General features: G+C 36.6%; 4 protein-coding genes and 2 pseudogenes across 13 annotated transcripts; 3 read left to right on the top strand and 3 right to left on the bottom strand.

The window, feature by feature from the left end:
• Positions 1-1,300: 1,300 nt before the first annotated feature.
• LOC126799588 (endochitinase PR4-like) lies at positions 1,301-2,339 on the bottom strand (annotated as a pseudogene).
• Positions 2,340-14,457: 12,118 nt separating this feature from the next.
• LOC126797100 (uncharacterized) lies at positions 14,458-15,796 on the bottom strand (annotated as a pseudogene).
• Positions 15,797-16,128: 332 nt separating this feature from the next.
• On the top strand, positions 16,129-17,731 carry LOC126800370 (transcription elongation factor SPT4 homolog 2-like). The gene is made up of 3 exons (XM_050527739.1): positions 16,129-16,239; positions 16,329-16,538; positions 17,544-17,731. Exons 1-3 carry the CDS (start codon positions 16,144-16,146, stop codon positions 17,592-17,594), a joined length of 357 nt encoding a protein of 118 aa, XP_050383696.1. The 5' UTR covers positions 16,129-16,143; the 3' UTR covers positions 17,595-17,731.
• A 621-nt stretch (positions 17,732-18,352) lies between these two features.
• On the bottom strand, positions 18,353-24,008 carry LOC126800364 (folate synthesis bifunctional protein, mitochondrial-like). 10 transcript variants are annotated; one of them, XM_050527724.1, is made up of 7 exons: positions 23,770-24,008; positions 22,779-23,638; positions 22,253-22,498; positions 21,708-21,816; positions 21,223-21,297; positions 20,671-20,794; positions 18,353-19,985 (listed from the first exon to the last, which is right to left on the bottom strand). In XM_050527724.1, the coding sequence occupies exons 6-7, from the start codon at positions 20,735-20,737 to the stop codon at positions 18,499-18,501; spliced, it is 1,554 nt and encodes a 517-aa protein (XP_050383681.1). In that variant the 5' UTR covers positions 20,738-20,794; positions 21,223-21,297; positions 21,708-21,816; positions 22,253-22,498; positions 22,779-23,638; positions 23,770-24,008; the 3' UTR covers positions 18,353-18,498. The 10 variants fall into 10 exon arrangements, with proteins under 10 accessions (XP_050383681.1, XP_050383680.1, XP_050383684.1 ...); XM_050527723.1 differs by having other exon boundaries at positions 22,253-22,309; XM_050527727.1 differs by having other exon boundaries at positions 22,253-22,305.
• Positions 24,009-37,246: 13,238 nt separating this feature from the next.
• On the top strand, positions 37,247-38,304 carry LOC126797099 (uncharacterized). The gene is made up of 2 exons (XM_050523777.1): positions 37,247-37,574; positions 37,817-38,304. Exons 1-2 carry the CDS (start codon positions 37,247-37,249, stop codon positions 38,302-38,304), a joined length of 816 nt encoding a protein of 271 aa, XP_050379734.1.
• Positions 38,305-41,405: 3,101 nt separating this feature from the next.
• On the top strand, positions 41,406-56,244 carry LOC126797098 (DNA damage-binding protein 1). The gene is given in 12 exon segments (XM_050523776.1): positions 41,406-41,783; positions 41,786-42,096; positions 42,098-42,319; positions 42,321-42,356; positions 42,542-42,714; positions 43,352-43,503; positions 44,166-44,216; positions 47,973-48,063; positions 48,066-48,102; positions 55,152-55,240; positions 55,243-55,259; positions 56,047-56,244. Coding segments are annotated over 12 exon segments (1,755 nt in total).
• The last annotated feature ends 15,369 nt before the right edge of the window (positions 56,245-71,613 follow it).

Genomic DNA, 71,613 nt, shown 5'->3' with positions numbered 1-71,613 from the left:
AAAAATCCAGAAATTTCTCTCCTGAGCAGCTGACTTTGGGCCGCCGGATCTCCGCCGTCCGGCCACCATAGAGCGGCGCACCGGTCACGTTTGAAAGGTTGCTGCGTCCTTTGTTGATTAGTGGTAGCGCCACACGCCATCTCGCCGTTGTTTAGGAGCGGTGAAGCCCGGAAGTTCTCCCGAAAAAAACATATTTCGCCGAACTTCAACTCGTCGGATCTTCCTCCTCCAGCAACCAATCGGTAAGATTCTTATCCCATTTTCAAGGTCTCCTTCCATACTACAAACCCTCCAAAAGATATAACTCAAAACATTTTGTGCTAGGAGAAACGAAGAAAAGAAATCCTAGGTTTTAATTTGGGGCTTTTCGATTTGTTTTTTAAATTGAAGTGTTTAGGCTCGGAATTAGACTTTGTGGTGAACTAGGAAGTTGTTAGGAATGTCAAGTAGATTGTGGTGGTGAAATTTGGTAGTCATTGTGGCGGTCGGTGAACAGTGGCGCCGCATGAACAAGGTGGTCATGCTTTCCTAAAATTGTAATTATGAGAACATCAACAAGGCAACAACAAATCTATTTTATTTGAGAATTAAAAAAAGGAACATGAGCACGGGGGCAAGTTCCAAGCTAGAGAATGGAAACCTCGAGTAAAATGAACAAAAAACTTCTACAATATTGCAAGATAAATAAAAGTACTATACGCACGTAGATCGTATTATTGAAGCAGTTTATTAGTATGTATCATGATATATATAGGGAGCTTTTATTCATACCTTCAAAAATGACATTTGGACGTCCCTCATAATTATGCTTCCAATTAACTTTGTCCAATAACTGAAATGCTATTTAGACATCCCTAATTTTCTCAAATGCCCATGGTTCGATAAAAACAATAAAACTCTATTTTTTTACTTTAAAAATTAATTCAATTGATTTAAATCTATTATAATTATATCGAGTCACTCGAGCCGGTTGTTCAGAATCACAGTATTTTTAGCAAATAAAAGATATCTACAATTTATAACAATAAAATGCATTTAAATGGGTAGATCACAATAAACTAGAAGAATAAAAACAGCTAAAAAAGTCTACCAAGTAAGAACATTATTTTTGTTTGATACATGTGAATTATTAAAAACAATCTTATCATAGTTTAGCTTTTGAAATTATTACATTAAGAAAAAAAATTGAGAAATCAAATGTATGGTATTGAGAACTTTCTTTTTTATTTATTTTCGTATTCTGTATCGGTAATTTCGCATCAGTTGACAAAGTTAATACTGATTTGAAAAACATGGAGGTCTAAGTGTTGTTTTTTGGGGTATGAATAGAAACACCCTATATAGAATGTCCAAGCAAATCAATTAGCTTGCAAGTAAGGTTATCACCGGCGGCAACACCAAGTTGGCTACAATAATCAACGTAATAGTCGACGCGTCTTTGTACAATAGTAGGGTTTCGACCATCGCATTCTAGCTCACCATTGATGGCTTCGATAGTTGCCCCGAAACCTCCGTTGATCACCGGTCGAATACTCCTCATCCAGTACCATAATGCAGCCTTGAAAGCAATGAGTGGGTCATTGGCCACAATTTCAGGCGAGTTTAGTCCGTCGAACCCGTTGCTCACTCCGGCAGGACCATAATTGTAGTTCCACGATAGTTGCAATGGTCCTCGGCCGTAATAACCTTCGTTCGGGTTGCACGGGTATTGCGTGTTAGTCTCGTTGCAATAGTCTTTTGATGCCCCATCTATCTCTTCTATGTAGCAAAAGTCTGCACCAATATATTAGATGATTAGCATGTTAAATAATATATTTACCATGTACTTTCTTAATTCCTGAATATAATTTAGAAACCAACTTTGATAAATTAAAAAAAAAAAGTTAGACTTACGTCCGGTCTCATGGGTAACATTGGGCAAAGAAGGCAGCAATCTCCCATTTAGAATACCAAACTATTTATACGAGTTGAGAGCATCGAGAAAGGAAGCCCGGGAATAGAAGTTCTTTCCAGCACAGCTTGTGTCGGCTTGATCGATTATCCCGTTAAAGAACTCCGGGGTGATGATATCCGCCACGGGAACATCACCGGTACCGGGAGTGAGAAGGGCCGTTTCGCAAGACCCCGCTTGGCATCCGGTGCCACAGTACTCTCCGCCTATGCCGCAGAAGCCTTGTTGGCTGCAACAGAGGTCTGCAACACAACCACAATTTTGTGCCTCTACCACATGCCAACTTAGGCCAAGGACTAGAGCTATTGCAGCCACAATGAAAAGCTGCTGCTTCTGCTTCAGTAGTATTGCACAAGAGGAACCCATGTTGATATTTTTGTGGAGCCAAAAGCTATGCGGAATGAAGATGCAGATGAAATAAGGTGGGAGTAGTTGGTTCACTTGGTTGGGTTCTTTTATAATGGAATACTTGGGTGGGGGATCACCTCAAGGACTAGTAGAATGGAAAACAAATAATCAAGTAACAATCTAGACGTAATTGATGGACGTGGTCAAAAGGTAAGCGCCTCGATCTTCTCTGGACTTCTTACTAGTCATGATTACAAGGATGCTAGTCATGATTACAAGGACGTGAACCGAATCGCATAACGTGTTGAACCCTATAACTTCACAGAAATGTCAAAACATTCAAAGAAAATTCCTAAACTTCACAGAAATGTCAAATACGTACAAAGAAGATCGAAGCCGGTCTGTCGAAGCCTCCTCTGCAGATCGGCAAGGCATCGACCTCTAGAGACAACATGGTTAGGAAGTAGGAACTAACGCACCTAGAGCCACTTTTGAACTTTGAATTAGTCTCTACAAATCTCATAATATTTCCACATTGGATATTTTCTATGCAAGGATGTTCTTTCGATTAATGTAGTAGTGCCAACCAATGAAAGTCGCAAGCACACAACCAACAATGCAAGTAATATGACTTCGAATCAAATGGAAGTAACAAAACCAGCTTGTGGTTCTTGCTAAAATATTCAGTCGCCCGCTACAACACAAACATGAATTACAACCCGTCTTTCTCTTTCGTCTAAAATCCTTAGATGCTTTTCCTTGAAAAGTTCTATTTGGAGGACTATTTCCCAAGAGTAAAGTCAGTCGCAATATCAGCTGTTGATATTGCACTTCTTGATGACTGTAATTTATCACTGTAAAGTGTTAGAAGATACACTCATCAGACGACAATTTTTATTTAGAATAAATATAGACATTCATATGGAGGATAAAATCATATTCACAGAGAAGTCTACGTTAAGCTAAAACGTTGTAAGAAATAAATGGATAAAATTCAATGAAATTCTTGATTAAAACGCGCATATGCAGAAAACCATATAAACGAAGAGCTGCTACTACTAGAATAAAAATCTTTCTCCCAATTATGAAAGAACATACAACTTCAATTGAATATAGGAGTACTAACATCAAGTGGTAAGTGCATAAATACGTGACTAGTAATATCCCATCAAGTCATTTTCAAAAACTTGACATAAAATGATAATAAAATGTCGAACAAAAGGTAACAATGATCGCAATTTTATTAATTTGTTTCGTTTTTTTAGAAGAATTTAGATCTTACATTTCCTTCTCCATTTGTTTTCAAATGAACTCCTTGCTATGTGCTGTTACTTTGTCTGACTTGTTGCAGAGAACAAGAACCGGAATTGTATTCTTCACCACACTAGCCTTGGTCAAAATATCATACAGGTACCTGTTGGAATTAAGGAGCAAAAATCTTTCATCATTTACAAGCTGCACAATCAGGCTGGCACCTTTATCACGGTAAAATAGGTGTAACGTATGGTTAAAAAATGATTACTATCAAAGCATCTATAGCTCAAATGGGAAGGGAGGGAGTTTTACTCAGAAGCAGCACGCAAGTTTGGTAAGAATTCCAAAGCATCCACCACATAAATTACACCAGTTGCTTGAGGTAGGAACTCATCTAATTTGGGTCTGAGGCGAGAATGTCCAGGAACATCAACAAGATGTACCGGCTTTAATTTTCCATTCTGTGAGGGAGATGACAAACAAAAGCACAGATCATGTTATAAAACCCCAATGATGACTACAAAAACAACATCAAAAACCAAAGATATAGAAGGTACTGATGTCTTATACACAAAACTAAGTGACTAGACATGGAATGAATACAGCACATGAGGAATTAATAATTTAATATATATCACCTTTGATTTTTCAGAATGGAGAACAAAAGATCCCTCATTTGGTTCCATTGATGTGACAGTACCTTGGTGAGCAGAGCCATCCCGAAGCTGGAACATGAATCCATCAGTCAGAATCATCAAATCAACATTTTTTCTAAGGATATTTTTTTGAACCCAGAACAGAGAAAAATTGAGTTCACAGAATTTTTTTGAAACTTTTCAAGTAATAAACCAAAGAACCCAGACATTGTGTAATTTTTGCGCAAGAAGACGCATCTTACTGAATACAGGGATGAAACTTAAATTGAGAAAATAAAAATAAGAAAAGGAAGAAACATATGATATATCATAAGCAAAGGACAGATACAAAAGTTCAAATACCATATTGCATTGAAAATGAGGAATAAGACGAGACCGGTGTCCATATGACACTGACATAGTAGAAAGCCCGGAAAATCTTCTAACTTTTTAACTGACCCAAACATAATAGGAAGGAAGCTATATAACATACATGCATTTTCTTTGCATTTCGAGTTAGTGTTAGACCCAAAAATACATTCACGATTTAGAAAAACTAGATCAACTGGTGGGTTGTCTATGCAACATACAATATATTTGAGACAAACAGTAGCCAACAAGGTCAGTTCTTACTTGATAGAAAAGAGCGGTCTTTCCACTTCCGCTAAGCCCACTTAGCAAAATGGTATTTGATTTTTGGCGTCTGAACAAGCTTCCTACATCCCAAAAGTTATAAAGCATAAATGTAGATCTTGGATGTATTCAAACAATAAGATAAAAAAATTATAAAGATACTAACCCAATAGAATAACACTGACGTTAATACCAAGACCGCAAGAGCAGCATAGATCTGAGTAAGTGGAACCTGCTGAATGTATTATTGTGCTTGAGACCACAATGGCTCTGCCTGATTCTTCCATTCTTCAATTCCTTCCATGTTCTTAAGGGAATTTAAGAGACTTTGAGTTTGAGTAATGGTGAACCTTGGCCTTTTAACCAAAGTCAAGACACTTGGTGATGTTTCAAGAACAAACGGACAATTAGGAAACAATTCCCCCTAAGGAGAGATAAAGACAGGATATTAGGAACTCAGATTGAAGAATTGCATTAAGATGAGATAAGGGCAGCTAATAAAGTAAACAGGAAAAAGAGTATGAAGCTGTCACAACCCAAAGCGGGTTTATGATTAATCTGGTGGTTTTACTTCAAGCTAATAACAAAAACTTTAAGTGAACCTCTTTTTTTTTTTTAAGAAACAAAATTGGAATCTAAAAGAAATATAGCAACAAAAATCTCAAATCCAAGGTTACAACACTGCCATGGCTTCAGTTGTTAACGTAATGAAATTGTAACAAAGGATCAACTGTATGTCCTTGATTTAAAAAAAAAAAAAAGAATGCTTTTCGAGGAGTTATGTACTCCCTTAGCGAATCGGTCATAGCTCGGTACCCCGTCCAAGCATAGAAGGGAAATCTGCCCAGAAATAGGCTTTTACTCAAATCCGTTCTTTTACAAATCAGAACTCCAATGAAACTCAAATCAGAAACATTCAATCAGTAATAAGGGAGACAGGCTTTGGTAAGAAGCACAAGCTCATTTCCTAGACGGAGTTGAGGGACTGAAGCTCAGTAATAGGGTAACATGACAAATGATAAGACTAACTGGATTTCATTTTAGCTTTAAAACATGATAGGGGAGTAGTACTAACAATTGAAGATGGAACACCAACGTTAAACAATGTATGAATTGGTACGGAAACAAGTTCCTTTTGAAAAGAATACACAGACCACAGTGGCTTCCTTTAGCATCTCAGTAATCACAACACTTTCAATTTGGAGGAGTAGATATCTCTTAAAAGTATGACTACCATAAAATGGAATTACGTACTGGAATATTTTGTATTAGAATGGAATGAGGCTTTGTCCAAAAAGACAATCTCTGAAAAAAATTGGATTATTGAATTAAAAATCAACAGAGCAAGAATATCTACACAAAGGAAGTATATTTAATTAAAGAGTTTTTTTCACCAACAGTCCCTCAACTCTGGTGTACCTACCAATGTGATACCTCAACTCTTAATCGTACCAATGTGATACCCAGACTCTAGTATTGCTATCATTGAAGTACTTCCGTCAGTTTTTTTCAACTTTTCCGTTATCTTGGTGACGTGGCAGGTACGTGAGGCCCACAAAGAGGGTTAAAAGACAAAATTAACCTCATATGAGAGGAGCAATGTTTTTCCCGCCCTTTACCTTGAGAAAGACACCCAACAATTCCAATTTTGACGCCAATTTTCCCTCTCTACTCCTTAATTTGTGTCTCTTATCTAAACTAAAGAACTACCGCCAACCAGTCGACCACAATCTGATAAAACCTAGATCAATCTCATTTTCTATTTTTACCCTAGCACTTGTTAAACTAACAGAATAAATATATAAATTTATATGGAACATCTCATTTCCACAATCTCATAAGAATATATAAACACATAACTTAACGAAATTCAACTACATGTACCATTAGTTCTTACAAGCAAAAATCATGGCAGATCAACATAAAATGTGGCAACTAATGGTACTTAAACATGTATTTGAATTTCGTTAAGTTATGTGTTTTTATATTCTTATGAGATTGTGGAAATGAGATGTTCCATATAAATTTATATATTTATTCTGTTAGTTTAACAAGTGCTAGGGTAAAAATAGAAAATGAGATTGATCTAGGTTTTATCAGATTGTGGTCGACTGGTTGGCGGTAGTTCTTTAGTTTAGATAAGAGACACAAATTAAGGAGTAGAGAGGGAAAATTGGCGCCAAAATTGGAATTGTTGGGTGTCTTTCTCAAGGTAAAGGGCGGGAAAAACATTGCTCCTCTCAGATGAGGTTAATTTTGTCTTTTAACCCTCTTTGTGGGCCTCACGTACCTGCCACGTCACCAAGATAACGGAAAAGTTTAAAAAAACTAACGGAAGTACTTCAATGATAGCAATACTAGAGTCTGGGTATCACATTGGTACGATTAAGAGTTGAGGTATCACATTGGTAGGTACACCAGAGTTGAGGGACTGTTGGTGAAAAAAACTCTTAATTAAATGAGTAGAGTCAGAATAGTTATCAGAAAACAATGTAAGGAAAAGAAACAACTGAATCCTTTGTCAAAGCTGACAATGATAAAGGGTAGTTTGTCTCTGACCAATTCTAATAAAGAAGGAAAACATAGATGATAGAATTGGCCTATAAAAGAAATCTTGACAAGGAGCTTGTAAAATGGGCTGATCAGGAAATAGGACTAGCTAGTTAATATTATATATTAGTTGCAAGGATAATTTGCTGCTACTGGTTTTTGTAAAAGAGGAAGAAATAAAACAATCATGAAATCCTCCTTGTGTATGTTTTAAATGTTTTAAACAACACTCACCACTAACATATGCTCAAAGAAAAAATCCAAACTGAGTCAAAACTTTAAAAGGGTTCAGAATACTCAATTTGATTGGTGAGTACGTGAGCCATACTTGTTCACTCGCTGGAGAACTAAATCAGCTTTCCAATCTTTATACAAAAACCATACTCCAACAGATTAACTCAAACTCACAGACTTCAAGTATTAAGACCATAATCAGTAATTATAAAAATATATTTCCATAATGAATGATAAATCAACAGAGACCTTGATTCAAACTCAACCTCAACAATACACATGGTTCACCAATACAAGAATACGACACTAATACATAGGGATGCATCACAACCATGCACACCATATACATACCAAATTTAGAATTCAAAAGTTATGAAGAAAGCTTATTTTCCCAACCTCCAACCAAATTCTCCAACAGAAAACAAGCAACACAAACCCAATCTACTCAAAGCACTCAATCCCTCAAGCAATCCAGCCACCTAAACCAAATAGAGCTACACCCACAACTTTTAGAAGAGCAAAAACAAAACGAATTGATTCGAGGAGATGAGAGATGTGAACTTACTGAAAGTAGTGTAGACACATGAAATTTAATGAAGTAAATTATCTTCGTTAAATGATTAAATCGATCAAGAGCCCGACAAAATTGCACACGTGGCCTAAAAGTTAACAAAGTTGGTGCAGATCCGAATAAAACTCGTGTCAGCACATAAATGGATGATCGTAATTGAAGCTACGTGATTCCGACGTAAATCGGAAATTGAATGTCATTGACGATTCGAAATGGTAATCGGACATTTGATTAAATTAATAAATTCTTTAACGACTATAATTAAATCAATTATTTTCTGTTTAATTTAGTTATGAGAATAACTAATTTTGAATTAATCGGAAAATACATATTGATTTAATTATACAATTAAAGAAATTTATTATTTTAGTGTCATTAAAATATTCTACAAAATAGAAACCTTGACACTATAAATACCCCCTTCAACATGAAGATAAGGGGGATTTTGAGACTTGAGAAGAAGAGAGAAAATCACTTGAGCAAGATCACTTTCGACAAATCCCGAAGTCTCTCAAGTCCACGAAGATCATCAAATCCACAAAGAATCATCAAGCCACCAAATCGCTCGTTCTTCATCAAATCCAAATCCAAACTCAAGTTCACGAAGAATCGTCAAGCCACCAAATCGTTCATTCTTCATCAAATCCAAATCCAAACTCAAGTCCACGAAGAATCGTCAAGCTACCAAATCGCTCGTTCTTCATCAAATCCAAATCCAAATCAAACTCAAATTCTCAAGATCAAGTGCATGTCACCCTTGAGCCAAGTCATATACGGAGATAGAATCAGAGGAGTTCACAAAAATTGTAACCCCGCGCTTGATATTCAATAAATCAAACGTTATTTGTACACGTGTTTGCACTCTTATTTATTTTCAGATTCTCGTTCTACAAGTAGCTGCCATAGAACAAGGAATTAGAATTCTTGGGCAGTAGCTTTAGTCACAAACTCGTCGACGTTGTTGGGAAAGCACAGATTTGGGTGTGAAAGAACACTAAGATCTTAAGTACAAGCTAGGAGAAAATTTGTGGGAAGAAGAAGAGAAGAAAAGGGAGACTGACCCTTTTTCAATAAGTGATAGAGACGCAAATATGTTAGTAGCATAAATAAACAAGCAGTAAAGAAACAGGCAAAATATAAATAAATCTAATCTAAAAATTTAAAGTACTAATTTCTAATCAATCAATAAAACATGCAAATAAACAAACAAATCAGTGACATGCCTTAATTAAAGACATGTTCATCACAAAAGCACTATGTACGGTTAGCGAATCCTAAAATCCGCAATTTAAAAGACATAATATTAAAGGTATATAATCCTTACATGTACACTTGGTACATGAGGAATGAGAAAAATTGTTTTATTGATTATTTCTCAACTGATTGTAAATGTCTTTAGGGGCAAAATTCATGAATGAATCACATCTTCATGTCTATATTCTTTGAGTTCGTTTTAACACTGATGCAGATTGTAAATTGCCCCTACTATTAATCTCGCAATGACAAAGACCTTCTATACATAATCTAGATTCAAACCACCATCGAAAAGTAAATGAATCACAACCAAACAGTAAGTATTAGTCCACAAGAAAAGGCTTATTGCATTATCAAGGAGACAGGTAACGACCCTACATGAAACTTTTTGCAGGGAATGCAATGACAAATACTTTGATTCCAGCTCGCTACTCACAACACCCAATTCCCCACAGAACTAGAGTACCTTTCAAAGAGTTCAAACACAATACCGTAGGTTGTTCTGCTCCAGAAGTTCGAACAACCTGAATTCCATCCCAAGTTATCTAGTTCACACATGAAATAGCCAGAATTAATACTATCTCTCAGGTTCATTGTATCATATACAGCTAATTCATCAACTACTCAGGCAAAAAACTTTCCTCCCTTACAAATTGCATTATATCGAGGTAATCATCTTTTCACCCCACATGATACCAAACCCAACACATGATTTGCAGCAAAGAGTTTAGCGTATACGAGCCACATTTCAACACAACACCATTTCCTACACTACTCAGCAATTTGCATTAAATTAAACTCGCAAAGCACAACAAGGTATTAAATTAGGGAGTAATGGAATCTCAAATTTTGGTCCCAAATTTTAACCATCTAACTAACAATTTAGGATGAAACAAGTTCAAGAGTGAAAACAACTACAAAACAGAACCAAAGAATTTTATAAATCTAAAGCAAACAGCGAAATAGCTTTCACAAATAACTATTGCAAATTTCACCAAAACAACTAATAGAACTAATATAAGTAACCCATAAATCCATTTAAAACTTACCCACAAATTCAATCTCTCTCTCTCTCTCTCTCTCTCAGTGCAGGAAGCCGCAACCAAGAACTGCTAACTTGCGAAGTCTTTTCTATTATTTTATTTTCGTGGGATTCCTCTTCGTTTTTAAAAGAAAATAAATAAAAATAAGGACTGAAACGGTCTCGTTTCTCGCCCGTGGTGCATTATATATGTGGAAAAATTGACGGTTATTATTGTGGAGACGTGATTTTTTTCAAAATATTCATGTTTAAACTATAAAATTTATGTGTATATGTATATCAATGTGAGATGATATTTTTAGAAGTTCGTAATTTGGTAGACTTAAGGTGCTGGCTTTATAGTAGTAGAGATATTTATGTTTTGACTATAAAATCTATGTTTATTTGTATGTCAATGTGAGATGTAAAAATGTATTTTTGAAAGTTCGTAATTTGGTAGTACTTAGGATGCTGGCTTTATAGTAGTAGAGAATTTTTAAAAATTCGTAATTTGGTAATATTTGAGTTGTTGTCTTTATAATAATAGAAATATTTATGTTTTGAATATAAAATTCATGTTTTTTTATGTTAATGTGAGATGTATATGTTTTTGGAAGTTTATAGTTTGATAGTAGCTTTATAATAGTAGAGATATATGACTCAATGACTCCAAATGAAACCCTTAGAGCAACTCCAATAGAGAGGTCAAATTTTGTTGTTAATTTTGAATTTTGACATGTGACATGTCAAATATGACAAGAAGTTAATTTAACAAATCTCATCTCCAAGGGAGATGTTAAATTTGAAATAGTTACCATGGAGTTAAACATTCAATAAGACATGTAAATAAGTAAAAATAACAATTGAATAGATATGAGCTGCTGTTTTATATTGCTGCTATGTTACATATTGTCCTCCATCTTCATAAATATAGCAGTTGCCAGAAAACAACAGCTTAAACAAAAGCTGTAACATGAAATAAACCAAGAAACAACAACTAAAACCAACACAACTAGCCTTACAACAATAATTTGAAATAGAAAGCAATACAATTAACTTTCATCATCATCAAAAGTGAACAAAGACTAAAACCCACATAGGGAAACAGCTGCTGCAACGCGTGAACCAAAATCGACAAACTTCATAGGCTGCCGTGCAAAATTTTCATTCGCAACTTGGAATAATATGCCCTTTCCTCATCATTTATAACAGAAATATCCATGGACATAATCCTCATCTCTACTTCAAACTTCCTAACTCTCAATTTTTCTTTATCAACTTCAACTTTCTCCTTCATAATTTCTAGTTTCTTTTCATCTTTTTTTTTCTACTTGAAATTTCTGAACTTTTGCTAGTTGATCTGTTTCTTTTAACTTTCTTTTTTCAACCTTCTTTCCTGGTGGTCTAGGCACTACAAAGCAAGTGTCCATGTCTTCATCGATATCTATGTGAGTGCTTGTAGTTGAAGATGAAGAGGTATTAATTGTAGTAGGTTTTGATTTGGTCTTACTTGTCTTGGCGTCAACCTCTTGCGTTGTTTGAATCCATTTTGGTTGGTGCCTCAAGATAACCCAAGCATGATCAAGAGTGAACCATTTATTTTCTTGTTCTTCATACAAACTCTTGGCATCTGCAATCTGAACAGAGGAAAAAATAAAAATTAGCTACTATATGGTTGTAGGTGATTAGAATGACCAAAGTTAATTAACAAGGGAATCACAAAGCATACCTTGTCTTGTTCTGTTTTTCCACTTTCATTGAATGCCCTTACGGTTGTCATACATCCTGAAAATTTGTTGACCTCCTTCTGTATTTTGCCCCACCTTTGGCTCAGTATTTGTTGTGAACGATCCGAATCAAAGTTTTTGTATTGATGGTAATAATCTGTAATCTTACCCCAAAAGGTCTGAGCCTTTTGTTCATTGCCTGTGACCGGATCCATACCAATATTCAACCATGCACTAATAAGTAGTTTATCTTCCTCCGGGTTAAAGCCAGAACCTCTTGGAGCTCTTTTCTTAGCTGTTTGAGACACCTCCTCACAAATTTCATATTGAGACTCTTGTGTGGAGAAATCAGGAAACTCTGAGAACTGAGAATCCATGGATATATGAAAATGATAGAAGAACAATGAAAATGATAAAAGATACAAACAAAAATACCAAAACAAACTGAAGGATATATGAAATAGACCAGTCTAGGTATTTATATAGTGATTAGTTAATGTTGTTAGTTGGGAAATAGATCAGTTGTGGATGGAAAACTTATTGCAAGAGTAAATGAAGTTTGAGTTTGTAGACTTGGCAAGTTTAATAGCCTTTGCTAGTTTTAAGAAATATGAATAATAACTCTGATAACTCATCTGAAAACTAACATGCATAGTTATATTCAATAAGCCTAGCTTTGTACATTTGATACCAACAAGCATTTATAATGCCAACATGAGGTTATGAGGTTGATTACATCTGAAAGAAACAATTCTAAATGACATTACAACTAAATAACAGTAAGTTAATAAATAAAAAAACAGAGAAGTAGAAAAAGCAATGCAATAAAGTGAATAATCTCAGAGAAAATTGAAGTTATGTGGTATTCATCTGTTAAAGGTGAAGAATAGTAAAAATTATTTATCCTTTTTTAACTAGCAGAAGCTCAAATTCATATGTGAGCCACCATTTCAAATACAAAATGAAAGAGATATTGAAATAATGGTAATCAATAATGCAACCCTAAAGACATTTCCTTTATTGCAGATCAAAAAACAAAATCAGACTTGATTTTGTAAAACTCAGTTTGGTCCGAAAGATCAAACTTGATTTTTCACAGAGGCTACTTGAGTACCATACACAACACATGTAGCATATATCTGAAGGTTGATATTAACCCAAGAAAACAGTCAAATTCTTTGTAAAACCCAGAAAATCCTGACATAGTTAATATTAATATTATATCAAACTGAAATAGATACATAACTATTTAACCTTTCAATATAAACCATTATTTTCTCTGCATGTGTATAAATAAGTAGTTGAACCTAGCTAATGGACACAACATAATTTTGTAGCCGAGAAGGCAAGATGAATAATCAAGGCTACCCTATACATTTCATGTTTGAATACTTTCTGATAACTCAAATCAATATGTATCACCATGTCACTATAATGGTAAAACTCAGCATTGAACTCAGTATTTGGTGCATATAAATTTACCCATTCAACAAGGCTCTCATCACCCAATGGCTGAGAGTCATCCACAGGCTTGCGACCAGTAATCAGCTCCAATAGTACAACACCATAAGAATAAACATCAGACTTATCTGTTAACTTTCCACTTGTTGCATATTCTGGAGCCATGTATCTGGACAAGCAGACAATTCCATCAGAACAACTCAAAAGATTGAAAATGGGGACAATCATGGTCCAAAAAGTACAAGTATTTACCCAAATGTTCCCATGACTCGTGTTGTTACATGTGTATTTGTATCCAATACTAGCTTTGCAAGCCCAAAGTCTGCAACCTGTTAGTGAGAACAATTGCATCTTTAGAACAACAAGTTGCAATCAAGTAATTACAACTGGAGACTGGAAGAATGAGCTCTAGCTGCCAAGGGTGATGTTAAAAAAACATTGTGAGCATGCAGGAATACATGTGAAACGCTCTTGGCAGAAAACTAAAATGAACCCGTGATACAAGAACTACCAGACCCTGAAACAAGATATTCTTCAAGTCCTCTTCTCTGTTGACAAATTTCAACAACTGAACCTGATGTTATTAATCATAATTCCCCATATGACAATGATAAGAGCAATCACAAACACCATAAACCAGTAACCATTCAAACACAATATTGAAAATTCAAGTGCTAACTAGAAAATACAAAACAGTGGAAAGACAATGGAGATACATGATCATCTCACACATAGGAATCATAAAATACAAAGTACATCAGAGTCTTGGTAATTCAATTGAAAAAAAATGAACAAATACATTAATCAACATCTACTTACTAATTCCTAGCCAAGTGATGTTCCCACAAGTGCTCAACTAAATCAGATTTGAGCCTATTATGTGTTTTCCTGTCACGAATTCGCATATGATTTTCTACAAAATCACCAAAAGGTGTCGGCTGATTACGTGCAACAGATAAAGCCTCCTCCTCCTCCTCCTCATCATCTGAAACAATATATTGGCTTGCAAGGGTTTCAAGATCATCATGTGCAATTCTCTCGACACGCTCATCTTCTATAATCATGTTGTGCATTATCACACATGCTTTCATAATCTTTTGAAGAGTTTCTCGATCCCAAAACCGAGCAGGACCATGAACAATAGCAAAAGGTGCTTGGAGCACTCCAAAGGCTCGTTCTACATCTTTTCAACATCCCTCTTGAGGTTTAGCAAAATTCTTTGCTTTCTCCCCTTGTGGTTGAGGAATGGATTTGACAAAAGTGGCCCATGAAGGATATATCCCATCAGCTAGGTAATATCTCATAGTATAATCATGATTATTTATGTTGTAATTAATCGGAGGAGCTCGGCCTTTACGGAGGTCAGCAAATAAAGGAGAATGCTCCAACACATTTATATCATTATGAGAACCAGGTAATCCATAATATGAATGCCATATCCAAAGATCTTGTGAAGCAACAGCTTCAAGAATTAATGAAGGTTCACGATGATCACCACGAGAAAACATACCTTTCCAAGCAACAAGGCAATTCTTCCACTTCCAATGCATACAATAAATACTACCAAGCATTCCTCTAAACCCACGATTCTCACCCATCAACAACAATTTGTTTACATCATTTGGATTTGGTTTTCTCATATATTCAGCTCTAAACACCTCAATAATAGCTTGAGCAAACCTTCTAAGAGCTTCAATTGCAGTGCTTTCCCCAATTCTCACATAATCGTCCACTGAATCTGCCGAATGCCCATATGCTAACATTCGCATTGCAGCTGTTGCCTTTTGTAGAGATGATAATCCAAGACGTCTCGCATAATCCCTTTTTTGGACAAAATAGGAGTCATGAGTTTCTACTCCATGTAGAATTCGAAGAAAGAGAGGTCGATGCATTCGAAACCTTCTTCGAAACTTAACATCTTTATGAACAAGATTTTCAGAAAACTAATCTCGAAAAAGGATTTGGTGAAATTGAAAATCGTTCAGTAAACTTGCGACCAGGAACCGAGCCCCGACATTTGTTCCTTCCATTCTCTTGTTGTTCGTCTACAGTAATTTGTATCAACTGGTTTACTTCTTCATCTGAAGATGATTCGACAAGCTTCCAAAATTGCTCATTAGCAGCTTCTGATGATGAATCTGAAAATTTAGGTTCCATATTCAACACTAAAAGAAAGAAAAGATGTAGAGAGTGAAGTAGGTCTTGGATTTCTGATATAGGCAAAAGAGATTGGAGGTGGATGAGTTCTTGTTTCAGGAAATTTTTGGGCGAGAAAGTGAGGATGCGAGATGGGTGAAATTTTCAGTGAAGGAGCAAGTGAAACGCAAAAGACACAGATAGAGAGGCTGTCAAATTTGATAGTGTCTCAGCGAATGTCAAATATATGATGTATCCACGTAGATAGAACATATGGGTTGGACGAATGCTTGGGCTGTCTTTTTTAGCTGTTGGGCCTCCATCGGGCAAATAACAAGGCCACTGGAGTTGCTCTTAGAATCGTCTCGATGAGGAACGCAGCGCAGCCGGCCCAGATTCCGACGAGCTTCGGCAACGAGCTGAGGGCTTGCCTCCGTTGCCGCCTCGTCAAGACCTACGATCAGGTGCGCTCTCTTTCTTGGTTCTCAAAAATCGCCGGGTTTAGATGTTTTCAGGGTTTTGAAGGTAAAAAATATGGTTATGGGGTGCGCAGTTCAGAGAGAACGGGTGCGAGAATTGCCCATTCTTCAAGATGGAAGAAGATAGCGACCTGGTGAACGAGGGCACTACTCCCAATTTCAATGGGATTATCTCAGTCATGGATTCTGACCGGAGCTGGGCTGCCAAGTGGCTCCGCATTTCGAGGTTCGTTCCCGGCTGCTACACTCTCGCTGTTTCTGAGGCTCTCTCTGAGGATTTGCAGGTAAATGTTTTTGTTTTACTTGGTTACATTTGCTACATTTATTTGTGCTGGGTTTGTGGTTGCAATGTTACCTTTTCATGTTTGAACAATTCTATTCTAGGAGTGACCTCTAATATACTGCACATTAGGATTATCTAGTTACTGGGTTTACTGTCGAGACTCGGATATGACTGGTAATTTGTATGACTCGAGTGACAATGCCCTAGCCTGATGACGGAACCAGAGGGGGTATTAGGTTAGGACACAGAAGAGAATGAACGATAGAGAGAGAACAGAACACAAGGATAGAAGTTTATAATCTTTATCAACCATATTTGTTAAGAACTAGAGTAAATCTAAAACATATAGGAAAAGATGATTTCTAATACTGATAGCTTATCAATGACAATAAATCCTAAAACAATCTAGAACATAGAACATTCCTAAAGCCATTCTAACTTGACTTAAGTAGAGATTAAGACACACTCAAGACCCTTGAGTACTGAGACTTCAATACTCTTTAAAACACTAGTCATAATTATTCTTCATAAACTGAAAATTAACCTGACACAACACTTAAAATTACCGTGGAGACTTTGGTTGGGCCTCTTCAAAAAGATGATATTTCTTTTCCAGCCATAAATGTGGCTGATGTAGAGGGATATTTAATATATTGCCTTCTTACCCCTTAGTTAATGTTCCCATCAGATATCATGGAGGATAGCCAATAGCCTGCCACAAACTCTCAACCCAATTTGGATATTCAATATATTACCTTCTTTCCGGTTTGTTAATATTTCCCATCATATATCATTGCCATTGAAGATCAGAATAGTCTTGACAGACCTTGGAATGTTTACATGTGATTTGCTTGATTGGCTGAGCTTTATTACAATATATGTCTCAAGTTATAGCATTTTGGGTTGCCATTGTTTTTCTTTTTCACTCTTGTTTTGCTAGTTTGTGTTCTTCAGTCAGTTACATTTAGTTTTAGTTGATTTCTTTAATCTGATCATCTTTTTGCAGAACATATGTGAAGATGAGCGCGTGCAGTATGTACCACCAAAACGCGTATGAGCTTTGCCTAATGATCAGATTACGGTCACTTCTGGAAGCAAGTTAGCTTGTTATGGAAACACTTTGTGAAATACTAAACTGGGACACGTGATGTACTGAATCTGAAGTTCTGTTGTTAATATGAATGATCTGCAAGACGAGTAGTAGTTTAACTGTGTTTACATTACGTGGTTCAAAATCTGCGTAAGTAATGTGCTTTCTAAAGTCTACTTTAAGTCTGCTCGAGTAAACTATTTCAAGCAGATCACGAGCAGCTTCAAATCGTAAGTGCATAATCCCGGAATGGGTTATAGATCTTATCATTCATAAAAGAATGATTAAAGACATCAAACGATCAAACAACTGGGAGCAAGTTAATCTGTGTAGATTTGTATCGTCAGTAATTGTTAGCAGACTGATAGATTCACTTCACATGCGTATTCATCAGAACAATAGTATAATTCAAAATTTCACTGGGAAAACAAAATAGATTGAGGCTGATCAGTCCAACCCAGGTAAATCAAGGTAAAATGCTAAAGAACCATCATGCAGACCTCCCAAATTTTGGTACCTTCCTCCGAGCCATCTTTTGTAATCTGCTGCTCAAACAATCCATACTTGTATCTTTGTCCATGCTCCCATTACTAAATTTGGATCGCCATTCGCCAGGAAGTCGAGAAAGCAGGAAGTAAATTTCTAATTCCAATCAATTACCAACAAAGAATTAAGGGACTTCCACGATTAAAAGCCAGTCTTGGATAACACTAAAAACAAGCCAATTCAACATCATAATCCAATCATTTACTTAATCCAGCAAAGAAAGGTCACTGACAGCTTAACCAGCTTGATGAAAATAATGATAATCTCATATATGTCAGACATTGAAACAGGGGAGAGTATAACCGACATAACCCTTTAAAAGAACTCATAAATCATTCTTAATTTGAGGAAAAGATCTCTTATGTCTCAGCATTGCATCACATAGCTTTACAGCATCCAAGCTATCCCTCACATTGTGCACTCTTACAATATTTGCTCCACCCAAAACCCCAGCAGTGACAGAAGCAACAGTAGCAGGATCCCTCTCAACCACAGACTTGCGATTACATATATCACCTAAGAATTTCTTTCTGGAAGGTCCAATCATTATTGGTGCATGAGATAAAGCCAAACTTTTCCTCGCAATCTCGTTTCGAATATTCGGTAACCCCATTAAGATATCCAGATTCTGCTCAGTATTCTTTGCAAATCCAATTCCAGGGTCAATGATTATCCTCCAAGCTGGGATGCCTAATACTTCCGCATCTCTCACTCTCAGTAATAGCTCAGATGCAACCTGCTCACATACTTCATTATATTCAAGGTTTTCACTGTCCTGCATTGTCAAAGGATCCCCCCTCATATGCATTGCAATGTAAGGTACCTTAAGGCCTGCAACAACACTAAGCATTTTAGAGTCCAACTGACCAGCAGATATATCATTTACAATATGAGCCCCTTTGCTAACTGCTTCAGAAGCAACTTCTGAATAAAATGTATCCACAGATATAAGCTTGCCCTCTACTTCAGGCATTCTAGCAACTGCTTCTAGGACGGGGATTAGTCTATCTAATTCTTGTTCAACTGAAATTCTAGAAGCCATTGGCCGTGTTGACTGTGCACCAATATCAATCATATCTGCTCCTTCTAAAATCATCAATCGAACCTGAGAAATCGCTGTCTCCACAGAAACAAATTTTCCTCCGTCGCTAAAACTATCTGGAGTCAAATTAAGGATACCCATGACTGAGGTTTTTGTTGACCAGTCCCACAAGTCATTTGCAATGGGTAAAACCCTCTTGAGGCCTTCCTTTCCGATGAGCGAATCACCACCCAACTTCTCCCAACACTTGAAAAGCCCACCAGAATGCATGGAGAAAGAATGCCAACAAGCAACCACATCACATTCAATAGCCGATCCCAGCAAATCCATTAATGGGGCTATCACAAACGGTCTTTCCCATATTCTTTCATGTGGGATTGTAAGAGTCTCCGATCTGACCCTTAACTTTCCATAGAACAATATATCCAAGTCGATAGGCCGGGGACCATACCTTATACCTTGGGTACGACCCATGTCCTTTTCAATTCTCTTGAGTGCTCCTAAAAGCTCATGTGGCCCAAGTTTTGTAACTGCTTTAACGGCAGAGTTTAGAAAAGTAGGCTGATCCGTCACGTAGGCAGGTGCTGTCTCATACAAACAGCCATGTCTTGTTATTTGCACTCCTGATTTTTTCATCAACTGCAAGGCTTCATTACAATTACGTAGTCTGTCACCGACATTGCTTCCCAAAGCAATCACTACTTCCTGATCTTCAGCATGGACTTCCACAGAGGAGTTTGGGCATGAATGTATAAGGGCAAAGCATGATGCTGCATTGAAGATGAAAACAATATCAGGAAAAGAGTATTTTGCAAACTTTTTCAGGAACAATCCGTATGACCGTATCTGTCAAATTTTGCCTGGTGAACTGTTGTTGTCATGCATAGATCTCTATAGAATTAGAAGATTACTAATTGCACAACTACCACCAACCTCAGCATATATCTTTACTACTATAAAGCAAGGACTCAAAAGCTTCAACAAAAAGTGAACTTCCAAATCTGCCCATATATCACCTAACTCTCACAAACAAACACATGGGATATTACGTGAAGGCAAAATAACAGGAAAATGAAAAACAGAAAAAATAACAAAAAAGAAGTTCAACTGTGAAAGACATATGGGATTGTTCTTCCTAAAAATTATGGAGAAGAGAAGTGGGATTGTGGGAAGAACAAATTGAAGTAATATCATGTGCAGCCTTTTACAGGTGAGTTGCGGGGGTCAAGATGGTAGCTTTAACTAAAGCTAAGACATTTAGATATGAGACTCCACAAAATTTGCATTAATCACACTAAGTTTGTCTGACAAAGGTTTTCTGCTTAATAAGGATTGGGTGCTACTCCAATGAAAAAAACATATACTGGTTCAAGTTCAAGCATCATAATTAGTTTCAGAATATTCTAATCCAATTATCAAAAACTACTAAAATGAGTAATGTGAATTTTCATTTACCTTGAAAATACTTTCTGGCACCATTTGATCGGCTTATGTCAGGCAGAAGCTGCTTGAATATATGCATGGTGGAGATCTAAGCTTCAAGGTGAAGTGGCAATCAATATACTTCCCTCCAAAATCTCTGCATTTTTATAATGCAAACGGTATTAGTCGCTTGCTCACTAGATAAAATCAGCCAGTATGTAGGAACACAGGGCCATATTTTAAAATGGGACTAGCTGAACCTCTACCAGGGCTCTATGTGTAGATTATCATGATTCTATTAATTTTGGCATTATCAATTGTTCCTTTGAGTCAATATCCCTAAAACGGTGAGAAAAAAATTCTTTGAGAGTGTGATGAGGTGCCACCATATCAAGAAAACAAAAGTTTGTGGTGCCATATTGAAAACATTTGACAGTCTAACAATCATGGAAGTTTAACCAATTAAGAAACGAAAATGCCGACTATTGGATATAGAACTGGTTGGCCATCCGACGCGCAAAGCTCAACTAATTAACATGCTCAGGTTTTGGCTTGAGATTGTTAGTTTAAATCAGATGGTCTCACCCACGAAAATGTCGACTATTGGATATAGAACTGGTTAGCCATCCGACGCGCAAAGCTCCACTCTTTCCCAATTCACTGTTAAATACAATGTCAGCACCTGATATTCTAAATTTCTAGCCTTCCTACTCGCACTTCGTGCGTGTGGAAGGTTTTATTAATTGTTAACACATCTGAATGAAATAGTATGATCTTTTAGAATCAGACATGTTCAACCTAACTCACAAACATTTTTAGCAATAACTAAAAAGCATACAGGGAATGTATCTGAAAACTGAACTGGAAACAGACAATATGAATAGCTATATCATTCTGAAATTGGGCTGTTCTTCATAGTTGTCATCCCTAATCCTAATAGGTAACCTCTCCTGCAACTCATTTACATAACTGTGTGGTTTAATTGTTCTTCATAGTTACATTGACAGATCAGTGAGATTGCAGTTCGATTTCTACCTTAACGAAGAACAAGCGCACAAATGAAAACGTACCAGCAATGAATGTACTAGCAGTAAAGCAAAACAAAATTCTCAGCTCTTCTTGGCTCTTCCCAGAAAATGAAAGTACTCTCAGCAAATCAGAACCAGCATCCTCCGTTCTCTAACAAATTTAAACCAACCATTAATCTCAGATAAATTTAAAACTAAAACAAAAGAAATGTGGAACTAATCTAAGATGTCTTAGGACAGCAAAAAATTGCCTTGTAACTATGAACTATAAGTTGATAACAGTCTATGCAAGCAGATATACAACATGTAAAAAAATCTCATCATATTAACAGTGACGAAGTTCTTATCTAAAGCATAATTATATTCCACTTGTTATATATCATTTTTCAAGTTTAAGGGCATTACTGTTTCTATTGCTCCAAAGTGAATACAACAAACCAAACAACAAAACAAATTAATACAGCGAAAGGCGATCCCACTTACAGTACCCTTAAATAAGAAGGTATTTACTAAGCAGAAAATGCTTGCTTCATAAATTGACATAGAGTTCTAATTACTGAGATCAAAGGAGCACTAAGAAAAGTTACCATTAAATGCAAGCTCCAACAACTCGGCTCTTCTCTTCCCAGCAAATCCAAACCTAGCTAACAATAAAGCTACAAACCATTAATCTCAATTTAAACTAAGTCTACAAACCCTAAACAAGAAAGCTAGAAGTCTGCATTGCACAAAATGAATAATTAAAGCTTATATCTATCAGCTTCGTAATATGTTTGAAATGCCTTCTTAAAGAACTTCTTTTGATCTGGTGTGATAGTAAGGCCCTTAAAAAACTGCAGCAAATTGTAAGATAGAAAAACAGCAGTTAATATTGGTACAGATTATATATATGCACAAGCTTATCATCATAGATAAGACTTCAATCAACATGCAGACACCGAATCAGAAGATACAAAATTATAAGTATAAAAGCAGAGAAATATGAATTGATCATCTTGTGGGCAATATGATTGTACGACACCATAGTTAACATTAACTGATAGTCAGAGCATAAAAACAATAATGAAATATGAGACATACTAAATAATAAAATACACCGGAGAAGAAAAATACCTCTGCATATGTTTCTGGCCCAGAGAGTGGAAGACAAAGGAACATTCTTCCCTGCCGAGCAAAACTAGCAAGAAGAATCAAATTTGTCTGAGTAGTTTCCACTCATTATATATCATCGATAATCAACGTCGCTAAAATAGATTGATCCGGTTAAAAATATTTGATATGGCAAGTTAAGAAGTTATGATCATACGTAGGGCAAATGAAAAACTGCACAAAAGAGGGGATTTGAGTTTTGATAAAGTGAATTGCGGCCAAATTTAGTCGGTATAAGCAACTATCGATCTGCTACCAACTAGCTAGCCTTTTGCACGTGCAGCATGAGCTCACCAGAATAAAGACATTGAAACTAGAGCAGCTACTTTATCTAAGGATTCGAGCAATACCGTGTGATTTGTTTCTACTTTATATAAAGGTTTCTTGCAATAACGTATGGTAGCCAACAGTATGACAATGTTGCATTCGCTCCTTACTGCAGTCCATCTGTACACAATATCTAAAGGCTAATTTCTACTGCAAACATATCACGCATAAGAAGAAGCAATTCTGATACGCTTTTATGAGTTCTCCCATTAGCCAAAAACTTCCTAGCAATTTGTGGACAAACTTATGACACTGCATTCATTAGAATGAAGAAAAGCACAATATTATCAGTCTTATACAAAAATGAAGAACTGGATTTGTCTACAATTTAGTTCTACTCGAGCCTACTATAACATCTTAACTAGAATCAGACACAAATCTAACAAACATACTGTCTACAAAGCTAAATCAGATACATGCCTCCCTAGCCAAAGAAGAGGTCCATTTAAATCAGACACATGCCTCCATTTAAACCAGATGCACGCTGAGCAATCAAACTTGATAACAAAAAACACCAACAATCAAACACCAATAACACAAAACACATTGTTCAGTAGAAATTAACCCAGAATTATAGAAAGTAACACCCAAACAAAGAGGGAGAGAGAGAGAGAGAGAGGGAATCGACCTCGTCAAAACCCAAACAGAAACAGAGAGAGGGTTTTCTGGTTTGGGATTTGGTGTTTGAGAATTTGGGGATCTAGGGTTTTCTACCCAGAAACAGAGAACGAGAATTTGGTGTTTGTTTCCGCCGGTTTTGAGATTGAAAGGGAGAGGTTTTGGGTTACGTCGGCCGGTTTTGGGATTGAGAGGGAAAGGTTTTTGGGTTCCGTCGGTTTTGGGATAGGGAGAGGGAATTTGGGTTTTTGGGGGGTTGTGTCTGAATTTATCCAAGTGTAATAGTGTTTGCCCAAATTTGGGAGTTTTGGAATGGCTAAGTCAGCGCCATCGCAAATCCTTCCAAAAGTATCTCAAACTGAATTTTCGAGTATTACACATTTGTTTATCAATTTTTGTTATACGAATTTTGTTCGTAAAAAATAGCTTGGGATACCGAATAATTCGCTGGAAAATTTCACACTCGGGTAGACAATGTTTACCAAAGAATGTAAGAAATTAATAAATTTGATATTCCCATAGTAGAGATCTCTTTATACAACTAAAATCTAAATTTCCTTTAACCTATTTGACCGAGATGAAAATGAATGTCGAATAGGTTCATTTTTTTCACATCACTTAATAATATGTTCAAAATACATATATGATTCCAAATTTATCCATTGTTTATTTCCAAAACTTTGATCACACAAAATTATTAAACATCTACTAATGTTTTGTAACATGTTTAATGCATATAGTACCTCTCTACATGAACAATAAATTCAAAATATACTTTTCAAAATTCAACTGTTGGATGTGATCATTATATGAAAATATGACTACCGAAGAAAATCGACTCGTTTTCATCATTGTATTGGTGTCGATCGAGTTGGTCAACTTTATAAACTTAGAACCCTACTCTCTAAAATGCCAATATCACATTCCTCAAAACTTATTTTCTCGATCCATAAGCGTTAAAACAACTCATCTTAACGTATGTTCTAATTTTGGCTCACTCTTAGAGAAGAATGATTATAAACTTAGTTGACCAGTTATATAACGACCGCAATAGATTATTTATCGATGAAAACGTTTTAATACTTTGCGTCGGCAGAGTAGAGCTGATGCTAGGGTCTCAATATGTTGCGTCGGTTTGGTGTTGCCGTCGCCTAAATTGCGACCAGGGTAACGACATCGCATGAATGGGTGTGGCTAACTGAATTTTTTTTGTAGTATAATAAAGTGCATGAATGACTGACACAATGTGCGTTGGGACCGGGAGTGACTTTACTCCCATCCCCTAGTTCTGCTCGAGTGTTATAACTGCTCGGGGGCGACCGTTCCTGGTCAAACATAGGTGTTACCACTTTCTGACATTCCGGTATTACCATTTTCTAATATTCTGGTGTTACTGCTTTCTGATATTCTGGTGTTACTGCTTTCTGTACTATGCATAGTACTAATAAGTCCCCCAGTTACAGTCCCTAAAAAATGTCTTGGATGGGTTGTCTAAACCATCACACTTTCTGATGGATAAGGTAGCGAGCCTTTTCCTTTTGTGCTTACCGATACGATCTGAAGTGTGACAGGGATTTTAGTCCTGCAGTTTGTTATCCTGGATTTAAAGATAATAAACCATTTATTCTTTCTTACTAGCAATCTTGCTGATTTCAAATGATCGGTGTGAAAACCGCTATTTACTTGTTGATTCAGGTGTCTCTATTAATTACTGGCTGATTCTTTGTGTTTCAGCCCAATTGAACTAAACATATTTATTTCTAATGATCGTACATGAGTATATTATTACTTACTGATAACCGTCCCCAATTGTCGGACTACCGGACGTACACAGAGGCGGGGCCCCTCGCACCCGGTTGGACGGTCTACGAGGTCGTTATTTATATATGCTTGGCGGAGAGTATTATTGCTACCACCAATACTAAAAATTAGGATGGCAAGATTTGTGGAAGAAAACACCGTTGAGTTTGCTAACCGAACTGTTGTATATGACACGCTCGGTGGACCGGACTTCTCCATTCGCATACAAGCTTGTGTGTATTGAAGGTACATATATTGGCCTCCATATAGTTGATGAAGATCCAAAGGTGTGGAGGACAAGTCATGAAGATTTGATATGCAAAAAGAGAATTGAAGTTGTTTCCTAATTGGACTAGGAAAAGATTATGTTGCTGGAGAGCCAAGAAGAGGGAGACACGGCCAAAGAGAAGAAGAAATAGAGAGAAGGAGAGAAAGAGAGAAAAAGAAGAAAAGAGGTGAATCCTTAGAGAAGAAAATTCACACAAAGAGAAGCTTAGTGCTAGGAGATCTTTGTGACTCCTTTGAAGACCTTAGTGGCAACATCAACGTTCTTAGTGAGGTTGATCATCCATGTGTCTACAACGATCTTGGTGAGGTTGTATTGACACTTGAAGCAACGATCTTAGTGAGGTTATTTCGTGCTTGATTGTGACTATCAAGTAAGAAGTATTTTACTTTTGAGAACTATATTATCATAGATTAAGGTGTAATCTTTGTAATATGAATTGTTCAATAGAAAAGTGAAATTCTTCTATATTTTCCGCTGCTATTACTCGTTATTGTTCTATCTTGTATTTTCAATTGGTACCAGAGCAGGTCACTAGACGTACTTAGTGAGATCTGTGGGATTAAAGATGGAACGTCAAGGATTGAATCGACCACCCATGCTCTACAGTATGGATTTCGCTCAATGGAAGCTTCAAATGAGATCCTTTATATATGGTATTGATTTTCATGCATGGAGAAGCGTTGAACGTGGATGGAAACCTCCAATGAAAGATGTTAATTCAAAAGGTACTGAGGGAACATCCACTGGTGAATTAAAAGATGAAGATGAGTGGACTGAAAAAGAGATTAAGGCTAGTGAAGGAAATCACAAGGCTCTTAATGCTCTATATGCGTCAATGAGCAGAGAAGAAAGGAAAAGAGTTCAGAATTGCGTTACAGCCAAACAGGTTTGGGATAAACTTTGTGTTTTAAATGAAGGTAATGATATTGTAAAAGAACAAAGATTACAACAATATTATTCTGAAATCGATGCTTTAAAAATGAGAGATGATGAAACTATTGATGATTTTTATAGTCGTTTTACTGATCTCTCTAGTTTATGTGAAAGCCTTGGAAGACCATTACAAGAATCTGATATTGTAAGAAAAATATTACGGTCTCTTCCAAAGTCTTACAGGATGAAAAAGACAACGATTCAGGAACAATATAATCTCAACACATATTCTGTGGACTTGTTGATTGGAAACCTGAAGGCTTGGGAGATGGAGCTTGAAGAGGATGAAAGACCGAAAGGTATGAATTCTAAAAATATTGCTTTAAGTGTTACAAAAAATCCTAAATCAAGCTCTGAGGAAGCTGAAAATAATGAACAGTTGATTTTGGAATTTGAGAAATTTTTGAGTCAGAGAAAGTCAAATTCAAATGAACAAAATAATCAGAATTCTAGGAGGAATTTTAATGGAAATAATAGGCGTTTTGAGAAACGTAAAGATAATTACTCACAAAAGAAGTATGAGTATGGAAGTAGTAGTAATAATAATAAGAAGTGTTATACTTGTGGTGGCATTGGCCACGTTGCTACTAACTGTGGAAATAAGAAATTTGATTCAGGTAATAAGGCTTACAAGTTCTCTTGGAGTGATGATGATGATAGTTCCCCAAAAAGGGACAAAATTTTTGCTATTGTGTCTTCTTTCTCTTTAGATTATGCAGGTTCAAAAACTGAGGATGAAGAGGATCAAGAAGAAGATGAAGAAAACAGCTATGAGGATAATGAGATGTTTGAATATCAAGCAAAAGTTATCAAGGCTGCTGAGAAAATTTTAGAAAAGAATATTCTATTAAAGCAACAAGTGGAGAAGCTGGAAGGTGAAAAAATGGAATGGGAAGTAGAGAAACTGAACTTGAGAAAGAAAAGTGACAATGGTGATCATGTGCTTGAAAGAAAACGGCTTCTAGCAAAAATTCAAATGCTCCAGGATGAGGTAATCGAAAAAGACAATCTAATTGATTTATTAAACTCTAAACTTAGCAAGTTGCAGATTTTGCTTGATGGAACAGATAACAAGGTTGGAAAATTTCAAAATAGTTCGAAATCGTTATCTGACATTTTGAGTTCAGGGAAGAGCTAAAATGATAGAACCGGACTTGGATATACTGGTAAGTCTAGCTCAAATAGAAATTTTAATTTCTCTACTAACTTTGTTCGTGAACAAACAGGCTCAAAGGCAAGTGACACATATATTGGAGAACATGAAAAAACTGAGAATATTCAGACTTCTTTCAATTCAAAAGTGATCAAGTCGAATGACATATATGAGAAAGATATTAAAGATATTCGAAGTAAGTTGGAACAACATGGTCAGTTTTTACGTGATATTTCTCACTTTGTTGGTTTATCTAAATCTTATAAAGAAACTAAGCAGGATGTGAAAAAGACTCAGAGATATCCAGGTAAGAAAGTCTGGAGGAAAAAAGAAGACCAAAGTCACATAAAAGCTTATTGTAATCTATGTTGTATTGATATAGATTATGAATCTGATGATAAAGAAACTAGAACTGTAATTGACTCTATAAATGTAACTGCTGATCATTATGTGGATTTGTCTGAATTATCTGATGATGGGTTACCAAGAACTAATAATACAAATGTGCAGTCACAGGGAGGATCAAGAGAAGTTGATAAAAGTTTACAACCTGCAACAAAATTTTGTACAGTTTTTAAACAGGTTTAAAAAGATCATTCAACTAGAGATGTCATTGGAGAAGGCGTTCGGACTAGAGGAAGGACAATGGAAATTGCGTCACACAAAGGAGAAAACACAAAAAGCTCCGACACTGAAAATGTGGAAATTAACAAAGCTCTAGTAAGTTTTATTAAAGATAAAGTTAAAGGAACTAATGTTGAAATTATAGGTTATTCTGATGCTGATTGGAGAGGTAATCTGCAAGGTCAGAAAAGTACTAGTGGTGGTTATTTCTTCGTTGGTAAGAATTTAGTTGCATGGCATAATTAGAAACAAATTTACACTCATTGTCTATAGCAGAAGCTGAATATGTTGATGCATGTAGCTATTGTACACAAATATTTTGGATGAAAAATATGATAAGGATTATGGTATTCCGCAAGGAAAACGTGTTATATTATGTGATAATACAAGTGCTATTAGTATTTCCAAGAATCTTGTTCAACATACTTGAACTAACCATATTGATATATGTTATCATTTCATTTGTGAACTTGTTGATAAGAATGTTCTATCATTAGAATTTGTTTCTACAAATTATCAATAGGCAGACTTGTTTACCAAACCATTGGATATAAAATGCTTTTTGACCTTACGTAATGTCATTGACATTTGCTCTCAATATTGACAAATAACATATTTGGTGGGTACATATGTCAAGGTAACCTTTCTTTGTCCTTGATCTTATCTTACTATAGATGAGTTACTGCATTTTACCTGTTAGTTCTTTAGGGCTCTTGACATTGTTACTTTGGATCTCTCATCCAGTGTTCTCTGATATTATTTATGATCATTAGCCTTTATGTTTGATTCTCACGTACACATACTTCATAGTGGTGGACATATCTGAGTTGAGTCACCTAATCAGGAGCCGGTGTAGTTGAATACATGTTATAGATTATGACTGCATGAAAAAAAATGTGTAAGGAATTTGTGCATGCAGTCTTAGGCCAGGCTAGTTCTACATTTCGAGGAGTTGACTAACTACTCGACTCCTAGAGGAATGGACTGGTTTGGTCTCCCCGGAGAATATGATACTCTTAGGCCAGGCTAGCTCTCTTCTCCAGGGATTGACTAACTACTCGATACCTGTTGGAATGGGCTGGCTTGGTCTCCACGGTGAAAAAAAATGTCTCAGCAATGTACTGAGCTTATATTATGAAAATAAGAAAAATATGAATTATGTTGTTATAAGGTGATTATATGGAGAGATAGGGGGAGTGTCGTTTAAGTTGGCTTGCGCATTTAATCACTCCTCTATTTCATTCCCATTATGAAGTATATTCAAATGCACATCACACTTACTATTGGCTAATGATCATGGATATTACTCGATGATGCTTGTTTGTGTGGTTGATAAAGTGTATTGTCTTGCTCAACAAGAATGTTCAGGTCATTGTATTAACTCTTACTATGGTTGTATGATATGCTTGGACATGTTTGTGTTACTGTGTCATTGTGGTCTCTGTCCTGCCCCTACAAGTAGTGTTGAGAGCTAAGTGCATGTAAGGTCCTAAAGTGGTTTCTATCCTTAGAGTTGTCTGCTTATTGGTATTGTGTAGTTTCAAATTCTTCATGTGCAAAAATTCTTGATCTATTCGAGTGTAGTAATAGGTGTTGGGTTCTAGCTTATCCTTGTTTTGCATACACAGGTCTATTTGAAAAATCATGTATTGTGTGTCATACTTTTTGCGTGAGTTTTAATTGGCTGCATGCATGCGTTTGTGGTAATTATGATTATCATTATATATTTTCTCTAGATTATTTGTAGCCGTGCAGTAGTTTATATGAGTTTTGCATGCAGTGCTATTTGTTAGAAGGATTCTCCGGGAAATATTCTCATCATATTCATCATGTGCATGCTTATCTATATGGAAGGATATCATCCCATATGTCATGTTTATTTCGAGATAACCATATGGTGCACCTTATTTCCTTTCGGTAATATATATATATATATTCATTCATTGCACAGTTCCTTACAGCTTGAGATCTTCATGTTTTCTTCCCTTATGCGTTACATTTCCTACCCCTTTTTGGACTCTCTTGCATGTATATCTTCTAGTCAAGGAAATAAAACCTGAAGCTTATATTGCTATCTCTTTTGTTCTCCTTATAGTGTGTTAAGTGTGCAGTTCTTTATCATGAGTGGAGCAAGGAGCACTCGTCATGAGATATAAGAGGATGATGTTCAGATGACTTTCTCCTCCTTTGGCTTCATCAACTTAGGGGGAGAATCAAGTCCCTACGACATTAGTGTTTATGTTTAAAGTTTGTTTATCGAAAAAAAAATTGTACTTACATTGTTCATGGTGATTTTGTAGGTACTTGATGGTGAAAGTTGCATGGAAGGCCAAAGGGGGAGATTGAAGGTACATATATTGGCCTCCATATATGAATTTTCAACCGGTAGCTTAGTTGACTGCTTTATTTGGCGGTTAGGAGTTCTAAGTACTGATGAAGGAAAACTTGTCCTTTTTTACCGGTGAAAACCTCCATTTGACATGCAGCCAGAGATCTAGTAATACTGGTGCCCGGATCGGTTAAGTGTTTTGAGTTCTCTCCCTCTATTTGGATTACTATTGCTACCGGTGGTTGAATCTGCCGGGCGAGAGTCGTCAGAACCCGCACAGCTGTTGATGGACCGGGGGCTCAAGGTTGCTGGCTGAAGTACTGCTCCGATGATTGATGATTCCGTTGGCAAACTAAGTTCCTGGGTGCCCATAGCAGTTTCTTGGGTGTTTCGTCTCTCTTTTTTCTCTGTAATTGCTGCTGGGATTAACACAAACTAACTTCCAAACTAACTTCATAAGTATCATAACTGTTCCATTTCACCGTCGGAACTAACTTGGTGTCCATGGTAAACATTGTACTGAATTAGCATCATTCTTTCGGTAGCATCTGATCGATCATGCTCACACAAGACATAAAGCTGATTCTGGAGAAGCTGGTGGTGGAATGATAGCTCATTTGAAATCGTTCTTTCGGCTTAGGGTGCTCGTTAAATCAGTATCGATACCATGGACACATGCTGATGAAGCATGCAGTCCATCGCTTAATTAAGGTGATAGGCAGATGTGGTAGGCAGTTGTGCTAGAATCAGTAGAATGTATGAAGCCATGCTAGTTGCAGATCACCAATTTTTGTAGTAGAAGTCAATTTGAATTCTGACTGAATCATGGTGCATGTTTGTTCTGTTCGGTACACAATTTCATATTTAACTGACTTGTTGTTCGAGCTGGGAAAAAGTCTCCTCAGAGAACAATCAGCAAGCCCCAATTTTGAATCTTAGATGGTTCTAACCTTCGTTCTCTGTTGTTGCTTGGCGTGCCAGTACCTTTGAGTTAGGTACAACTCTTGCTTTGTTGATGATAATTGCGCTCACGTACTGTCTTCTTCTCGAACGATTGTTCTGCAGTTGCTGATAAACCGCTGAAGTTCGAATGACTTATACACAACCGGAGTTGCTAGGTACCTTTCACTCCACCTCAAGTAGATGGCTGATCTTACTTTAGACCGCTTGGGGAAAAGCAGAGCTTATAATGTGTCGTTGATAGCGGGACTCTCCTGCTCTAGGGAATTGCTGACTAGTGCAAACTTTTGTGTTTGCTAGAAGCTAGGCTAGCGACTCGATGGACTTGACTCTAGTTACCGAAGTTAATCGGACTTGTTGCTACATGCAGCGTGAGACGTACATCTGGGTAGCTCCGCTCCGATGGGAGACTTGGTTGCCGAAGCTAATCGGACTTTTGCTCCGTGGGGAGACTTGACTATGCGATTGCGCGATAGTTTGTTTGACGTTGTGTGTCTGTTATTTCGCACCTTCGACCCCTTTATATAGAGAACACAGATTGTTCTTTCTTGCGGATCAAGTCTTGAGAACCTTCTAGTTGATTTGGATTCACCTTCCTTATTCAACTAAGATTCTATACAACATTAGTCTCCGAAATCCATTCCAATAATGAATGTAATCTTGCTCTATGATAGATTGTCCCCAAATAACCGGTCCACGAGCCTAAAGAATCTAGATAATACCGAAGTATTATTTTATGCCCAAACACTTGTCTATGGTGACATGAATGCCATGCATATTGATCTGAATACATATGATATTACCACCTGTCTGGCTGTCTCAATATATGCATATGTGTGTAAATCATATAGAGTTGAAGACTGTGCTTGCTACACATGTGAGGGTGACTAAACTTGTGTGCACCACGTGGTGGTGATAAGTCTAAGCTTGATGAAAAATATATGGATTTCTCTATGTCAATGTGTGATAGGTTTGCACACAATACTAAATGAGAGAAGCGGCATTTATGCATGCAATAGATATAGCCTACGTGGTGAGCAATGCAGCTTAGCATGCAATTAGAGGATTCGTCTTAAACGTTTATTCACCCATGTATTTTACCTTAGGTACCATTTTAGTTAAAAATAAAATTTGACAGAGCATGGTGGGTTTTGATCTCTGAGTTTGTTTATTTACATACCATAAATATATAAATTCATCTTATACTCGAAGGTAAATAATTATTTCTTTATCATTGCAAACTTAATAGCTTCCAAGCTTGAACTTTTAGCTTTTGCAAAAATTTATTTGAAAGAACTACAAGAAGAAAAAGAAAAATATATATATATATATAAGTGAGATATAGAGATAACCTTCCTATAAAAATCATAAATTATTGAGAAATTATCTATAGAGTCCAACATAGAATATATGAGACTATAGAAAATATCAAAGTCCTCGAGGAAAATTTTGAAGAAGATCAGAGACCCCTAAACATTATGAGCATAGGTTAGATCCGCCCCAAGATGGTATCAAAGCCTGCTTAGCTCAAAAACAAGTAGGCTAAAAGCCTTATGCCACAAAGTTGGCTTCTCTCAACTAATAAGAGAGAATCCAAACAAAAACATTATCAGTCCTTTTGTATTACAAAAGATTTTGATAGGTGGCAAAATTGTTTACATTCAAGACATATCTAAGAGGATCAATACTCGATAGAGTACGCCTGTAGAGTACTAAATACACTCCACGACGAGTTCTCTCATTTTCAACGAGAGATAGGAGTTGAAGAACTTTACCAAACTCAGCCAAGTTTGATAGAATTTCTAAACCATTTATCCAGCAACAAGGCTACAGAAAAGCTGCTTGTTCAACTTGAGAGATTTCATCTCAAGATCAATCAACTTTAAGAAGTAAACACAAGGATTGGAAGGCTTAAAGTAAAACTTGACTACCTCAAAGAAAAGGAATATTTTCTAGACATAGAAAGGAAGTTAGTTCGAATAGAAACTCTTATTAATAAAATCTAAAAACAAGCGTTTGAACTAAAAAAAGCTCAAGAAACTCTCAAATGACATTTAGAAGCTCTTATCGTCTGAATATGATGAACTAAATGATTGAGGTAAAAGTCAAGGAAAGATACAAAAAAAAAACAAAAAGTTCATATCTTCCTACTTCAGAAGCCCTTGCTGAAAACCTGAAAGCAATAATTCATCCGCAAAATTATAATATTACATGTCTTCAAAAGATATATATGGAGCTGGAAGAAAAATTAATAGAGTTGAATCTTAAACTCTCTCATATGCAAAAAAGCATAAAAAGATGAAAGCTGAAGTTGGAACAGAGAAAATCGATGAAGAACACTAGCTCAAAATGTAGCTAACAAGGTGATCTTACCTTCCTACCCAAGAGAATAAAGTAAACTTAAGTTTAGTGAACCACAAACTTCTTACATGAAAATCCTCCAATTTCACTGAGAGAAGGAACATGAAAATGTTGAGCAAAGTATTCAGCAAAAGGAGCACAATTCACGTACAACTCATCATTGCTCAAGAATTTGAGTACAATGAGATAGACTCAAGTGTGCGGGAGGCCACAATTCCTAAATTTAGACTCAACGAAATCTATAAGAGATGTCATTTCCTTTTAGATTCTCACATGTTCAAGATTCTTGAACTAACCATTTCGGCAACAGGCAAAGAAACTGACATCAGGTTGATAACTCATAAGGAAGTAAATGAAGCAATTCAAAGAAGTTATTCATACATGCACATTGGAGCGGTTCAAGTGGGAATAAAACTTCTAGCTAGGGACGGAATAGACTGCTCTGTCCTATGTGTCCTGCAAGATGACAGGATAACAGACTTCAAGAAAAGCATGTTAGGAACGGTGGAAGCTACATAGCACGGAAGCTTGCATTGACGACCGATTCCCGCTTCGGAAGCGGAAGCGGGAGCGGAAGCACGGGGAAGCGCGACGGAAGTGTGATTCCAGAAAAGGAGGGTACGTTTGGGAGCGCGGCGGAAGCGCGGTGGAAGTGTTGGCTTCCTAATTGGAAGCGCAGCGGAAGCGTTGTCTTCCAAATTGGAAGCGTGATTCTTTCCCTTCCTCTATTTCATCAATCAATGTCTTGAGTCTCTTCTTGTTGTCTCATATTCTTTCAATTTCTTCAAGCGGTTAAAGATGAATAGTATCAATTGATCTAATGTGTCAGAGAAAAGAGAAAGAGCTGGGGAGAGATATGAACAAAATCTTGACGAGACAGAGAGAAAACAGACCTTTTTTTTATTCAATTTCATCTAATGATGTCTCTTTGACTTGCACATGGCCAATACCTTCACACTATACTGGACCTTCTTTTGTTTGAATTTTGAAAGGAAGCTTTAATATTGGTATAATCAAGGATAATCATGGTTTAGAAAAGAAGTTATTAATAGTTATCAAGTTATTTTAAAACTGAATAAAATAATTAAAAAATAAAAGATAAAAATAGTATACAATATATATTTATTATTCTGACGCTTCCAAAACGCACCCGCTTACTTAATTTTTTAAAAAAATCGGCTTCCGCGTTTCCAAACGTTTCGCTTCCACGTACCCGCACCCGATTCCGTGCATCCTAGGGTGGAAGCCTCCCTTTGTAATCAAGTTGTGTACTTCAATGTTTTTCCAAATTTCACTACGCACCTCAGAGATGCACCACATTGTCGCAGGTTGAGAATCAAGACAGACGAGATTTTTATGAAAAAGGGAATGATAGAGCTTGCCATAGATTACCGAATGTATTATAAGCTCATGAGCTCGAATGTTGTCTCAAATACAAAATTCCTTAACAGTCTTGGAATCACTACATCTATCCTTAGTAATCCAAGAAATCATACCGAGCAGAAACATGTTACAAAATGGAATGAGGTGACATTTCCACGAGAGTGGAACTTGACTACTCCAATCAAGCAAATTGAGAATACCAAAGCAGAATATGAGAATACCAAAGAAAATTGGGTGGCTAGCTTGAGATTAACCCAAACCCTGGTGTTGTCAAAATATGAGTATTGTGAAGCTCATGCTTATTACGAGTCAACATTGACTGGAATAGTCCAGAAGTGGTATCAATCTTTCAAGAGGAGCACCCAATGGCCTGATTAGGCAACCAAGTTGGCCCAAACCAACAATCTTCTTGATTTTGCATACCTGATATATGCACAATTCTGCGGAGATATAACGAGACATAGTAAGCAGGCAAAGGAAAAAGCCAAGATAAACATTCAAAAGGTACGTATCTGCAACATGAGATATTTTCAAGAGTACACCAATGAGTTCTAGAATTACTACTGCACCATCGGAGATATAGATAATGAATAACTGGTGAGAACCTATTACAGGAAACTACCAGAACCCTGGAACGATGTAGTAGCACAATCTCTAAAGGAAAATCTCTTAAGCTTTTTACAGCATGAGGGACTGCAGAGAGAGTCAGGGATCTCATGAGAAGGTAATGTGTAGAGTACATGAAATCTAAGAATGCGAAGAAACAACTCAAAGGAGTTGAAAACATGTGTCCCAAGATATTTGAGACTCCTACGCAATGAGGATGTGATACGGAAAAGAAATACAAGAAGAAGTTATCTAGCAACAAAGTTGGAAAATATAGCTTTTCTTCAAAAAAGAAGTATAAATTTTCGGAAAAGCTTCAAAACAAGACCTAAAGGTGAAAAAGGAAAATTTGTTTCCCGAAAAAGATTTTTCAAGAAAAAGAAAACCAATCCTGGTTCTATAAGAGAAGTTAAGAAATGCTGATGTTGGTTGTGCAAAGCAGAAGGACATTATGCAAATGAGTGTCCAAAAAAAGAGTTCAAAATAGCATATGAAGAAGCGATTGAGTATGCAAACTTGAAAGAGTTCAAAATAGCATATTATAATGAAGAGAATGATTTTGTCTATTCTCTTGAGTACAACGTCAAAAGATGATTCCAAAGAAATCTCTTCGTAAAGTACATAAGAAGAAGATAACAATGAAAATATCGTCCTATCTTTGTGTTGCAGTTTCTCAATTGGAAACAAGATACCTGATATTATCAGTGGTTTCTATCCCAATCCAAGAAAATTCACTTGTGATTTCTATAAGCTTGTAGAAAATGAATTGATTCTAATGTATTGTGAAAGCACATGAGAAACTTATCATCAAGAATGCTTTGTAGCAGAATTGAGGAGAAGAACATGAGAAAAAGAAGCCCATATTCTTGTAGAGAGTTCTATGATTCAATAGAACAAAATGAAGAATTAACATAGAAGAATTGAAAAAGATAAAGTTAGTAACTTCATTAAGTTAGAAGAAGGAATTAACATAGTCTGTTAATACTAGCAAAGGAATAGAAGATCATTCTAACAAAAATCATAATCTCACCAGAGAACCTACCATTGAAATGATTAACCCTTTCACGGAGTTGCAAAATGCAGGAAAAAAGGAAGAACACGTCAAGCAAGTTCAGACTAGCAAATTCAGCAACTACATCACCATAGGATTGAAGTTTCCCAAATACAAGAAATACCACATGTATGCGTTCGTAGGCAGCGGCTTAGGATATACACTTGCCAAGCGATATGCCATCCCAGACGAATATTGGGAAAAAGCTTTAAGAGCAGTCACTGGAATCGCTATGGGAGAACATGAGAGCATCATGAACACTATGGCGCGAAATGTTAACATTTCCCTAGGTGGAGAAAACTTTATATGCAAGATTATTTGGCAATGTAAATGCTAATAGAGCTGATGTATTGATTGGAAATGATTTCTTCTCCAGCAAATTGTGATTTAAAATCCAAACATGATTGGTTTTGAGAAGAACCGCAAGTTCTTCTGGGAATCTCGTCTTGTAGAAGCAGTAAATGTCACCGGAAAAATTTTACGGATCAATATCAAAGGTCGTCAGCGAAGAGTGGTGATTATGATCCCGTTTTGGAACTCATTTTTTTGCTAAATGATCATTTAAAAGATCACAGTGAGATATTGTCAAAAATGGAATCAGAAGACTATGAGTCAAGAGAAGAGTTCAATTTTCCTGAATCTGATTTAGATTCACTAGAACTAGAAAGCTCAGATGGAGAAGAGCAATATATCAGAGAGCATAACCTCAAGGTGCCAGCTATTGCTGAAATAGAGAATTTTTTGAAACCTGTAATCAGTGAAGATCCTCAACTATACTGGGACAAGGATATGGTATATTGCCAGCTTAAAATGCATGATGCCAACACCATCTGCCATGTCAAGGCCATCCCTCATTATAGTGAGGAAGATAGGAAAAAGATGGAAAATCAGATTCAAGAACTACTTGAGAAAAGGTTAATCAGACATTTAAACAGTTTGCATCATACTCCAGCTTTCCTAGTAAGAAATCATGTGGAACATGTAAAAGGAAAAGCAAGGATGGTCATTGATTACATAGACGTTAACAAAAAACCATTAAAGACGGTTATCAAATAGCTCAAGTGAGGGTCCTCATAAATCGTCTCAAAGGAGCTCAAATCTTTTCCAAGTTTGATGCTGAATCAGGATTTTAGCAAGTGAAAATGCACCCAGATTCCATAGCCTTAACGACTTTTGGAACACCGCAAGGGCATTACGAATGGCTGGTTATGTCGTTTGGTCTCAAACAGACTCCATCCATTTTCCAAGGAAGATGGACAATATTTTTAAGCCCTATTTAGATTTCTGCATAGTTTATATAGACAATATCTTAGTCTTCTCAAGAACAATGAATGAATATCTGAAGTACTTGAAGAAGGTTTGTACGCTTATTGTCCAGAAATAAATCATTTTGGGACAAAAGAATATACATTTGGTCAAAGGAGAGATCGACTTTTTGGGTATTCATGTTAAAGAATGAGAGATTCGTCTCCAAGAACACATTGTTAAGAAGATTAGCTAATTTCAAGATCAAATCCCTGATGCAAAATCCTTATAAAGATTTTTAGGAGTTGTCAACTTTGTTATAGACTTTCTTTCTTAGGTAAGTGGTCTTATTATTTTACTCTCACAAAAAACCAGTTCCAAGAAGAAATTGTGCTTTACCAAACTCTGAAACATTGTGGAATTCACAGCTTTTCCTTCACCATTTTTGCTCCTGTAACACATAGTGTTGCTACTGGATTAGCATGCTCCGTCATGAACTTCTTAACAATCTCTTTCACATACCTCTCTTGGGAAATATAAATTCCTTCCCTGGATTGATGTACTTCAGTTCCAAGAAAGTGATATAAGTCTCCCAAATCTGTCATCTCAATTCTTCCATCATAGAGAGCTTAAACTCATTCTACATCTCCAAGCTATTTCCAGTAAATATAACGTCATCAACATAAAGACTTACAACCATGAAGCCTCCTTGTGAGCTGCCTTTGATGTAGAGAGTGTGTTCATATGGACACTTCTGAACCATATTTCTCAAAGTAGGAATTAATGCGAATGTACCAGGCCCGTGGTGATTGTTTCAGACCGTACAATGCCTTCTTGAGTTGTAAAATTTGTCTTCTCCTTCCTTCATAAAACTCGGAGGCTGCTCAACATAAACTTCTTCTTGGAGAGAGCCATTCAGGAACGCAGACTTCACATCCATTTGGAACAACTTCCAATTATTTTGAGCAGCTAGAGATATCACCAAGTGAATGGTGTCAAGCCTGGAAACGGGAGCAAATACTTCAGTGTAGTCTTCTCCTTCCTTCTGTTTGTATCCTTTTGCCACTAGCCTTGCCTTGTGCTTGTTTATAGACCCATCTGGATTCATCCTTGTCATGTATACCCACTTCACACCAATGTGTTTCTTGTGTGATGGCAAATCTATGAGCTCCCAAGTTTGGTTCTTTTCAATGGCTTTTACCTCTTCGTCCATAACTCTCTTTCACTTTTCTTCTCTACAAGCTTCATTAAAACAAATTGGATCCTCTCCATCAAAGAATGCAAAATAAACAATATCATCTTACAAACTTACTTGTTCAGTTGAGTCATAAGGATCTTGCAAAGTTCTGAATTTTGGAGGACTTTCTGGTGAATCATCTACATCTGATCCATGAGTGTTGGATGCTCCACACTCATCTCCGAAGGTTGGAGAGCTTGCTGTACCATTTGTATCTTCATCATAAACAACATATTTATCAAATAAGACATCTCGGCTTACTACAATCCTCTTTGTTTCTGGATTGTACAACTTGTAGGCCTTGCTCCGGTCACTATACCCAATGAAGATACACTTATCTGACTTGTCTTCAAGCTTGTTTCTGATTTCATCTGGAACATGGACATATGCAACATATCTAAAAACTCTCAAATGCTTCACATTTGGCTTCACTCCATACCACGCTTCATGAGGCGTACAATCTTTCAAGCATTTTGTTGGTGATCTGTTGATTAAATAGACTGCACAAGACACTGCTTCAGCCCACAACTCATTCTGCACTTTCTTCTTTCTGAGCATGCACCTCACCATTTCCATTATGGTTCGATATGTCCTCTCACTTACACAGTTTTGTTATGGTGTATAGCGAGCTATCAGCTGATGCCTTATTCCATTGTCCCTGCAATACTTCTCAAAAATTTTGGACAAATATTCACCTCCACAATCATTTCTCAAAACTTTAATTGACCGGCCAACAATGTTTTCAGCTTGTGCTTTAAAATCTTTGAAAGCTTGGAATGCCTCTGCTTTTTGTTTGAGAAAACAAACCCAAACTTTTCTAGAGAAACCATCAATAAATAAAATAAAATATTTGCTACCTCCAAGAGATGTTACTAGCATAGGACCACAAAGATCTGAATGAACAAGCTCTAGAGGATAGCTTGCTCGCCAGAATGAGCGTGAAGGGAACGAACTCATGTGCTGCTTGCCATACTGACATGCTTCACATACACCATCTTCTTCATTAATCTCTGGTAACCCTTCAACCATGTTTTTTGTTTCCAACAACTTCAAGCTTCCATAATTCAAGTGGCCAAATCTGTCATGCCATGATCTGGAGCTTCATTTCTCACGACCAACAAAACATGATAAATTTGTTGTTTCAAGCTTGAGAGGGAATATATTATTTCCAGCCACACCAATATTTGCAATAAGTTGATCTTCCTTTGATAAGAAACAAGAAAAATCATGAAAAAATATATTATACCAATATACCCTCTAATATTTTCTAGCCACACCAATCTTTGCAATATGTTTTCTAATATTTTCTTCAATTATTTAATAAATTTATGATTTTCACCTTAAGTTAAATTTATATGAAGACACAAAGAAACAATGGAAATGACTTTTTCAAGTAAAGACATTTATATCTCTTAAAAATATATTGAAAACAATAAAAACAATACTAAAGAAAATAAAAAGAAAACATTGATATAAGAACATTTTGGTAAATACATATTTTTTGAGAGGATATTTAACAGACACCTCATCATTTTAACAGATGAATTGACGGAGTGAACTATCTAGATTAAAAGTTGCAAGTTCGAGGACTATATAGGTGATATTGAAACTTCAAGGACTAAATGAATGACCGATCAAAAATACATGTACTAAACAGACGTTTGCCTTTTATTTAATGTGGCCTGCATGTGCACTATTGGAACTTAGTGATTTAGATCCTATGTGTATAGATGGTGAAAAATACAATGTGAATGTGATTCACAAATTTGTGTGTTCATGGACTTGGGAACCAGGGAATCTAAAAAACCAAAGATTAATAATTTCTGCTAAAACAGGGGAATATTTTATGATTGAAATTCTTTTCAATCCTGATGGTGTTAAGGTCCAAGAATTTGAGTGTCTTTACAAAGGTTTACCATGCAAGGCTGTTCTATGAGTTGAAGGAGGGTTTCTTGCTGCACTGGTAGATATGGGGGATGGGATGGTCTTAAAAATGGAAAACGGTACACTTCTTTACAGAAGTCCTATTCAAATCATTGCCCCGGTCTTCGATATGTCAGTTGTGGTCTTGTGGATTGCCATGATGAGAAACATGATCAAATGTTTGCTGCTTGTGGAGTGGCTCCGGAAGGGTCATTAAGGATCATTAGAAGCTGTATCACTGTAGAAAAGCTACTACGGACTGCACCTATATATCAAGGGATTACTGGTACATGGTCTTTAAGAATGAAGGTGACTGATACTTGCCATTCATTTCTTGTGCTATCATTTGTTGAGAAAACCAGGGTACTATCAGTTGGTTTAAGCTTTACTGATGTGACAGATTTAGTTGGTTTACAGCCTGAAGTTTCTACTATGGCATGCGGTAAATGATGGGATGCTGGTCCAGATTCACAAAAGTGCAGTCAGGCTCTGTCTGCCCGCCAAGGGTGCACATACTGATGGTATTCCATTGCCTTCTCCAGTTTGTACATCTTGGTTCCCAGAAAATATGAGTATCAGTTTGGGTGCTGTTGGGCATAATCTAATTGTTGTTTCTTCATCCAATCCCTGCTTTATATTCATTCTTGGGGTCCGAATGCTCAGCGCATCATTATGAGATATGTGCGACGCAGCATTTGAGATTGCAACATTCCTCAGAACAATTACGAGAAAAAAGTTACTAGTTTTTCAAACAGTATGGTTGATGAGAGTTCTGGCCCTGTTTTGGAATGCTGCTTTGGTTTGAATGACCTACTGCCTCTAGAATGCCTTTATCCGTAGTACCTCAGAGTCCTGTTGAGCCTAAAATAATACTCTGGTATTATCTAGACTACTTAGGCTCATGGACCGGATATTTGGGGAAAGTATATCACAAAGCAAGATTATTTGCCGTATTGGAAGAGATTTAGGGGACTATCACCGTATAGAATCGGAGTTGATTAAGGAAATTGAATCGAAATCAACTAAGCGATTATCAAGACTTGATTCGCAAGAAAGAACAGGTTGTGTTTTCTATATAAAGAGGTTGAAGGCATAGAATAACACACGCAACGTCAAACAAACTATCGCGCAATCGCATAGTCAAAATCTCCCAACGGAGTAAAAGTCCGATTAACTTCGGCAAAAGTCCGATTAATTTCGGCAACCAAGTCTCCCATTGGAGCGGAGCTACCCAGATGTACGCCTCGCGCTGCATGTAGCAACAAGTCCGATTAACTTCGGCAATTCGAGTCAAGTCCATCGAGTCGCTAGCCTAACTTTTAGCAAACCCAAAGCCTGCACTAGTCAACAAATTTCATTCGCGAGAGAGTCCTGCTATTAACGACACAATATAAGCTCTGCTTTTCCCCAAGCGGTTAAAAGTAAGATCAGCCATCTACTTAAAGTGGAGTGAAAGGTACCTAGCAACTCCGGTTGTATATAGGTCATTCGAACTTCAGCGGTTTATCAACAATTACGGAGCAATCGTCTGAGAGGAAGACAATACGTGGAGCGCGATCATTGTCAAACAAAACAACAGTTGTACCTAACTCAAAGGTGCTGGCACGCCAGTAACAACAAAGAACTAAGGGGCTGAACCGTCCAGGGTTCGGCGCCGGGGCATCCTGATTATTTTTTGAGGATGATCCGTTTTCTCAGCTCGAACAGTTAGTACAGATACTGTTCTATCCAGTGTATCAGCAGCAAATTCTTTTAGCCGACAGATATATACTAAATTATCTGAGAATATAAAGGACAACTTTCCTGTTGATTTGCAATTGATTTCTACGCGTCGTATTGGCATCGCTCCAGTATTCCTGACCTGATTCCTTTAAGTGATTCCCTTGATGGTGATATAATTGTTCTCAGTGATAGGCCTTGGTTGCTACATACTGCAAGGCACATCATCTGATATACTTCGATCTTATTTCAATCTTCGACGCATGTGACTCCTGTATGATATGTCAAATGCCCTAAGGGAATTTTGTTTGTCGCAGAGAACTGCTTACATTTGGTGAGAGTTCTAATATATAGCTTGCATTTCGTTCATCATAGTTAGCTTGAAATTATGCCTTTAATCTAGGGATATTGTTGGAAGACAGGTACAAAGTGTTTACCCTCGATTCTGTCTTACAATAAATTCTCATTAGCTACATCATTTAGGTTTTTTTCCAGAGCACTGATATTCATAGAGATTATTATTAATACTGTTTATGGAATTACTAAGTTATCATCAGAAATGGTTTATGGAATTACCAAGTGAACAAAATACATTTAGAAATATGCAACCTATTATTGATATGAAGTGGTACCATAATCAAATGTATTTTCTTAGTGGGCATGTAGGAAATTTTGGTTTTTGTGGAGATCTTGTGTGCCTGTAACGTAGTCTGTGCCAGCATGTAATTGGTTCTTAGCTCATGAATCAATGTGGAAACCATTACTAATATTACATTTGCATTTTTTTTGGAAGGGAATCTACAATGCTGGCATTATAAATAGTTCTAGCACTGGTGGCATGATGGTAAATGGATATATAATTATAGGAACCAATTGTGTTAGTTCTACAAACTTATATATATATATATATATATTCAGATAGCATTAAATCGTATGAGCTTATAGTTTTCCATTAGTTTTTAGAGTGATATAATAACAGCACCAAGAAAAAATCAGCATTAGCAATTTAGATTATTTAACTAAAATGGTGATGGTGGTAGTGACTTTTAATATTATGTCATATTTTTCTGTTGAGGAAAATTCACCAACAGTCCCTAAACTCATGTGGTAAGGACAATTTGATCTCTGACCTTTAAAAATGATCAAAAAGATCACTGAACTCTTATTCTGATATCAATAAGGTACTTCTGTTAAAACTTTTAGAATATTCCGTTCAAATATTTTTTTTTTCTGTTAATTTTGTCATTTTGTTAAAATTTTGATGGAGCATGGTGGATCTAATTCTTAAAATTTATTTTTCTAAACAGTTTACTAATCTTTAAATCTATCCTCTATACTCAAAAGTAAACAGTTATTTTATTATCATAGCAATTATCATAGCTTCTAGACTTAGGCTTTTAGCGTGCTAAACTGTCTTTAAAAGAACCGCAACAAGAAAAAGAAAAATATAAAAAACTAATAAGAAATAGAAAGAACCTTCCAAGAAATACCAAAAATTATTGGGATATTATCTACAGAATACAGCGTAGAATCTACGCATCCCAAGAAAATATCGAAGTTCTTCAAGAAATTTTTGAAGAAGATCAGAAACCTCTTCACATTTTGAGCATCGGTTAGATTCGCCCTAGATTGGAGTAGTTCTTCAAGATATTGATCTGTCAAGACCTAGCCTGATTGAATTTCTAGATTATCTATATAGAGAAAAAGGCAATAACAAAGTTGCAGAACAACTTGAAAGGTTTAATCTTCGATTAGATCAACTCAAATAAATAAATTCCCAACTAACAAATAACAAAATGACAAAATTAACAGAAAAAAAGAATATTTTAACAGAATATTCTAGAAGTTTTAACATAAGTACTTTATTGATATCAGAATAAGAGTCCAGGGATCTCTTTGATCCTTTTACAAGTCAGGGATCAAATTGTCCTTACCACATGAGTTCAGGGACTGTTGGTGAATTTTCCTCTTTTCTTTACGTGGATGTTTGATGGGCATGGTCTGTACCTGAAAATGTTACAATTCAACTATATCTTTTGTTATCATCTGTATCAGATACAGCGAGTCCAGAATGTTATTATATGGGTGAAATAGCTATGAGCATCAAGACGGTACATCCCTATGTTATCTTGTTAGCTTTCTTTATTTTTTATTTTTTAAAATCCGATGTCCGAATTCTCATCGGCTGAAGTTACCTGGGAATTGCATTATTACTCTCCAGATATCCCAAATTGGAGTATATTACTGATGGAAACCACTAGGGAAGAAAAGAAACAATTTCAAAAAAAAAAAAAGGAGACAAGAAGATAATGAAGATAGCAATTAAATCTATATCTGTTCAATTTTCAATTCTGCTTCTTTTAGGTTACAGTGAGGTTTGGCCATCCAACCTTGCTAAGGCAAAAAAAAATCTAACAAGTACCTTAATAGTTGCATATAACCACAAATGACGGCCTAGATTTAAATCAAGCAAGCAAAGGTTGGTAATTTTACTGCTAGCGATGTACCATTATTTTATTATTATATTGGAAAGTCTATAGTAATGAAGCCATAATTTCAATTATGGTGTTTCACTATCCTCATGGGTCCTACGGACCTTTGGTTTTGGCAGCAGGCCGTAGTTCACAACAGCAGTTTGGAGGGGAGTGCCAAAATGAATAGATAAATGTAGGGTTGACACCGGTACGGGACGGTCTGGTATTGTGCTCATACCGATATCATACCGATTTTATATTTCAGTATCGGTATTGGTTTGGTACTGTCATTTTCAACCTCAATACCGAACTGAACTGATACCGTTTGGTTTCGGTACGGTTCAGTACTTTTTCGGTACCAAATAGACAAATTCCACAAGACTTACATATGCATCATTCACTACACTAACTAGGTTCAATTATGAACATAATTCACATAAAAAAGATACAATTAACACACTTCACATTTTCACAAAGTTGAAAAGATACAAACTGAGAGCAATTCCTACAACTGCATATACTTCTGCACAAATTGAGAGTTTTACACTATACAAATTCATACTTCTGCACAAAGAAAGTAAACACAAAACTCAAACTCTTTCAATTTGAAACGAACACAAAATCAAACCATAACCCAAAGAAAGTAAAACCCAAAACCCAAACTGCATATATGATTCATACTTTCAGACTTTCAGTTAAGAATTCGAGATTGATTAAGGCTTACCTTTACTTTTCCCATCGAGATTCCGAGAGGCTGCGATTGAGACTTGATAATGAGAGTGAAGGGCGAAGTCAGTGATTGAGAATGAAAGGCGAAGACGTGAAGTGAATGGAGGCAACAAGTTTTCGATGAAATGGGTTAGGGTATATTGGCTTTTGTGAACCTTAAACCCCCCCCCCCCCCCCCCAATATGAGTTTTTATGGTTTCGGTACGGTTCGGTATATTCGGTATCAGATCTAATAGAACCGACCCGTACCGATTATATACTTACGGTATCGGTATCAGTTCGGTATTGGAAATTTGTACCGATTCATCCCGTCCCGTTGGGATTCGGTACGGGACGAACGGTTTCGGTACCATTTTTTCGGTACCAACTCCTAGCCCTAGATAAATGTTACTCTTTGAAGTCTTTCGCCAACCCCTTTTCAGGCAATATAAAATTAAAATTACTCTGAACAATGTCCATATTAAATTTAGTATCTATTTGTTTACTTTCTTTATGACATAGAAGAACGAATAGAGACATGTGGGTTGTCTTCCTTGTCTTCTTAGTGGGTAGGTATTTCAATATAAAAAAGCTTTCGCTACACACTATAATTAACTCTACAGTGTGTACCGAAGGCTTTTTGTATATTTGTAAGAGGTCTCTGTTCCAAGGTTGCCCCATAAGTTTATGGGTGGCCTTTTTAAATCTTGAAAACTTTTTGGGATTGTAACATAAATTCAAATTTTGACATTAAAACATGAGGAAACTGCAGAGAAACTGATGTATGTGAAAAGAGGATGAAGTAGGTTTTTTTCTTATGATTTTTTGTTGAGATGAGATCATGCTCACCTTGCAATCAGTGATGGATCTAGGATCCGAAACCTGTCTAAGCTAGTTATAAGTGTAATTTTTTTTTACAATTTCTTAATGTGTATATATATAAGAAACTCATCAAAGGAAAATTGTATTAAAAACACTAATGAAGTGTGTATGAGAAAACATTTTAGAATTTCAATGAAATTAATCATAAAGTGAAAATTTGGCAAAAAAATATTTCAAAATATATTAACTAAAGAAGGAAATGAAGAAAATGAGAAGGGGAATAAAATTGCATGATATATTAAATAAGAAATGGAGGACAAGGTGTTTGATTTTGTGGTTAAAGCATTAAAGGGAGAAGAATATAATATATGAGAAAAAAATAAAAGACAATTTAAAACTGAGTTAACAGGGATTCGAACTCAAGATGAGGAATATCATGTGCTAGACAACTAGCCAACTGAACCAAAGGTTCTTTAGTTACTCCTAAGTACTTAAATATTATATATTGGAAAGAAATCTGTCTAGGCTTGAGCCCAGCCAGCCTTCCACATGCATCCACCTCTGCTTGCGATGATATCTAATAATGATCCTTCTAGGGCTCATTTTCGTATAAACTGCGAGCTGATGATGCATTGAAAGGCGGTGATGGAAATATCGACTTCGCTCAAAAAAGTATCATTGTGAGCACCAGCTTGGAAGTGTAATAACCTTCGTTCCAATATCAAGGTAAGTTAAACAGCGTTCGTTCTCATTCAGCCTTCTGTTAGAACACAGGTTCAGTAAGTAATGGAATCAACTTAATCAACACCAGATATTGTATAAACTAGCCTGTGATTTATACTTCTAATCACAGTAGTAAATTGAGTTATAAGAACCCAATTCTAATTCTATAAATACAGTAATATTACAACTATAAAATGAATTTGAAGAACACAATTTCAATTCTATGACTACAGTAATATCAATTTCAATTAAATTGAAATATAAAAGATTGAAAACAAAGAAACTGACTTGTTGATTTTGATAGAGGCTTGCTTGTTGCAATCTCCTAAAACAGAAATTCGCCCCTACACTTGTGCTTGTAGATCTTTGGACGTCTGTCTTACAGGATACAACTATCGAATTCAATTGAAGCATTTCAATTGAATCCCTGGCAAATTCTACTTTGTGTTTCTCAGAAATATTGAGGAAAGAAGAGAGAGGAGAAAATTGATTTTCCATGTGCTTGGGTTTGTCATCCTTATATAGAGAATTGGTGATGCTTTGAAAGGGTATGACGAATCAGTAGCAAAGCTTCATTCACTTTAGTTAAAACCCAAAAGTCGTGTCCTTTCGTTCTAAAAGACACGTTTGTTTGGTTTGTTCCATCTCCACAATTCATTTTTACCCAAAAATTCTCCAACAATACCCCATATTTTCTATTCAAATCAGAAAATACCCCACATTTGAATAGAAAATAAGTTACATATTAGTCGTCGTAACTTAACGTCATTTCAGAGAAAATAGAATCAATATGCGTCGGAAATGGTGTCTTTTGGACTTGAACCATTCCTAGTGATAACTTATCAGTATTACCTAGTGAAACAGTGAAAATTTTCATCTTGAACTGTTCACTATATGGTAGTAATACGAGACAACAAGTATCATACATATATCATCTTCACATTTTGAATTTATACGGTTGTGTTCATTTTGGTCCTGAACAAATCCCGACTTCATGAGAGCTCTAGAGAATTTAACCAAATCAATTCTCATGGATGCGACCCACATCACTCTCATATAGGTAATGCTAATTAAGAATAGTCCGTTCTAGCCCACTTTAGAAATTTATTAACATTATTAAGAATAAATTAATATTCATCCCTTAATCGTCAACAGATTACACACATTGTTACATCATAGGAATAAGCACATGTGTATCATGCTTTTGAATCTTCTTTAACCAGTTTGCCTATTGAACCTAGACCATGAGATCTCTAATGTTGCTAGGTTAGGTTTCCGCCAAGTAATGATTCATTGTATTGGCTTGAGACCCATTCCTCTCGATGTAAATACGACTTGCTTTTTAGGTAGGCCTTTGGTCAAAGGATCGGCTAAATTTTCTTTTGATTTGATGTAGTCCAATGCTATTACTTCATTGGAGAGCAATTGTCGTATTGTAGCATGTTTTCGCCTTATATGCCTAGATTTTCCATTGTATATTTTGTTTTTGGCTCTATGTAAGGCAGCTGTAATATCACAATGAATACAAAGGGGTGTTAGAGGCTTAGGCCACAATGGAATATCTTCAACAAAATTTCCAAGCCATTCGGCTTCTTCGGCAGCTGTATCCATGGCAAAGAATTCTGATTCCATTGTAGATCGTGCTATACAAGTTTATTTGAATGACTTCCATGACACGGCTCCTCCACCAAGTGTAAACACATAACCACTTGTGGACTTACTTTCTGTGCTATCCGAAATCCAATTTGCATCACTATATCCTTCCAAAACATCAGGATATTTTGTATAATGTAGACCGTAGTTCATTGTATACTTTAAGTACCTTAGTACTCTTATGAAAGCATGCCAATGGTCTTTATTAGGATTGCTTGAATATCGACTTAATCGAGTTATAGAATCAGCCAAATCCGGTCTTGTACAATTCTTAATGTACATCAAGTTTCCTATTATTTGTGTGTATTCTAATTGAGACACACTTTCACCATTATTCTTTGCAAGCTTACATGTTGGATCAAATGGAGTCATCATCGTCTTATTATCATAGTGTCCAAATTTCTTTAGTACTTTCTCCACATAATGAGATTGAGTGAGTGTATAGCCATTACTATCTCTTTTAATTCTCACTCCAAGGATTAAATCTGCTAATCCCATATCTTTCATTTCAAATTTGGAACTGAGCATCTTCTTTGTGGAGTTGATAATGTCCTTGTTAGTTCCCATTATCAACATGTCATGCACGTATAAACATACAATGATGCAAGTATTTTTAGTTTGCTTGATATAAACACATTTATCATATTCGTTTATTTTGAATCCAGCAGACATCATTGTATAATCAAACTTCTCATGCCATTGTTTTGGGGCTCGTTTAAGTCCATATAACGATTTAGCAAGTTTACCGACTTTCTTCTTTTTCCCTTTAACAATGAAGCCTTCGGGTTGTTCCATATAGATTTCTTCCTCTAATTCTCCATTTAAGAATGCTTTCTTGACATCCATCTGGTGTATTTCAAGATCATATATAGCAGCAATTGCTATTAACATTCGAATGGAAGTAATTCGAGTGACCGGAGAATAGGTGTCAAAAAAATCAAGATCTTCTTTTTGTCGAAAACCTTTTGCGACTAGTCTTGCTTTATATTTATCTATGGAACCATCTGGTTTTAATTTCTTTTTGAATATCCATTTATAACCAATTGGTTTACATCCAGGTGGTAAATCAACCAACTTCCATGTATGGTTATTCATAATGGATTTCACTTCACTTTGGATTGTTTCCTTCCAATAAGGTGCTTCTGCAGATGCCATTGCAGCCTTATATGTTTGAGGTTCTTGTTCAGTAAGAGCCACAAAATCCAGACCAAAGTCTTTTGCAACTCTTGCTCTTTTGCTTCTTTTTGGTTCTAATTCTTGGTTTTGAACCTTTGACGTAGAAGCATTGTTATTATTTTTTTGTGTATTTGAATCTTCATGTACTCTTTTCTTTAGAGTACTTAATCTATCTTTGTATGGAAATATATCCTCAAAGAATTCAGCTTCATTGGACTCAAGAATCGTGTTCACATGCACTTCTTCATTTCCAGATTTGTGAACTAAAAATCTATTTGCTGCACTATTAATTGCAAGTCCAATATATACACAGTCTACTGTTTTAGGTCCAACCGTTTGCATTTTTAGAGGAGGAACTCTCACTTTTGCAAGACAACCCCACACTTTCATGGTTTTATATGAAGGTGGTCTTCCTTTCCAGATTTCATATGGGGACTGATCATTCCTTTTAAGAGGAATTTTATTCAATATTGAGTTTGCATATATTAGAGCTTCACCCCATAAACTTTGTGGAGCACCTGAACTGTTCAACATGGAATTCATCATTTCTTTGAGAGTTCTGTTCTTACGCTCAGCAACTCCATTTTGCATTGGAGTGTATGGTGCTGTTGTTTGATGAATAATTCCATGTGTAGAACAAAATTCAGAGAATTCATTTGATATGTATTCTCCACCACGATCTGATCTCAGTATTTTTATCTTCTTGTTTAATTGATTTTCAACTTCAGCTTTATATATCTTAAACATACTTAAAGCTTCATCTTTACTTGTTATTAAATAGACATAGCAAAATTTGCTACAATCATCGATGAAAGTAATATAATAATTCTTTCCAGATCTACTTGGAGTTGATTGGAAGTCATAAAGATCACTATGAATCAGTCCAAGCACTTTATTGGATTTTTCAACAAATTTGTAAGAGTGCCTTGCATATTTTGATTCAATACAGACTTCACATTTATGCTTATCAGCATTATTTATGCTGTTTGATATGCATTCTAACTTAGGCTTGCATTTTGGTAACAAACCCAAATTTATCATCCTGTTTAGAGAACGATAATTCACATGACCTAATCTTTTATGCCATAAATCAACTGAATCAAGGAAGTAAATAGAAGCAGTGCTATTGCCTGCATTATTATTATTATTATTATTATTATTAATATCAGCAGTAGGACTTACATTGAGTTTGAACAACCCCTCATAATGATAACCTTTTCCTACATACATCCCACCCTTGGTGAGTACAAATTTATCAGATTCAAACACTAACTTAAAGCCTTTGTTGATAAGAAGAGAACCAGAAATCAGATTCTTTCTAATTTCAGGAACATGAAACACATTGGTGAGTGCAAGTTCTTTTCCAGAAGTGAGTTTCAGTATCACTTTTCATTTTCCTTCAACTGCAGCAGTGCTAGAGTTTCCCATATAATGGCTCTATCCACCAGATCTTTGCACATATGTTGTAAACATGCTCCTTTCAGCACACACATGCCTTGATGCACATGTGTCAATCCACCAATCATTGCTATTGGTCATCAGATTTACTTCAGATACAACAGCAATAAATTGGTCTTCTACCATGTTTGCCTGATTTTTATTTTCAGCAGGCTTGTTCTTCTTGTGGCGACAATCCATAGCTTTATGACCAGGCTTCCCGCACACCCAACATGCATCTTGAATTTTCTTTTTGAACATAACAGCTTTTGGGGTAGTAAGTGCTCTCTTGGCATTATCTTTTCCCTTCTTCTGATTGTGAGAAAACTTGGACCTAGAAGTACTGCATTCAATCACATTGGCTTTTGCTTCCATTAAGGACCAATCAGACTTTTCATTCTTTCGATTCTCTTCCTCCACACGAAGCTTAAGAATCAATTGCTCAAGGTTCATCTCTTCAGATAGGTGCTTGAGATAAATCTTAAATCCTTCCAAGAGGGAGGCAACTTTTCAATAATGGAAGCAACAAGAAAAGTCTCATTGAGTTCCATACCTTCAACAACTAATTCATGAGCAGTAATCTGGAGTTCTTCCACTTGTTTCACCACAGACTTGGCATCACTCATCTTACAATTCAGAAAATTTCCAACAATAAATTTCTTGGCATTTGCAACTTCAGACTTGTATTTCTTATCCAAAGAATCCCACAGCTCTTTTGCAGTTTTAAATGTAGAATAAACATCATACAAAGAATCATCTAATGCATTCAGGATGTAATTCTTACACATAAATTCGTTGTGTTCCCAAGTTTCAACAGCTTTCATAGTTGCATCAGGGATATCACCCTCTGCTGGCAATTCAGGAGCCTCAGATGTAATCACTTGTGCCAAGTTCAACGTTGTTAGATAAAACAACATCTTTTGAAATCCACACCTTTGAACACAAAAGGCTTCTCAATGTGGTTCTTAACACCAACAACAGCAGGTTGATCCATTTCAACAAATATAAATTTCAGTTTTAGATTGTTAGAACACAGATTCAGTAAGTAATGGAATCAACTTAATCAACACCAGATATTGTATAAAATAGCCTTTGATTTATACTTCTAATTATAGCAGTAAATTGAGTTATAAGAACCCAATTCCAATTCTATAAATACAGTAATATTACAACTATAAAATGAATTTGAAGAACACAATTTCAATTCTATGAATACAGTAATATCAATTTCAATTAAACTGAAATAAAAAAAATTGAAAACAAAGAAACTGACTTGTTGATTTTGATAGAGGCTTGCTTGTTGCAATCTCCTAAAACAGAAATTCGCCCATACACTTGTGCTTGTAGATCTTTGGACGTCTGTCTTGCATGATACAACTATCGAATTCAATCGAAGCACTTCAATTGAATCCCTGGAAAATTCTACTTTGTGTTTCTCAGAAATATTGAGGAAAGAAGAGAGAGGAGAAAATTGATTTTCCATCTGCTTGGGTTTGTCATCCTTATATAGAGGATTGGTGATGCTTTGAAAGGGTATGACAAATCAGTAGTAAAGCTTCATTCACTTTAGTTGAAACCCAGAAGTCGTGTCCTTTCGTTCCAAAAGACACGTTTGTTTGGTTTGTTCCATCTCCACAATTCATTTTTACCCAGAAATTCTCCAACACCTTCGTTCCCATATCGAGGTAAGTTAAACAGCCTTCGTTCTCATTCTTGTACATCTTGTGTTAATAGAGTTATGCAGAGTCATGTTGTTAGATCCAATGTTGAACAAAATGCATAGACATCCATCATGTATATGAGTTCTCTGTTCTCTAGGTTATTTGAGCAAGTAAACTCAGCTCCCCCTCCCTCTATTTTCCTGGGTTAAGCCTACATTTAAATTTAATGAAGCTTTCCAGTAATTCATAGGACACCAAAACAATGTTTTCTTGCTTATTTGGCATGATATCACGAAGTTTCCTGATTTTGTGGGTAACTTGATAGACACATCAAGTCACAGCCAGTGATTTCCTTATTCTGTGGAAGTCCTCACATCGTAGGCCGCTAACTATCACTGGACTGATTGACGACCTAAGAGGCCGTTTGTAGTATTTGCAGGCGGCATATGGCTTGCATGGCAATAGGCCTTCATTAGTTTCCTCAATAAACCAGAGCATATGTAATAAATATAAGTTTTGAACTATAAGCGTTATCGAAATAACCAACTTATTTCTGTTGCCAAGTAGTTTAGTGGAATAGCTAATGTGGATCGGAAATGGTAGTATTATAATATTCACATATTTTAAGTGTGTCCATATAGATAAAAATTATTAGACAATGGAAAGAAGCGGAAAGGGTTTTGAGGTGTGGATCTTATCCCAAAGAACAGGGTTTGCTAGACTGTAGAGCAAGCCTGCACTGAAAAGCACGATGTGCCACGCTCTTTTATCTGTGCAGGTGCTCAGTGAGCCTGTGGTTATGGTCATACTCATACCTATGATGTCAATCTGGTGTTAATGGTTGTTCGATGAGGATGTCTGATCGGTTGAAATCGAGTAATAAGCATGCCCTTTAACAAAATTTCTCACCAACTGGCCTACAGATGCATCAGAGTTCCTATAGTTACATTAAATGCAAAAGATCCTAGATTCATGGAGACTTACTGGTCCAGCATTTTTGTTGTTGTCGATGTTCTTGAAATTGCCCTTTTTATTGTAGATCTTCATTCAGTTCTCTTTTCTTGGCACAATTTTGATTCAAATTCAACACCATATTTAGTAGTATAGATTGATTTATTTCTGCAGGGAAGAATATGAACTATTAGAAGTTGTACAAGATAGACTAGCTGTGCATCCATTAACTGCTCCTATCCTTGGAAATGATCGTAATGAGTTTGTAGCCGTGAAAATCCGGTAAGGCATATACGTTGCGAATTCTATCTTTTTCCATGAATTCGTATGCTTTAAACGAGTGCAAAGACTAGTAGGCTGTAGGTATAAAACCTGACAGTAGCTTTTTTACCTCTTATTTTCACTTTTCTTTTCTTCTGCCTTTAACGCATGTAATGGGTACTTTATGAACGCGTTGCTGAGAAAAATGTTTTAATGTGAACAACAAGATTTGACCTGGCTGACAGTGGTATCAAATGTCTTGAATGAGAAATTGTTTGCAATTAAGATCTTATACTATTCATGGGTTTGGTTTGATTTCACAGTTTTAAGGTTCCTTTGAGGCTCTGATTAGCTGGAGAGAGCATAGGAGCTTAGTTCACAAGATCGGTCCCATCCATCCTAATCCCGGTTGACGATGTGGTCTTTCTTCTACTTGCTTTAGTTTCATGCTGCCTTGCTTGCCATAGTCTTTATATCTTTTCAATTCATTATTGAATATCTTTTCAACTCTAGTTTGATATCTTTCTGTCTTATTTTCTGATAGAAGTGTCGTTTGTTTTTTAAGTGTCTTTCAAGTTTATGCGTGTGTTTCTTTCAAACTGAGTATTTTTGTATCGTGAGTATCTTTTTAATTCATAATTGAGTATCTTTTCAATTCAGGTTTACTTATAGCTCTAATGAAATTAAACTTACTTTGAAATATATGGAGTGAATGAGATGATTACTATATTTTTAGTAAAAGTTCATTGTCATTTTGTCTCTCTGAGTGAACACGGTGTGAGCTTGCTTGCAATATTTGTTCATGCAGGCAGGAGTACCCAAGATTCTTGATGCTGACATGCTCACTCAATTCTTGGAGCTCACAAGTATGCAACAAGAGGCTGTATTATCATCACCTCTCTGTGTACTAGGCAAAGTAAAGTCGCGTTTGAAATTGCGAAGTTTGTCTGTTCATGTTAATCAGGTTGTGCAGCTTCTTGAGCGAGTTCACTATGCCCTAAATTAAGAATTTATATCTTCCAAAAGTGAGCTGGAAATAGGTTTCTAATAAGCCTTGAGCCTAGGTATGGTTGATGCCATCTTTGGTGGTATTCCTGTCCCTTGTCCTCCCGTTGGCTTGAACCATTAATTGGCAAGCCTGGAACCGTTATCTGTTCATACAATGGTAAAAATCATACTGATAAAGTTTATCTTGGAGTCGCATTGTTTAGCTAATTTAAAGAGCGGGCAAGAATTACATCTGCAAATGTGGAAGATGGGTTGTATTTCCCTTTGCTGTGTAGATTTATGCCAAATGTAGAAGAGGGGTCCTCCTATTGTACCATTAGTGATGCCAATCATTCTTATGAATGGAGAGGAATATGAGAATTGTTCTGTATATTACATGGATCCGCCCGTTTTTTTTTTGGCTGAAGATAAAGAAATCATTTCTGTTACAGATGTAAATGTCTAACGAATCTGCGTAACTTCTCCATTGATGGCGCATTATTTTATGCTACTTGCATAGTTAATGACCGAGTATATAATTTGGTTCAGAAGCTTTTGAAATCAAGGGGAGGTTTGTGTTGATTGGATTGAACGGATCGGTTTGGATATTAAAGCACAAACAAAAGTTACCGAGAGTATTTTATTCCAAGTTGGGTTCACAGATCACAATTCCAAGTTTCAACCACAAACTCCAAAGAATTAAAATGAGAACCAATGGTGTGATTATCCCAATACCAAATTACCGAATGTCGTAAAATTATAAAATTCATCCAAAACATCCGTTCAAGGTCAAAAACTGAAATCTTATAGTAGAAAAGGAGAATTTGATATTACATCTCCAGAACTAGAACCAATTCGAGAAGATGTGCTGTTTTCATAGGGTGTTACGCTTCTCGATGGCGCTGACCGACTTGCTGAAGGGGGTGGCATATGAAACCTATTTCCCTTAGTCCTGAAAGGAAATCAACATTGGATGTGAATGGTGCTACTTTATTTGAATAGCAAGCAAAGGAGAGTTCACCACAGTTGATCACTTACCATAAATTTGGTGTGCGCAGAACTTGATCGGGTATGACATCACTGAGATGGTTATCTTGGATGTTCCTGATTATAAGAAGATCAATGTAATTATCAAAACAACATATCAATGAAAATGCGCAACCCTCTAAAAGATAATGCAACTAGAAACTTACAGCGATACTAGAACGAGTTTAGCTAGGCAAGCAACCGAACCAGTGAACTGGTTATTCTGTAAATACCTTCAGATACCACCAAAAGAACACAAAGTTACTTAATTAGCCTCAAAATTAAGTATAGCAAGTAGACTGGAACAAAAATGAAAACTCACAGTCCAGTTAGACACTTCAGGGATCCGACTAATTGTTGGATTGTAGGGTCGGGGCAGCACCAACAGTAATTGTTGAATTTGTGATCATCCGGTACGTTATCGATCTCTTAACTCCATCACGTATAATTTGAACTATCCCCGATCGATTAGATACATATACACTATTGATCGAATATAATTGAGTTTAGGATTTGGTTCTGAAATCAAGGAGATAGAGTACGGATACATGCGACTAACAGCTAAAGTTTGTTAACTGGATTTGTTTTTCATTTGTTTGCATCAAATCAAACAGAAAAATATGATCTGAAATTGGAGTTATGCCATGCTTCAAGTGCGACGACTACTGAGTCAGTCATGCAACCGTACCTTTGGTTTCAGTCTAACACTGATCTCATCAATTTGTGACGATGAAAAAACTAGATAGGCTAGGGCTTGAGATTATTAATTAAACCTTTTGAGAAAAGCTAACTATTGATGCAGAGAGAGATGGTACGTAAATCAGCTAGAGGAAATTTGGATTACTGTTTACTGATGCATGGTAGGAAAGGAAATAAATTTTTACATGCAAGTTTGCTGATTGTGAACATGTGTTGAATGTGTATGTCATGATTATTGAGCATCTAGTTATGAACTAGATAGCTCATTTAAATAAAATGCATGTGCGTGTTCAGCAGCCGAAAATTGTATAATTTAACTAATTTCCTATGGATACTAGGCACTTATACGTCAATATATGTACTTAAAACAAGACACTTTTATATAGAAGAACGTGATAATATTTTCTCAATATTACATGGATTATAAAAGTAATTATACATTGCAGTTATTAAAAAGAAATAATGAAGCATAAATGCTTCGGTTAATAGTCTGAATGATTGCAAATCCGTGTATTTTCCCAAATTTTTATGTGAATGTATTCACCGCACAAGTGTGACTATAGTTACTTAGTTGTTACACTTTGAATTGATTTCATGGTCAATATCCCAATCCAATTGTTGGCTATAAAATTCTCATGTAGTTCAAGTAAACGAACATACGAGAATGTCTCGATCCATTTATGGTTTCATTACCAAAAGTAATATGTTAATGCAATGTAATGTATTACATACTACATGGCACTACCTACATAAGTCCACGGTTTTAATTGTGGCATAAGATTGATGTATTGTTATGACATGTTTCCACCTTGTTTTGGTGATGATTTGTAGTGTTACACGCCATGTAATGCACTATATATTCCACCGTTTCAAAATATGGTGATGTTTTCACAAAGTTCGAATTGAACTAACGCTCATACAAGATTAGGGGAGTGGAAAACTATAAACAGGTTCGCGAGCTACGGCCTTGGCGGTATCGCCAAGATGTTCTGTCCAGCGCTCAGTTTTATCCCTAATGGCATCAAATATTGGCCGAGCCAAGGGCATTGGCAGCCACATCGGCATAGACACACACAAGGGTAGAATAACAGACAAGTGTTGGTGATTCATAAATCATAACCAACCAAAATACTTAATCGTTTCATGTAGACCCATTGAGATTACTACAAGATAGGCACATAAACAACTTAACCAAATAGGCGTTAGTGAAAACATTGGGACTGTATCCAGTGACCATCTGGTACGCACTAAACGCTTGGTGAGCTGTGGGTCTGAAATGAATAAGTGTCGCTGCATGCACCATCATTACATATCCCTATGCAAAAAACGGTAGGTTAGTACCCATAACAAAGTTCGAGCTCTGTAGATCGTGCAGTGAATGAACATGAGGAATAATATGTTCAACGACAATTAGTAGACATGCAAAACGAAATTATCAAAGGTCTTCGAGGTGAACTCCCAAGGTATCCAATCGAATAGATTTGAGAGGATGTGAAGGGTGATGAGCCCTTAGCATGATGATCATAGCTAAAAACTTAGCAAATGTAGCATTCCTTGTGGATAGCAAAGCGACGTGTGACCAACGCGGCGATACTCTTAACCTTTACCATAAAAATACCGAAAAATGTCTGCATTCGATTGGATATGGTCCACTAATGTCAACTTAAATAATTTGTAAGAATGAAATGTTCTCGGTTGGAGCCTTATCAAATAAAGGACTTACTTGAAATCTAGCATGAAAACAAGATTTGCAAGATGAGCAATGGCCATCAGAGATTGCCATGGAGGCATTAGAAAATACGGGAGACATCACAAGCTCTTCTGAAGGAGGGGATGACGCCACCGTGCATGGCACGGATAGGCACGGCTTCACCGTGTGGAGCACATGTGAGGGGGTCTTCCAATCGCTTCATGAGCATGAAAAATAGATGATCATGTGAATTTCAAAGAACTCTAATAATCATATCTCGTTCAAAATGCCAAAAAATGATCATGTCAAAATCGAGAAGATAGCAAAACCGAACCCATGATTTAAAAAGAATCTTGAGTTACATAAAGTTACTGCTGTAGACAAGCAAAGCTAAGTCTGCAGGCTAACAAAGCTACTTGTCGAAGCTTGAAAAAGCTACTATCAATGAAATCTAACAGATTTATTCCTCTCCATTCTTAACACAAATATCAAGATGAAAATTCATCATTGGCATGTATGACCTTTTAAAACTTAGCAAGACATGAAAATATAAAACACAATCTCCGCACGAGATCCGTAAAACAACTACATATCTCGTAGAACAGTGTGGGTGGTAACACAATCAACAAGACACTCGACTTCGCCGCGGGACATCATCAAATTAAATTAAGAGAGTCAATGACACGAGGAACAATTCCAAGCAATACCCCATAGGACATTGTCAGAAAAAGGATTGAAAACAAGTAGTCCAATCCTATCGAATGTACTACATGGCAATAGAACTACATTCTTCAACTTCAAAGTTGGAAAAATATGGTATTGGAGTAGTTGAATACCAAACAATTAGGGTGGTAAAAACCATCCAATTAGTGCAGGTGGTCACCAATAATAAAAAAATTGTTTGAGCTATGAGATGACTTGGAGAAAACTGGAAAACCATGTCAAAAGAACTCAAAATAGGGTGAAAGTTGGACTGGGAAAACGTGGCAGTAAAAACTGCTGGAAATATGACGAGAAAAGACGAACAAATCGTCGGAAATCGGCCGGCGGCGGCCAGAGTTGCATCTTCGGCAGGGGACGCCGGTAGGAACCCGATGGTGGCGCCGGAAACACCGACAAGTGGCCGGAAGGCGGCCAAAACGCCGGAAAACATTTCGAAAAAGCCGGAACAGTAAATGGAAAAACGACGTCAATTTTGACGTTCCGAGGTACATTTTCCAAATTTTAAGGTCCAAATTCACAATGTAGTACTATTAGGGTTCCATGTAACCCAAAAACGGCTAATTTAAAAACCACGTAAGTTACAAACGTTGACTATTTATGCTAGGTTTAAGGAAAATAAAATTCTCACGAGTTCATCTTGTAAACAAGGAATATGAGAAATTGTATTGAATATGCCAATATTTAATACAAGACAAAACAAACTTCTAATTCCAATAGACGACTTAAGCTAAAGTCGAGCAATAAAACATGGCAATGCCAACGTCATATTTAAAAAATGGTAAGCAGAAAACATAGTTAAAATAGATTGACTAATCAAAAGTCCGTAACACAAAATCTTGCATATCGGATCAGGCGAAAACTTAGCCTAAGGCTCAAAAATTTGCTTACTTGAGAATGGAAGAATGTTACGTTTCCATTTCAAATGTACCCTCAATATAAATAGATACAGGTGCCAAAAAAATGGCATTTGTTTATTGGATGTGGAGCATGCATCAAGGTCAACTATGGTAAAACCACGTGATAAACGTTTATGTAATCATTTTAAGTGTGTCCCATAGAATTCGCTATTTTTGGGATCTTTTGTCACCAAATAGTGCTGCTTCAGAGTAGTGGATTTCAACTCAAATAAATGAGTACGTAGACATTGGGATTATCGTTTATAGACATGAGTTTAAGAAAAGTCAAACATTCAAATAACAGTCGCGATGACAACGCATCCATAAGAAACGAGGGTTGTATAGGTTTCGAATACTCAAAACTATTCAAGTATGTAATTGAAATTAGAAGGGTTGTGATGTATATGGTCACAAAATAATCGATGCATACCGGCGATTCTAATGATCGCACCCAAAACAGCTGTGCACTCAGGCAAGCACACGAAATCGATTTCTTCTTTTTAAATAATAACGTGACTCCCCCAGGACCGTCACATGAAAAATGTCGATCAAGAGGGGTATCATATCCCTCTTTGGTCTCATCGGCGTTATAAGAAAAGCCAGAAATGAGACATGAAAAAGACTAATAGCGCTCGATAATTTATAAATATATGTTCAAAAGCAGTAATTTTAAGAAAAACATACTTGTTGGTCTGCCAAATAAACCGCATATAATTAAATTACTCTGCAGATCGATCATCATGCAGGAAGCTGCTTAATGAATTCCTTTTCGATCTTCGTCCGATGACATAATTTTTTTTTTGAGGATACGATCGAAATCAAATGTAGATGACAAAGGTATCGTCCATCTCGGCATGAATGTCATCACCATTGTGAAACATAGTTAGAAAACGAAAACGTGCAAATAAACGATTTAATAAATCAATAGGAAAAGAAAAAGGGAAAACAAAATTGAAAAGCCAAATCGGTAGAGTCTGAGTCCCAAGGGGTTGTTCGGCTAGTAGAAGGCCCAAAGGGGTGGTTGGGCTAGCAGGAAGCCCAAACCGGAGTTGAGTCAGTCTGGCGAATGCGGGTCGGGTCCTGCAGTTCCGGGTCATCAGAGCCGGGCAGCGCGATCCTCGTCGATGGAGGAGACCTCCACGGGTTACCGGACTGTGAGGCGCAAAAGAAACGTCGGGGCCAAGCAGCGCCGGGTCAGGTTTTGGATCTGTAGAACCGGGTCAGACGCTGAGTGTCCTCGGGGCTGGCGAGAAGAAAGGCGTCGTCAATGCGTCTGGACAAGATCGGTGGCGCAAAACTATGGCGACACGGAGGTCGAGCAAATCCAGTTAGGAGGGACACCAGAAGAGCGGCGACCGGTTTTCTTGTCCGAAGCAACATCAGCAGAGAGGAACACGTTGACGAGGCTAGTCGATCGGATCTAGAAATATCATCGATACGATGAGATGCAGGACAGCGCTGGTTCACATCAACAAGGAAGGAGACCGATCTAGACATACCAGAGAGGAGATGTGGTGCCCAGAGAAATTTCAGGGTTATCAGTTTCGATCTTTTGGGTTTTTTTTTCTTGTTCCGACAACTATTTGCCAGAAACTGATGTAATTTTCTGGTGACACCAAGAAAAAGATGCTGCTGGAGGAAAAGGATTTAGGACAAGGGTTAAATTGTTCTGGTGGTGGCCTTGTTGCTCAGACACTTTAGAACAAAGTGCATGATAACATGTGTGAGGAGGAACGAAACGAGAATAAAAACAACGTAATGGAATAGAACGCAACTGTTTATTGATTGATAATGGGGCCTATATATAGGCATTACATAACCACATCCGTGCATTAGCAGGGTCGTCTTCTCCTGGACGTCGCCACCTCTGTGCGCTCGACCTCGTAGCTTGTCGAGCCTTAGCCCTAAAGCCATGACCTAGAGCTGTCCCAAGCGCCACCGCGGGCTAGCATGAACCCAGATCAGCGGTAGGCTCATCGACAATCTAGATCCGTCCACGATGTCGCCACGCAAGTGCCTAAACTGGCATCAGTCTTTGGAAATTTTGCAACTACATCGACGTCGCCGCCGCACTTCTCCAATTTGCATATAACGAGCTCTGTCGCTAACTTTGTCGTACTTAGACCGGCGACAGACCCCCTGCCTTGCTTGATGCCAATCTGCTATGTCTCTATGACCACGACAGAAAAGAGGTTCTCACCTTTGGTAAACCGGTAAAAAAAATAGGGGCATGGTAAGTTTGCCCCAGGTAAAAAAACATTATTACCGTCCCAGATACGATAATTGTGTTTTAATATTACTATTTGTATTTATGTGACGAATTTAAACTAATCATGTGTTTTCATTTTGGTAAAATTTATCACATGACGATATGAAATCGAACGGCGAGAGTTACATCGCGACGCATTCGTTGATTCAAGCATGATTGTGGAAATCAAGCAAGAGCAACACTATAATACAATGTTTGATTGGCAGACAAACAAGTATGTTTTAAATTAACGTTGCTCTTTTCCTTTTCAACCTGATTCTTTCGCTTCTCGGGTGGTACATATGGATATGATTCCCCTGATACCGAGTTTTAGGAGCAGCTGGGAGTGCCGTTGTTACCATTCGTAGCCGTTGTGTGTAGCTACAAGTTTGAAAATATGGGACAAACATTGGTTTACGATGACAATTGTCGCTTATACTACCGGTTTGTGACTAAAATTGTCACTTATACCATTGTGACGAAATTTGTCACGGTTTATTGAATTGAGTTACCATAATTTGGGACTTGACCTCCAATTTAGTAGTTTGAATTTGTGTCGTATATTGATACATAATAAATATTCACTCTTGTTGACCGCAACATGCACCTGAAATTTGGCATTTCATGTTGAATGTGTTTATGCACCTAGTCTAGATTGATTTCTTTTGGTGCAACATCGTTTCATTGAAAGACAAAAACATTATGGTCGAAATATATAAGAGTTAGATATGAGACGTTCTTGAAACAAGACACTCATTATATGGAAGAACATGAGAATATCTTCTCAGAATTACGGATTTTTAAAGCAATTATACATTATAGTTATTTAATGAAGATAATGAAGCATAAATGCTTCGGTAAATAGTCTAAATGACTAGAAATCTGTTTATTCTCAAGTTTAATGTGACTAATATTACTTAGTCTTTACAATTTTAAATTGGTTCATGGTTAAGATCTCAATCCAATTGTTGGCTATAAATTTCTCATGTAGTTCAAGTAAACAAACATACGAGAATGTCTCGATGCATTTATGGTTTCATTACCAAAAGCAATATGTTAATGCAATGTAACGCATTACATACTACATGACACTACCTACATAAGTCCACGGTTTTGATTGTGGCATGTTTCCACTTTGTTTTGGTGATGATTTGCAGTGTTACATGTCATGTAATGCACTTTATATATCCACCATTCTAAAATATGGTGATGTTTTCACAAGGTTCGAATTGAAATAACACATGAAACTTAGGATGAGTGGCAAACTATAATAGGTTTGCGAGCTACGGCCTTGGAAATTCACCAAGATGGTCCGTCCGCCGCCTGGTTTACCCCTGCAAGACGTTTAAAATTTTTGTGGCCGGAAAACTGGTCGGAAAAAGTCACCGGAGATGTCGCCGGAAAGTCACCGGATCGCCACCGGACCACCGCTACAGCCTTGCCGGCCCTGCAGCCCCTCCGCACAGCTCCTTACAGCCCCCCTCACACGACCTCCGCACACGCCCGTACAATATCTGCATGGCACCTCTGCATGCCCCTGCGCGGCCACCCTACAGTCCCCTACAACAGCCCCACACAGCCCTTGCCGCCGCCCCGCAGGACCCTTGTAGCAACTCTGCAACACCCCCGCATAGCCAGCCCGCAACCCTGCACGGCCCCCCTATAGTTCCCCCTAGAAGGCCCATGCAGCTTCCTTGCACGGCGACGCTGCAGCCACGCCTAGGCACCCCCACCCAGGCCCTGCAGCCCTGCCAAGGCCATGCGACCATGTAGTGCTACTTTTTGTCTTTTGTCGATCATAGTTACTTAATCTAATGACAACGTGCTTACTCTTTGGCACACATAAGTTTCTCATATGTTAAAGAGACATTGAGTGCATAGCTAAATGAAAGCTGATGGTCACATATTTATGTAACTTTTATTGTGTTAATCATTGCTTTTACTTAGCTAGTTTGTTATGTTTTTATATTTTTAATTAACTTTATTTGTTTTTAGGTATTTTGAAGTGGAATAAAGAAGAAAAGAAAATGTGAAATTCCGGTAATTTTCCGAGCACCACCACTTTTGGTGGTGCCATACATTTTCAGGCTAATTTTATGGAAGAGCAAGGAAGGAGCAACACATTGTTCTATCACAACTTGATCCCATCTTTTTAGTTGAGATTTAACTACACCATTTTTCTCTCTTTCTCACAAAATCATGGCTCCCCATTGTCCAAAAATCTACACTTATATTATGCAAAAATCTGATTTTATTTTGGGTGTAATCATCATCTCTAGGTCCATCACTTCCTTCTTTATCACCCACTTCCTCCATGATCATTATGTTCTTTCATGATCACCCAATTCCTTCCACTTCCTTTCACGACCACTCACTTCTTTTTTTATCACCCACTTCCTCCATGATCATTCACTTCTTTCATGATCACATACTTCCTTCCACTTCATTCTATAATCACCCATTTCCTTTCATGATCACTCACTTCCTTCTTTATCACCCATATCATCCGTGATCATTCACTTCTTTCATGATCACCCATTTCCTTCAACTTCATTCCATGATCACTCACCCCACTCACGACATCATTATCTCTCACTTTTTTCTACTTTTCCACCACCATTCTCCTCTATGAAAACCTTCATCACCACCATCTCCATACACACCATCATTATCTCTTCTTCATACTTGTTTGATGTGTTGCATGCTTTAGTTTTGTTATACATTGAAGACAATGCATATGTCAAGTGTGGGGTTGAGTTTTTATGATATCTTTGGCCTCTATTTTTAGATTTATGATTTTGAGTCTTTTAGATATGCTTTTTGAGTTAAAAATAAAAAACAATTTTAAATTTTATTTTCTAGTCTTGTTTAAGTCTTAGGGCCCTTAACTAGTCTATGATGTGCTTATATCTATTGAAATTGTGACTAAGAGTGCAACATGTGCCTATTGGATGTGGGCATACAAGACAGTATACAAGACATCGATTGGGATGTCTCCTTACCGAATGGTCTTTGGGAAAGGCTGCCATCTTCTGGTAGAACTTTGATATTGGGCTATTAAGCAGTTTAACTTTGATATTGATGATGCAGGTGTTCATAGGAAGTTACAACTGAATGAGCTAGATGAGATTCAAAAAAATGCTTATGAATCCAATCGAATCTACAAGGAGAAAACCAAGATGTTTCATGATAGGATGATTAAAATAAAATCTTTTGTTGTTGGGAAAAAAGTCTTGCTTTTCAATTCGCGTCTACGTTTATGCCCAGGTAAACTTCGTTCTAGGTGGAGTGGGCCTTTTGCTATACTTAATGTGTTTGCTCATGGTGCAGTAGAGGTTAAAAATACGAAGAATAGGAACACGTTCAAAGTGAATGGACATAGGCTCAAACCGTTATGAGCCTGTAGCGGTGAGAGATGTGGAAGAAGTACATCTCCACGATCCTGGGCCAGTTGGGCAATGATTATAAGTACCGTCTAGCTGCTGACATTAAACTTAGCGCTACTTGGGAGGCAACCCATGTTTATAGAGAAGCTTAGATTCTCCATTTGCATTCTTTCATTCTTTGTCCTTTGTTATTTTTCATGTTTAATGTGTTTTGTGAAGTCATAGGTCTTCTGCTTTATACTTGTTTGATGTGTTGGATGCTTTAGTTTTGTTTTACATTGGGGACAATGCAAATGACATGTGTGGGCTGGGGTTTATATGATATCTTTGGAGTCTATGTTTAGATTTGTGATTTTGAGTCTTTTAGATATGCGTTTTGAGTTAAAAACAAAAAAAATTAAATTAAAAAAAAACAAAAAAATTATTTCTAGTCTTGTTTAAGTCTTAGGGCCCTTAACAAGTCTATGATGTGCTTTTATGTGACTTTTATTGTGTTAATTATTCTTTATACTTAGCTATTTTGTTATGTTTTTATATTTTTAATTAACTTTATTTGTTTTTAGGTATTTGAAGTGGAATAAAAATGAAGAGAAAATGTGAAATTCCGGTAATTTTCCGAGCACCACCACTTTTGGTGGTGCCATGCATTTTCGGGATAATTTTATGGAGGAGTAAGAGGAAGGAGCAACATATTGTTCTATCATAACTAGATCTCATTTTTTAGTTGAGATTTAACTACACCATTTTCTCTCTTTCTCACAAAATCATGGCTCCCCATTGTCCAAAAATCTACACCTATATTATGCAAAAATCTGATTTTTATTTTGGGTGTAATTATCACCTCTAGGTCCATCACTTCCTTCTTTATTACCAACTTCCTCTATGATCATTCACTTCTTTCATGATCACCCACTTCATTCTATGATCACCTACTTCCTTCAACTTCGTTCCATGATCACCAAGTTCTTTTCATGATCACTGATTTCCTTCTTTATCACTCACTTCCTCCATAATCATTCACTTCTTTCATGATCACCCACTTCCTTCCATTTCATTCCATGATCACCCACTTCCTTTCATGATCACTCATTTCTTTCTTTATCACCCACTTCCTCCATGATCATTCACTTCTTTCATGATCACTCATTCCTTTCCACTTCATTCGATGATCACTCACCCCACTCACTACATCATCATCTCTCACTATTCTCTACTTTTCCACCACTATTCTCCTCTATAAAAATTTCCATCACCACCATCTCCATATACATCATTTTTTTCCACAACCAAGTGAACCAACCATGAGAAAGAGAGAGAGAGAGAGAGAGAGAGAGAGAGAGAGAGGGGGGGGGAGAAAAAATAGAGAGAAGAAGAGAAGAGAGATGGGAGAAGATGGACATGGATAGACGAAGCGAAGTCACCTTCAATCTCATTAAGCCTCCACAAGAAAAAAGAAGTTTGGTCTCTTCTCCTTTAATTCATCTCTCATGTATTCTTTGATGCTTTTATTCAAGATTATGTGTAACTAAATTCCTTGATAGTTAGGGGCTAATCAAAGCTCTAGATATGTCTTTGATTTCAAACTCCAATTGATTTATATAATTTTAGATGAGAATTTCTTTCCTGATTTTTCATTGATAATTCTATTGCATGTCTCATTGGGTCAATACTTTGATGCATGTTTTATGGTTTTATTATCTTGAATATGGTCATATATTGACATATTGTTGCATATTCTGTGAGAGATAACAAGTTCTTTGCATGTACTTGTGTGAAGTGATTCCTTAGTAATCTAAGTCTACCGACATTGACCTTAGATTTTTGTTGTTACTCAAACGTTCTTAGAACTTCATGATTTTAATTATTTTTGGTCTAGATACCGACATTTCATAGATCAATTAATTGAGAATATAGTTAAGTCGATACCGACATTTCACTTAACATGACAAGTATAAGAACGTAATACAGTTAATGACCTAATGACATTGACTTAACTGTGAGTGCATTCATCTATAATTATTAACATTGTTAGAGGTGATTGAAGCATATCTAGTGGTGGAGAGAAGTTCCTATCTATTGTTTTTCTCATATTTACATCCATATTTACTTTTTAATATTCTGTTATCAGCAGTAGTTCTGTCTTATCTATTTTTGTTCACCAATCATACAACATCCGAATACCCTCAAATTTGTGTAGTAGTCCGCCACTATATCTAGTTAGTGTCTATTTAATGTCGTAAGTTTTGGTTAAGTCTAGATTAGCTAATTAATTAGGTTTCTGCTCCTAATTTGAGTCTGCCAGATTTTTTTGGTTTACGCGTCTTTTTGTGTTTTTAAGTCTTAATTTCACCAATCCTATGCGGGTAATGACCCTTATTTGCCATTTATTACATTGATATAATTGATTTGATAATAGGGTATTTTTGTAGGTGCTTTTATGCCAATCAAATTTTGGCGTCGTGTCGCAGGGGATTGTTTAATTCTAAGTCTTAAAAGTTTTTTATTTATTTTAATTTTTAATTCTTATTATTGATTTTAATATTTGTCTTTTAAAATTTTAAATTTTACTTTTTTTTTTACTTTTTAATTTTTTTTTCTTTTAAGTCTTACATTATCATCAGTATGGTATTTGTCTCTGAGTGTTTGAACCAAGGCAAGATGGCGATCGGGCTTCAAGTGTTCTACAATCTCGAAGAATTCTGTTTTTCTTGCTCAAACAAGCAACCACCATATGATCTATCATGTTGAAGAGGCAAGAATGCTTGATTTCTTTTCAAGGCATCAGAACATATTATCTTCTTTGTTTGGGGCTAGTGGGAACCAGTTTCAGAATTCTGAGTGTTTGAACCAAGGCAAGGTGGCGATCGGGCTTCAAGTGTTCTACAATCTCGAAGAATTCTGTTTTTCTTGCTCAAACAAGCAGCCACCATATGATCCATCATGTTGAAGAGGCAAGAACGCTTGATTTCTTTTCAAGGCATCAGAACATATTATCTTCTTTGTTTGGGGCTAGTGGGAACCAGTTTCAGAATTCTGAGTGTTTGAACCAAGGCAAGGTGGCGATCGGGCTTCAAGTGTTCTACAATCTCGAAGAATTCTATTTTTCTTGCTCAAACAAGCAGCCACCATATGATCCATCATGTTGAAGAGGCAAGAACGCTTGATTTCTTTTCAAGGCATCAGAACATATTATCTTCTGTGTTTGGGGGTAGTGGGAACCAGTTTCAGAATTCTGAGTGTTTGAACCAAGGCAAGGTGGCGATCGGGCTTCAAGTGTTCTACAATCTCGAAGAATTCTGTTTTTCTTGCTCAAACAAGCAGCCACCATATTATCCATCATGTTGAAGAGGCAAGAACGCTTGATTTCTTTTCAAGGCATTGGAACATATTATCTTCTGTGTTTAGGTGTAGTGGGAACCAGTTTCAGAACATATCGTTATCTATTTATTACTCAACCAGGTCATTTTTTGCCATTATGAGACTGGATCTCATCCTTCATGAGCTTCATCACTTGGGTGAATTGTAGGTGTGGATAATTGAGAGCTTGCCACTTGCTGCATCATTGCATTTTAATGATATCTCTTAGGTTTGTCAATTGCCAGAAGTTGGTATATGCGGTTATTTTTAAGCAAAGGGAATGTGGAACATGTGATAATTTGTAATTGTAGTTGGAATATACCTGATGCTTCCTCATGTTCAGTATTCAAGTTGCAAATCTAAATTTCCTTTTGTAATTTCCTTCCTTTTGTAATATACTCGAATTTCTTCGTTTTGTCAAAAATGAAATGATCATATGTTCTGATATAGAATGAAGTGGAGCTCTTTGGTGAAGTTACAAGTTTGGTAATGGGAGATGTCTAAGCTACATTGTATCCCTCACAAACTAATAAAAGTTAACCATAGAATTGAAATAAGTTTCATTAGAAGGGCAATGAACATCATATAGACAATGTTCCTAGAATTACAAGGTCCATGAACATCAGCTAGAATTCATTAGTGTTCAAGAATAACATCAGCTCTATATTGCATGATGTATACCAACACGGGAAAAAAGATCTTATTCCCCAGACAAAGGCATGCCTACCATCATTGTTAATGATGTCTACAAAATTTTTTTTGGATGTTCATAGACATTCCTCTCAACAAACTAATTAAATACAGTCTGAAGAAAGCAAGTGCACCACATGTTCAATGGCTGTGTGTTTTAGGTTCCTACCAAGGCGTAGACATTGCTGGATCATGCTCTCAACATATCAGCTTAAACAACCTCCAAAACAATTTCTTCAATGGCTACCTTCTTCATAACTTAGAACAGTGATTATTCCATATGACACAACTTTTCACCTATTCTCTCCAACTTGGACTCCATACAACCAATTGTATAAGTCATCTTCCCAATTAATGATTTAAGCTCACCACTGCCTTTAACTACTCTATGTTTACGCTTCAGCTGCATCTTCAATGTTTTCCTGGGAATCTTTCAGTTATAGCAATTCTCATGGTCCATACATTCAAGATCAATTAATCCATTTTTTATAAACGTGAAACAAAGGGACTAAAAGGCAATCCAATTACTACAACATATGCTTTCATGATTTAATTATTAGTTGTATCATGACCCAGTACAAATTGAAATCAGGCACGCAACAATATGCAATACACCCATCAAAAATATTAATCACACCTAACTATAATCAAAGATACTCAAATACAAATCTCC

Source organism: Argentina anserina, chromosome 6 (assembly GCF_933775445.1).
Source record: "Argentina anserina chromosome 6, drPotAnse1.1, whole genome shotgun sequence".
NCBI lineage: Eukaryota > Viridiplantae > Streptophyta > Magnoliopsida > Rosales > Rosaceae > Argentina > Argentina anserina.
The sequence above is the reverse complement of the archived record's forward strand: the minus strand, read 5'-3'. Positions and strand labels throughout refer to the sequence as shown.

What these genes read in the sequence shown, in the direction of transcription:
- LOC126800370 (XM_050527739.1), top strand. Translation starts at nt 16,144, where the DNA reads ATGAGGAACGCAGCGCAGCCGGCCCAGATTCCGACGAGCTTCGGCAAC. An exon ending in TCGTCAAGACCTACGATCAG is followed by an intron (nt 16,240 to 16,328) that starts GTGCGCTCTCTT and finishes TGGGGTGCGCAG; the next exon opens with TTCAGAGAGAACGGGTGCGA. An exon ending in CTCTCTCTGAGGATTTGCAG is followed by an intron (nt 16,539 to 17,543) that starts GTAAATGTTTTT and finishes ATCTTTTTGCAG; the next exon opens with AACATATGTGAAGATGAGCG.
- LOC126797099 (XM_050523777.1), top strand. Translation starts at nt 37,247, where the DNA reads ATGATTAACCCTTTCACGGAGTTGCAAAATGCAGGAAAAAAGGAAGAA. An exon ending in ATGCAAGATTATTTGGCAAT is followed by an intron (nt 37,575 to 37,816) that starts GTAAATGCTAAT and finishes ATCATTTAAAAG; the next exon opens with ATCACAGTGAGATATTGTCA.
- LOC126800364 (XM_050527724.1), bottom strand. Translation starts at nt 20,737, where the DNA reads ATGCATATATTCAAGCAGCTTCTGCCTGACATAAGCCGATCAAATGGT. An exon ending in TGCCAGAAAGTATTTTCAAG is followed by an intron (nt 19,986 to 20,670) that starts GTAAATGAAAAT and finishes TCTTCAATGCAG; the next exon opens with CATCATGCTTTGCCCTTATA.